Below are 71,115 nucleotides of genomic sequence, written 5' to 3' on the forward strand. Positions count from 1 at the left end.
GAGACTCTGCCTTAATAAATAGACAGTGATCAAGGAAGGTACCTGCTACCAACGTTGGGCCTCTACATAGATGCATACATATGTGTACCTGCACACAGATATGCTTACATACATGTTCACACACACACACTAAGACTCAACATTCAAACACATAAAAATGTATGAGCAAGCCGGGTGTTGGTGGCTCACACCTTTAATCCCAGCACTTGGGAGGCAGAGGCAGGTGGATCTCTATGAGTTCGAGACCAGCCTGGTCTACAAGAGCTAGTTCCAGGACAGCCTCTAAAGCTACAGTCTTGAAAAACAAAAACAAACAAACAAACAAAAAATGTATGAGCTGTATGAGATTCTGTCTCAAAAAACATCAGGGGATGATGGGAGATAACGTGTCAGTAAAGTGTTTGCCTTGCAAGCATGAGACCTGAGTTTGTGGGTTTTTTTTTTTTTTTGAAACCAAAACATTTTATTTTTATGACTGACTGAAATCCTCAAGATGAACTGGATGCTGCAACAGCTGCCCTCTTGGGTTTAGGTGTTGTCCCTTTACGGAATACATGTCTGAATCTTCGACAGACAATTTTTAGGTGCTTCATCGGCCCAGTCCCGATAGTGCTTCGCTCTTAGCCTTGGCACTCCAGTTATACTTTCTCTTGCTCTTAGCAGGGTAGCCACATTTGCCACAGGTCGACTTCTGAAGGTGGTAGGCCTTAGAGCCACGGCGGCGGCACAACGTGTGCGTCTTATTGCGACATTTTCCAAAGGATGACGTTCCTTTCGTCATCTTGCTTCAGCTGCCGAGGCCAAAGAGACCGGAAGAGAGCCAGACCTGAGTTTGATTCCAAAATGCACATTAAACAATCCGGGCATGGTGACATGTAGTTATAATCCTAGATCTGGGAAGAGACAGACAGTAGGTTCCCTGAGGTTCAGTGGCCAGTTTAGCCTTTTCACCAAGCTCCTTGCCAAGGAGAGGTGCTGCTGTCTCAAGAAACCCAAAGTGGACAGCTCCTGAGGAATGACATCTGAGGTCGACCTCTAGCCTCTACTTGCACACACACAGATTATGAACAAGGTAAAACTGAACACATCTTCAGGAAGTCAACTGTATTCAAGGAGAGAAGGGGGTCAGTGACCTCTCTAGCACTTTTCCTATTTTGGGAGTTGGCTTCCTGCACAGCACCAGAGCTATCTGAAAGACCATGCCGCAGGTGAAGGCGTAATTGCTCCTTACTTTCCCCAGCTCCTCCAGTGTTAAATTAGCTTTATGTCAATACCACATCAGCAGCTGGGATGAATTATTGAAGCTCATTCACTGCAATGGGTCCAGGTTCCACGCGCTTTATGGGATGGAGGTGGATGTGAGCATATTATTTCTGTCTATCTTGTTGCGTCAGTACATTTTCAGTCTGTCACTTATATGAAGGGACTCAGGCCTGATTTGCAGATCATTCCAGCCTCTATGCACCATAAGATCAGTGGAGATGGCCATGGTGGGAGGGCTGAGCCCCTGGGTGGGACAGAGTAGGGGAATGCTAGTGCTCACAGGGATTCTTGCCACTCTGCACAAACATATACTGCCAGCACACATATGTGCATGTGTATATGCAGGTGCATATACCACCAATACACATATATGCATGTGTACATTCAGTGTTAAACTGCACTCGCCAGGGGCCCAGGGACAAAAAATATATAGAGGGTCAACATTTTAAAAGAATGACTTTCCAAAAGATTATAAATTTTAAAGCCTTCTTTCCTCCTTCACCTTCAACACCAATGCTTCTTCTGTAGAAGTTCTGGCTAGTTTGTGTTCTACACTTGGTCAGGATGGATGACCTGGGATGTGTGGTGTTGAGGACATGGAACCCAACTGTTGGAGGCTTCTATGTAGTGGGAAGAGTTGCCTCCTTTCTCTGCTCTCATCCATTCAGGAGCTGATGTGCTCCTGAATTTCAATGTATGTTTCTGCTGCATGGTCCAGATGCCAAAATTATTAACTATAGCTCTGCATATAGCCATGCATACCTGCACTGATGTTTACTGTCACAAAGAAACACCCACATGTCTGCTCACTCGCACACACACACCCCATTCCCAGAGATAGACCTCCTTAGCCACATGGTTTGGCTGGAAATCCAATGAGAAAGTCTCCTGAGTTTATCAGCAGGTCACATGCCTTCACAGATGGCATCATTAAATATTTATTCTTTCGGGAGTTCCCAGTTGAGAACCAAATACCTCTGGTCAAGGCAACACACCATGAAGTTATCATCTACCATTCTGGCAGGAATTCCCTTCTGCCAAGGGAACTTCCTTCTCCTTGTCTGGCTGATTCTTAATCATTCTTCAAGTCTGGTCCTGTTTGTACCTCACTTTCAGGGGAGGACAAGTTTTCCCATCATCAACCCTCATTACTCCCTATCATTTTCCTTGGATGAAGCTATTATGTTTGTAATTAAATAAATGCTTGTGTGGTTTAATTTGCTATAGGTGTTATTCATGTGCCTATATAGGTTAGGGGCTGTCTTGCTTTTTATGCTGTACCCTCAGTGCTGGCATAATGCTTGCTAAAGAGTAGATCTTCAGTAAACGTAGATGAAGTTGGAGGGTTTGGGGAAAGGAGAACAGAGAAAGAGATAGGGCACATAAAGGTCAGAGATTATGGTTCTAAATTCTGCTGATCTTCCGACTCTTAATATCACATCCTCCTTCCCTCAGTACCAGGATGTCATCTTCCTCCATGTGGCATGTTAAAAGCCCATTGGAACCACAGGGGACTGAGCTAGGCATAAAAAGGAAGACTATTAAGAGGGAGGAAACAGGTTCCAAGGAGTATCTTCACCTGGCCTGGATCCCCATTACCCCGGAAAGTGCCTGAGCATGTACAAATGAAGACTGTCCCTTTCCTGTTGTTTCCTGGTTATTAATACAAAGGACATCTATTCCTGAGAACACATGTACTGTTAATTGTTGCAAAAATACTAACAGATACTATCTATCAAGAGTTCAGTATATACCAGGCACTATTTTGCATCTATCACATATCATCACCCCAGGCAACCTTTTTTTTTTTTAACCACCTTGTGAGATAAGTACACAATTACTCCCATTTTATAGCTGGAAGAATAAGCCCAGAAGGAAGGTAGAATTGTTCTAAGGTCACACAACTAAGAAATGACAGAGTAGTTATAGCAGAGCTGTGAGACCAGTCTTTTAAACCCAGGATATGCTGTCCATCCCAAAGCTCTTTAGGAGACCAGGGAGCCAGGCCACCCCATGTCCTTACATTTTTATATTCACTCAACAGACACACAAGGATAATGTTTAATGGACTTGTGATATATTTGGAACACCGGCAGATACCACTGTTTCCTTACAACCCTCAGGACCTGTCTCCTGACTCCTGGACTCAGGAGAGGAGAGATGCCCAAACATCTGTTATTTCAGAAGGAAGCAGATACCAACAGTGGGGAAGCATCAATTCCTTGATGTTTTCCAGCAAAACTTTCCTAGACTCCTCGCCATCCTGCTTGAGATGAGTCTTTGAAAACACTCCAAATGTTTTTCTTTTACATGTCTCAGGGGAATTCTAGGCCTTGTTCCCGAATGATGGTCATAAGGTAGATGGCAGGTGGACTGCATGGAGCCACACACACACAGATGCAAACCAGATAGTGTTAAGAGAAGCTGCCATTGTTACCGGGGCGGGGGGGGGGGGACGCGCTGTGCTCAAGGCCCTGGATTATTACGTTTAGATAACTCCTGGGAAGCAAGAACATTATAGCCTTAACTTTGAGGCCATAATCTTGTTGGCTCCTTTCTCTCCCCAGTGTACTTTAGCTTTGCTCTTCCGGCAATTCTCAGAGCCTGGTTTCCTTAGCTCCAAATTAGAGCCGGGACTGGTTTGAGATGATTGTGGTTCCAAACTTGTGCTGCTGAAACTTGGTCTGTCTCATCCTTTCACCCTGTCCCAACCTCGAATTACCCACTTAGTGATGGACAGTCCAATGGCAGGTGGCAGGTGGCCCAGTTCCCTCTTCCTTCTCTGTATATGTGCATGTGTTCATGCGTGTATGCGAGCACAGCTGGAGATTAAGCCTAGAGCCTAGAGCAAGTACTATAACATTGAATTCTTTCTACTTTTTATTTGAGACTGGCCTTGAACTCACTTAGGCAAGCTTGAACCTCACAGTCCTCCTGCTTAAGCCTCCTCAGTAGCTGGATCACAGAGCTACTGTGCTCTGCTCCTGCTTTCTTCTAGCAAGAAGTCTAGAGATCTGGTCTGTGTCTCTGATCCCTTAACATTGGGGCACTTAAGTCATCAGATGGCAGGAAGAAGGAAGAAGCCTTTCTGTTATCTCTGGCTTTCTGTTTTCACAACATGTCACTTATTTGTGTGTGCACATGTGCAGGTCAGAGGACAACTTGCAGGAGTCCTTCTCTCCTTTCATCATGTGAGCTCTGGAAATCAAACTCAGACCATCCAAACACTTTTTTTTCACTGAGCCATTTCCCCAGGTCTTCGATGATAAGTAGAACTTAGAGACGTGAAATCCTCTTGTAAGAGCCATTTCAGCTTGCAGATCTAGCTCTTCTGGTGCAGCTTCTGGGAGTCCACTCCACAAGTCCTTTCAATTATTTTGGAATCACTAATTCCCCAAATTAACTCCCTCCAGTTTAAAATACCTAGAATGGTTTCTGTTTTCTATGCTGAACTGAACCTTCATATAGTTATAAAGTGAAACAAACTGAAACAAAACAAATAAAAGCCAGTGTTGAAGAAAAGACTTTTTTGTTTTGTTTTGTTTTTCCAGACAGGGTTTCTCTGTGGCTTTAGAGGCTGTCCTGGAAGTAGCTCTTGTAGACCAGGCTGGTCTCAAACTCAGAAATCTGCCTGCCTCTGCCTCCAGAGTGCTGGGACTAAAGGCATGCGCCACCACTGCCTGGCAAGATAAGACATTTTTTAATCCATTGCTTGAGTCAAAGGCTCAGATTGCTATAACAAAAGACAGAGTGACAGAAGAAAACTAGATACAGTTATTTAGTGTTTTGTCTGATACCTGAGCCTTCATAAGGAGATGAAGACCCAAAGAAACAGGGAAACCTGTTAATAAAAATTAAATTTAGATAATTTAAATATACATTGTTACTAGGGCTGGCCATGTAGCTCAGTGAAACTGTCCTTAACACAAACAAGCTGTGGCCTGCAAAACCAAAAACAGTTGCCATAAATCAGCTTCTCTTATTAGTAAAATATAAGCTTTTTCACTCAGAGGATACAAGGACATCTGAACTCCTCAAATTATATGTACTAAATGTGTGCAATTTGGGCCAGCAAAATAGTTCAGTGGGTAAAGGTGCCTGCCGCCAAATCTGATTATCTGAGTTCAATTTCCAGAACCCACATGGTAGCAGAGAAGAACTGACTCCCCCAAGTGGTCCTCTGACTTCCACATGTGTACTGTGGTGCATGTACACACACACACACACACACACACACACACACACACACACACACACGAACACACACACACACACACACACACACACACACACACACACACACACACGAACACATACAGAAGGGGGGAGAGAAAGAGAGAGAGAGAGGAACAGAGTAATTCTAAGCTGGGCATGAATCACATGCCTTTAATACCACCATTCAGAAGGCAGAAGCAGTCAGATCTCTAAGTTCAAGGCCAGCCTGGTCTACAGAGTACCAGGACAGCTAGGGCTACACAGAGGAACCCTGTCTTGAAAGAACCAACTAACTAACTGACTGACTGACTGACTAACTATCAGCATTTTAATCTCAGTTATATCTTAATAAAGATGACATCATATAGGGGCTGGAGAGGTGGCTCAGCAGTTGAGAGCACTGGCTGCTCTTCAAGAGGACCAGGTTCAATTCCTAGCCCCCACATGGAAGCTCACAACTGTCTTTAACTCCAAGTTCCAGGTGATTTGAGACCTTTACACCAATATACCAAAAATAAAGTTAAATAAATTATTTTTTAAAAGATGATTAATAAACAACAATATATTTTTAGAAGACAGAGGCAGAGACAGAGAGACAGATATCCAAAGAAATAGACATATTTCAGAGGTTTATGGCTCCTGTGGTGGTTTGAAAGAAAATGGTCCCCAAAGGGAGTGGCACTATCAGGAGGTGTGGCTTGTTGGAGTGGGTGTGACCTCATTGGAGGAAGTGTTTCACTGTGAAGGCAGACTTTGAGGTCTCATATATGCTCAAGCCACACCCAGTGTCTCAGTTCACCTCCTGTTGCCTGCAAGATGTAGAGCTCTCAGCTCCTTCTCCAGTAGCATGACACCATGTCCCACTACGATGACAATGGACTAAACCTCTGAAACTGTAAGTCACTTCAATAAAATGTTTTATAAGAGTTGCTGTGGTTGGTGGGTGATGGGGAGAGAAAGGGAAAGAGATGGAACTGGGGCTTGTTATTCTTTTGTTTAAATTAAAAATAAAGAAGAAGGTGCGCAAGATGAGACACAGGATTCGACATATTAGACATATTATTATAGGCCCGGCAGGGTAGGGAGACTAAGAGAGAAGAGGATAATGGTTAATGGCTGACCGCCATGGCCGGTCGCCATAGAGAGAGAGAAGAGAAGCAGAAGCAGACAGAGGAGAAGAGTAGAGAGTGTAGAGAGAGAAGTATAGAGTGTAGAGAGAGCATAAATGGGCAGGGATCTGTCTTTTAAAGGGGTCCTCTGTACCTGTGTGCAGACTTAGTTCCCATGGAACCCTAGGCTGACCAGGGTAGGGTACTGCCTGTTCTGCCAGGTAACAGGGGTAGGCCAGCATAATGCCTGAACCTTTCAGGGCTAGTATGTAAAATGAAAAAAAAATTAAATAAAAAAAGAAGAAAAGAGTTGTGGTTTTGGTGTCTCTTCACATCAGTAGAAATCCTATCTAAGCTCCTATAGGAGATAAGCAGACCAATAAGTTTCTAGTTCAGTCGTTAACATTTGGAAGTCTGTTATACGTTCAACATTCACTGTGGTACACATAGTACATTATAGACTCTCTCTCTCTCTCTCTCTCTCTCTCTCTCTCTCTCTCTCACACACACACACACACAAATCATGACTTAAGATTCTCTCTCTTCCTTTGAAAACTCCTTCCCTCCTCATCTTTTCACTCTGCTGGCCTCAGGAACATGAACAATGATGGAGAAGACAAAAGAGGCATGTATGTTAGAAGGATAGGAATCCAGGTGACAGCTGAATGTGGTGGCGCTCGCCTTTAAACCCAGCACTCAGGAGCAGGTGGGTCTCCAGAGTTCTAGACCAAACTGGTCTACATAGTGAGTTCCAGGACAACTAGGACTGCATAGAGAAGTCCTGTCTAAATGAAGGAAGGAAGGAAGGAAGGAAGGAAGGAAGGAAAGAAGGAAGGAAGAAAAAAGAAATCCAGGTGACAATCAGAGAAACAAAGCAGGAAGATCAGAATGGGGGTCATGATGGTGGAGCCGGAAGTAGACAGGCTACAATGGGAGTGAAGCTAAGCTGAAGTGAGGGAAGGAGGTGGATGAAAGAGTGTTTGAGGGGCATACAGGTCACTTAATGTCTGTTGCATACTGCCTGGAAAATAGAAGGCATTTTATAAACATTTACTGAACCAAAGAACAAACTCAAGGCGGTGCCGGAAACAGGGTAACAGCCTGGGGTATCCTACCAACATTTATGGAGTTTTACCATAAGCCAAACATTCTGCTGAACATTTTAAATCTTTGCCAACACTCCGAGATTGCACTGAATTGATGAAGAAACTGGGGTTCGGATAGTTGAAGTAACTCAATCGCATGGGCACTAAGGGACACAGACAAGTGTTGAATTTTTGCTTGTCTGACTCTTTTTAGTACACTGCATGAACTCCCCTCTGAGTCAAGGGTCAGTCTATGCCCCTCACTTCCCTTACTACCTTAAACACCCAAAAGCCTAGAGAGGACTCCAAAGGGTATGGTCCTGAAAAAAGGATTAAAAGGAGAGATGGGTGTTTCCCCCCACTGAGGAGGGACCATATTAAAGCCTCGTCTTCAACAACAGAAAGAAAAACAATTTGAAACTTAATCATCTCCCAGAATTATGATCCCTCCCCGCAGCAGGGAGCGCATTAGTAGAACTGAGAAATGATAATTCAGCAGCCCCCAACCCAGCAGGGATGGAAAGAGGAGGGGAGGGAGGAGAGAGGAGGAAAGCGGGCACAGGCAGAGAGAGATGGGGGAGGGGAGGCAAGGCCTGAGCTCCGAGGGTGGTTTTGTTGTTTGTTTGTTTGTTTTTTTCCTTCTCAGGTCTGAGACAGGGTTCGGAGGAGCAATCTCCTGACACTCAATTTTTCAATTCTGCTCAGATAAAGGAGCGTGTTACTCCTCAGATCAGTTCTGAGCACCGAGGGATCCCCACACTCAGAGTATTCAAGCCCACCTAGGACAGATGTAGCGTGCGATCTTAGCGTAGGCGAGGAAGACTTCCTGAGCTACCAGGACTGGCTCTGGGCGCCCTCCTCTAATGGCACCAAGGAGAATTAGCAGTCTATCAAATCTGAAGTGCTGGACAGCTCCCGACCCTGCACTGGTTTTCCCAAATGCAGAGAGGTGGGGCCAGACTCCGCCCGCCCCTTCTCTGACACCGCAGCAGTCCCCACCCTCAAGGGAAGCGCGAAGGCTGCTGGGAACTACTGGGGACCCAACTTGGGGTCATGAAAGGGTCCCTACTGAGATCTGGTGGAGACCTTGAGATTGAAGACCCCCCGGGGGGGGCGGGCAACTTCTCCAGACGCATTCCTTTCTTCTGAGTCGAGACTCCCCTCAGTCCCAATGCTACATCCCCCCCCCCCGGGGGGGACGACAATGGTGCCTTCAGCCCCCAGACATGAATGAGGCCATTGAGAGCTGCACGCCATGGGGTCAGCAGAGGCCATCGGGTCCCCCGGGGCTGCCCAGCCTTCTGATTCCAAAGTTGCTGGGCTAGGGAGGATGAGGAGCTGGTGGGGGAGAGGTGTCCTATGGTCCCTGTCTTAAAGACTAATGGGTCCAGGGAACAAAGTCATTCCCAATCAGGCAGTTTCTGGTAAACAAGGATCTTAAAAGGGTGAAGATGGGGGGGGGAGTGATCCCCTTTCTCTGTGCCAGGAGAAGGCAGCTCTGTGGCCCCTTCTCAGGAGGCAGCAAGACTAACTGCATGCAAGAAGAACCCAGCAGGCATTTTCTACCTCTTACCTCCCCTCCCCAAATCAGGTCCCACTCTGGACGGAGCAGATCCTCATGTTCTCTTAGTACCTATGTTCCTTCATCTGGGGCTGCCCTTGAGGCCTGGTCCCTCTTTCCTTCTGTCTCCCCTCCCACTCCTGCACTGTACAACCTACCAGGTTTCTATGGAAACAGGCTAGGAAGGCTCTGCCAGGAGGCCAAGGCCACTACTGCTCTTGAAGGGAGGGGAGAAAAGAAACTGAAAATGAAGATCAGGAGACAAGTTCTAGCTATTCCCAGAGGAATGTTGGGAGTGAGGTTTCCTCCAGGAGGAGTAGGGTATAGGAACAGTAACAGAATGATTGAAGGGTTCCCTCTCATTCCCCCAATTCCCAGTGTTCCCGACATTTAGACAAACTCCCTCACAGGGAACATTAGTGGGGGCTAAAGGAAGAGAGGCAGGTGACACCAAGTGTTCTGGTCCTTCCTTCCTTGCATCAGACTCTTCCTTTTAGAACATAACCATTCGAGACGACATCTCGGGGAAATAAGAAATAAGAGAAGAAATAAGAGTAGGGTTAGAGTATTTGGGGTGCTCAGGAGCCTCCCCTAGGAAGGCAATACTAGAGGTGGCCAGAGACCTAGGACTGTCAGGTTCTTTTATGACATCCTTTTCCACTCAGGCACCTTCACTGAGGAGTTGGGGGTGGGTGGGGTGGTATGGAGGATGGCAATTTTCTCACCTCAGTCCACCCCATCAGGTTTTGGGCTATAAATAGAGGGAAGTGGAGATGACCAAGCATGGGCTAGGAGTAAAGGAGGAGAGATAGTGGGTGAAGAAGGAGGAGTGGGTGGGTGTGGAAGTATTCCACTAGGGAAGGTATAGAGACTCTTAGATCGTACTTGCTGCTCATACACTAACCTCAGGAAAAGCTGTCACTTGACCAGCAAGTATGCTACAAGGTCCCTTGGGAAGCAAGCTCCCAGGTTATCAGAAGGCTCAGGAAGCTTCCCTAACGAAGAGAGGGAGTAGAAGGAATCTCCTGAGAACCCAGGATTCCCAGGATCTTACCCATCAATGTTTCTTTGGCCATAGCCCCCAGTATAGCCATCCTGGTGTTTGCTTATTTTGGTTATTTTTTGATCAGATATTTTGGCACTATGCACACTGCCTCTTGTTGCCATGGCAGCCGTGACAGGGGCTGAGGCACCGTGAGAAAAATACCAAAATTAATGAGTGAACGAAAGTGCAGCCGAGAGAAAAACAAGGTTAAAAAAAGAGTTAAAACAGTAATGAAAACAGGCTTCCGAGCTCCATAGCAGAGCAGCTGCCGAGGCCTCCCCAGAGCAGCAGCTCCAGCCTGACCTTAGGGTGCTGGCATCTCCCAGACCTCTAGATAGGACTCACCTGCCCTCCCCCACCTAGCCCATCACTGACCCAGCAATGGCCATTGGAGGACCATCCTAAGCCTATCAGCTCCCATCTCCAGTAGCATGATACCTCCCAGAACAGCATCTTGGGGAACAGCTCCTCATCTCCTAGACAACGGAGTCTTAGCTACAGCCCCCACACACAGTGGTCCAGCTATATTACCAAGAAATGGCGTCCTAGCTACACCCAAGCTTCAGAGCTTTAGCTGCAGGCGTAACAGCATCCCAGTGAGAGCCTTGCACACAAGAACAGCCCAGTCACAATCCTGGGCAATAGCATCTTAGCTATAGCCAATCCTCAAAATGCTGTCATCACAGCTATAGCTTCAGGACCAATAGCATGTCAGCTACAGTCCTATATACAACAGTAGCTCAGCTCTTATGCCAGGTAACAGCCTGCTTCTCAGGTACAGGCTCCTAGCAACAGCTTTTTATCTCCTAAGACCTACACAGTAGATGCAGCTACAGCCCTAACTACACCAAATCAACACAGAACAGCTTAGCTATACCCAGTCTCGGGTATACCAGCATTACACCTACTGCTTCCAGACCAATGGCTTTTCAGTTATAGCCCGCCTCCAACAAGCACACACACATAAACACACATTACTTCACAATGACTTCTTGGGTCATCTGATTATCTGGCTACAGCCTAGGCACACCAGCACCACAACAAATAGAGGCAACAGCCTTTTCTGTTAGTTTCAGATTCTCATGTATCCCAGCCTTCTTTGCTATAGCCCATCCCAGGTAAACACATATCAGCAAGCATCCCAGCCATTTTCCTACCTAGCATCACCCAGGCTCCATTCTCTGGACACAGTCCCAGATGGACTCTCAGTCACTGTCAGTTTGAGGAGCCTCCCCCAGCGCTTCACTTGCCAACTGGTCCTCCTCCCAGTTTGGTACAGGGCCAAGAGCCTGGCTTCTCTTCTTCAGACGCTACCCCCTCTGCTCCCCAACCATTCTCCTCGAAGTCTCATCTCTGCCTGCCTTCCCAGGGGAAAACAAGCCCCAGTACTCATACCTACAATGTCCCAACTCAGGTCCCCACAGACACAGTCTGGCAGCTGGAGTAGGAAGGGGAAGAAAGCAGGGGAGAATAATAAGCACACCCTACTATTGCTGCCTTGGCCCAGCTCTATTCCAACCACTTGGTGCAGGATTTGGGGTTGATGGTGGAGGAGCAGGGAGGACGGAGGGGAGCATCTGGGAGATTAGCATTTCCTGCCCAGCTCTGAGGCTGCTGATCCTGCTCAGCCCTGAGCAAAGGAGGAGAACAGAGGAGTCTTTGAATGGCTCCCAGCAAGCAGCCTGGGGAGGGTTTGCTGCAGTGGGCAGCAGGCACATGCTGGGGGCAGGGAGGCTGGGGCAGTTCCTTTGCTGAAGATTTCTTCTCCAGCCCACTGATTTGCTTCTCGGCGCTGTGCTCAATGATGGGGCCAGTTTTGCAGGGGACAGAGAAAATCGACTTAAAGGACAGGCCCTCCTCCCACCAGCTTTCTGCATCTCCTGTTGAGCAGCCCCAGTTGGGCTCCTGGGGCTGAAGGATAGGGCGAAGGGTGAGCAGAGGGTTCAGATCAGAAAGAGAGATGAGTGGAGGTTAGGGGTGCCCCGGTAGATCTCTGGCAATTCTCCATTGCTTCTTCAGCTAGCTACAGATCTCACCCCTACCTTGAAGAATGTCCCACATAGAGACCCAGAGGCTAGAAAGCAGAAGAAAAATGAGACAGAAGAAAGGTAGAGATAGGCAGGGGAAATGAGGGAGGGACAGAGATTTGGGTGGGTGGGGGTGTCCAGAGACCATGGCAGAGAACTGGAGAGCAGTCATCTCATGTAAGAGCCTTTTCCAAACATAGCACCAGGCCTTGCTACAGATAATCTTCCCCATTCGTCTGACCTGGAACATGGGGCCTTGGCTTATAAAGCTGCACTAGGCAGGAGGTCCTACTGAACTGGGGCACTTGGCAGCCGGGGTACCAAAACCTGAGCAAGAGGGAGTGTCCAAGCTGCTCAAGAACCTCAAGATGGCGCCAGAGAGCCAGAGCTGAGCGCTAGAAACCAAGTATTGGAGTGTGAGACACTGCGTGTGACACGGTGTGTGACTCCCTGAGTGTGTGACAGGGAGCTTGTGGCACTGTGAGGGCGTGTGACACTAGTCGTGACACTGAGCAGCTTCACGGGGTAGAGATCTATTTGACTCTATGAGGTGTGTTAAGTCACCGCCTCAAGTGCGTGGCGGCAGCTCTACAGCGCCCAGAGGGCAGGTGAGCAGGGGACTCTCGAACAGCCTGAAATCAGGATAGTCATTTCATTCTCACACTTGAATATCTTCCTCGTCCTCACTCTAGAGCTCCAAGATCCCATCCCCTAACCTTTCCACGGTCCCCTTTATAGTCTCACCCCCACTGCAGCTCCGTTTGGAGGGGGAGGGGCGGACTTCCCCCGAGCGCAAAGAGAAGGGAGGGCCACTCGGGGTGACTGGTGGTGGTGGGGAGATCTGACTGGAAAAAGGGTGGACCTGGTTGGGCATCTGCCCAGGGAAGATGCTGGGGAAGAAAGAACTAGAGGAGACACTTCCCCTGCCTTGACTTCCCAGGAGGCAGCGTGGGGGACAGGTGTTTGAGGTTGGAGAGAGCAATTCCGAAGGGGTCCTAGATAGAAGCTTGGGTGGGATGAGTGTAAGGTGAAGAGCCGAAAAGGAAACCTGTGCACCCGGCCTTAGGCGGTGGGGGGGGCAGCGTAAGAGGAGGGGGCGCTTGTTTGGGGGCGCGGTGCTCAGGGTCCCCTCCCAGCGGGGACCAGAGCAGTCCCGGCTCCACCTCCCGGTCTAAGGGGGGGGCTGGAGGAGGGGGGCAGGCCGGGAGGGAGGGGGCGGGCCGGCTGTGCGCTCCGCTCGCTGCTGGCTCCGCCGCCGTCGCCGCCGCCGCTGCCGCCTCACACACTAGCGGAGCGGGAGCGCGGGCGCGGACGCGAAGCCGCCTGGCTGCTGCGCCCACAGCCTGCCGGAGCCGGAGCCTGAACCGCAGCGCCAGCCCCAGCCGTGTCGAGCCGCAGCCCGCGCCAGGGCCGGCGGCGGCTCACCGACAGCGGGGCGGGCGGCGGGTGCTGCCCCGAGGCGGGTAAGGATCTAGCGGCGGCGGCTCGGGGCCCAGAGCGGCCATGGCCGGCGGGAGCTGAGGGAGGGGCGCTCGGTGGAGCGAGGCGATCGGGGCCCAGCCGGTGTCCAGCGCGCCTGGGCTGAGGTGGAGGCCGATGGGACACTGAGTGGGGAGGTTGCGGCTGGGGCTCCCTGGCCTCCAAGGTCCACTGCAAGAAGCGGAGAGAAGGGAGGGGGTGCTGAGTTGGACCCCAGCCCCGGCGTCCGCACCCGAGCGCGCTCCAAACCGCGGGGATGAGAGACTCCAGGAGCGCGCGGAATGGAGAAGGTTCGGGGGAAGCGTAAGGCCCTCAGTTCAGCCGGGGGCTGCCGAAGGAGCAGGCAAGCTAGGAACATTATCCACCACACACACACTTGTTGGGCGATTTGCTCAGCTCACTCAGGCGCTTTCAGCCCGTCGCGGACACCTGGAAGAGCCACATCACAGACACATTCACACATACATTCATCCTTACATATGTGAACACAGACATACCTCCCGCACACCAGCGCCCACTGGGCACAGTCACCAGCTTAGAATCTGCTTCGGTGCCTGTACAATCAGCACCGGGGACACACAACCCGTGGCCATAGATAATTACAGCACAATCGGGTGTGATACTGGGCAGTGCCAGACACACAAACACAACCTCGTGTCTTCATGTACGAATATGACTGCCTCGGTTCGCCAAGTGAACGCTCAAAACCTAGCTCCCTGCTCATACCGTTAAAGGAACACACCCTAACAAAAATGATTGCCCACTCCTTGGCCAGGACATAGGTATACAGCTCAGGTCTTGCTTGTCCCCCTCTACTGCACCCACACACAACCCAGTGTCTCATAACACGCTTTGATAGCACACACCCTAGCACAGCGGTACCTACAGCAGAGACTCATAAACAGAATCCACTGCTCACAATACTGGTTGTCACACACACCTTACACCAACAGTGTCACATTACACTCCGCAGCGCGCGCGCGCGCACACACACACACACACACACACACACACACACACACACCCTACACACTCCACTCTCCCTGGCCAGATCCCCTCGGGAGAAGCCTCCAGGTTCTCCTAGAGAGCTCCAAAAGCCCTGTCACCTCAATCGGGACTTTGTTATTGTAAATATCGGCACTACTGGAGCCCCGGGGCCGGCCAGACCGGCTTCCCGGCGGCACCTCCCCCCACTTCCACTCCCGGGCCTGACCTGCTGGGTATTCCGAGAACAAGCTGGACAGGGCAGGCCGCGCCATGCCGCCACCCTGGGGCTGTGTGACCCTAGGCCCTAATGCAAAAGGTACAGCACTGAAGGAGGTGTTTGAGACCTTTTCCGGGCCATTTAGCTGAGTACACCGAGCCACCTGGGTCCCTAGTACACCTGGGTCCCGCACACCTGGGTGCCCCTCTACAAGGGCCGGGTTGCAGGCCAGTCCTGTGTGCTGAGAAGGCCTGGGGGCCGGAACGGAGACCGCAGCATGCGCAGAAGAAAAACTGGTAGGCGGATAGGACTCTCGTCCCTTCCTTCGGCCACTCTCCGGTAGTTCAGGCTTCTGGCCTCAGTTTCCCCAGCAGTAGAAGGCGACTGTTTTCTCAGCAGGAAAAACGAGTGACGCTGAGGCCATTGAGGACTGAGTGCAGGTCAAGTACCCCGTTTCTGCCTCCGCGAGAGGATCGGTTTTATGAGAATGTCCCCGCCCGGCCAGGCTCGCGGCTTTGTGATTCCGGCGCCGGCTTCCTCCCTGCCCCCCTCACAGCGTCCGCTGTGCTGCTCCCGCCGGCGCCGGCTTGTGGGGGACCTAGGCGGAGGCCGGAGATGCGGGAAAGGAGGGATTCCCCGCGGCGGTCCTGGAGGCAAGGGACGCAAGTGGCCGCCTGGCCTAGGAGAGTTCTCACTGTGCTGCACCTCACCTAGCCTCACCTTGGGCTCCAGAAGGCCAGGCGTCACCCTGGTGGGGGGCGGGGGTGGAGTGACTAGAACCTTAGGAGCGGTCGCCGTCCCCCTCCCCCCACCCGCAACACACACACACACACACACACACACACACCACACACACACACACACACACACACACACACACACACACACACACACACACACACACACTTGGTCTCCTCTGGGAGGAGGCGCTCGGGCGTTCTGGGTGTGTGCTGAGAGCGCTCGCTCACTGACCAAGATGGTGAGGACTAGGGCTGCTCATGCTGGTTAATCCCAGGACTTAGTACCGGAAGGTACAGGGCTCTTTCCAGCACCTGCTCTTTGGTCAGATGCCTGGACAGGGACAATCCAGAAGGTGTTTATGTCACTGTTAGAGGTCTAGATGTGTGTGACAGCACCTTGATATTACTTTCTTGACTGGGGGCGGGGGTCCGCGATGGGGTTGAGACCTATTATAACAACTAGGCAAGGGCAGAGGATGGGTTCCATGAGAGAACCTAAGAAACCTCGGAAAAGGGCGAGAAACAGGGTAGGGGAATAGGCCTGGGGTCTGGTGCAGCCCCATCTAGTTGTCTCTCTTCCTTCACCCATGCCTAGTTCCTTCCATATTAGCGGGGACCTTCCATATTAGCTATAAGGGGTATCTTGCAGCTCTGGTTAGTTCAGCAGAAAGCTGGGCAAGAGATGGTGACGCTGCCTGGAATGAGGCCTGCACGAGTGAGGAGGAGCTAAGAGGGAGTCCAGTTCTGATGTGGGTGAGAGGTGTCCCTGCCAGGAACAAAGCTAGTTGGTGTTGGAGAGTAGGTTTTGTTGAACAATGTGTTGAGCAGATACTGTTTGCCAGTGCCTACTGTGGCTGCAGTAGTAGAACACAGTATTTTTTCTTTCATAGGCTAGCAGATTCGTGTGTTCTTTCTTTGAGCTGGAGAGCACCTACTATGTGCTTGGTGGTGGGATAAAATGCTCTCTTACAGGATTGGAAGACTTACATATCTAATCCTTCTTGCAATGCAATAGTTCTTAGGTGCACTGGATTGCATTTAGTTCTCCTAAAAAACTTAAAGAGGCGGGATTTTTTTTTAAAAAAATGTGTTACCTTTATTTATTTAGTTCATTTCTGTGCATACACACACATTTGGAGGTCAGAGAATGACTTTCAGTAGTCTGTTTTCTCCTTCCACTGTGTAGGTCTCAGGAATCAAACTGCAAGCTTCTTTATCCACTGAGCCATCTTGCTTGCCCGAGAGGCAGGACCCCTCTCCCCATTTAATAATACAGAAATGGGTTCAGAAAAGTGAATCATCTGGCTAAGGTCACACAACTAGGAAGTGTTGGGGTGAGGGTTTGAACTCAGCAATCTGGTTTAAGAATGCAGGTGCCTGGAAGCCTGCAGAGGCTAATAGAGGGTTCTGGAAGATAGGAAAGGAAGGAGTACTGCTCGCTGTGGGAAGCCTCTGAACAGCTCCACCCCATGCAGCTCTACTTGCTTCCCCTCCGCCCAGGCTCTCAGATGGTCCCTTTGTCCTTTGGTGTTTTGTTCTTGCAGCACCGGTGGCTGTTGTGTAATGGTGGCTGGGGCAGGTGTGGGGGGTCAGAGGCTTCAGAGCTGACCTGGCCACTGCAACAGTGAAATCTCTTCTCACAGCATCCAGCAAGAAGTGAGCCTTGGTTCCAAAGTGGTGTGCAAATGAAGGTTCCTAGTGAACCCTCACCTGCTCTCATTCTTCTCAGATGTTGTGTCCCCTTGTCCCTCACTCCTAAAGCCTTGATGGGCTTTTGTTGTTGTTTTGTGTGTGTGTGTGGGGGGGTGGCTCATCAATCCTCAGGGAAATGGGTCACTGTGCCTTTCTCTTCTTAGGGTCTGTCTTGCTAGGATCCTGGGCACCCATGTCACTGGGTGGAGAGGCGCCCTTGCCTAGGAAGGTAGCCTGTGCAGATAAGCAGCTTCAAAGACTGCCGCCACAGACTTATGACTCCCAACACCAACTGCCTGGGACAAAGTTCAGCAATGTTGGGGGTAGGGATGTAGAAAGGCCACTTTACTGCTGTTCCCAGCCCCTTCCTGGCAGGCCACATGACTCTCCACAGCTGTAAATGGCTGGGAGGCTTGGGTTCCCTCCTGGCCAGGCCAGGTTGATAATCTAGGGTTGAATGAGAGGTAATAGATGCAGTAAATACCATATTTCAGCCTCAGGTTTCTGTTGATTCTTTCCCCAAATTCTGTCTTTAAGAAGAGAAGAGTCACTCTTTAATAGATCCTGCCTGTTCATATAACTATTTCTATGACTAGACTGTTTTACATATTTTTGAGTCTTAGAATATCAATGGGGGGGAGGTGGGGGCTTGGTACCTTTAATCCCAGCACTCGGGAGGGAGGCAGAGGCAAGTGGATCTCTGAGGACAGCCAGGGATACACAGAAAAATCCCTACCTCAAACCCCCAAAAAGATTTAGGGAGGGTGCCATAATAATAAGTAATATCCATAGAGTTCATTGGGATGGTGGTGGTGTTGGGTGATGGTGGTTGCAAAGGTGGTGATGATACAGTTTTCAGGGTTTAAACTCCTTTTCAATTCTCTTAAGGTTGTTTTCCAAGACCTTTGTATCACAGTTGCCTAGGGGCTCTCTCCAGGTCCCACCTTCAAATCAGAATTCCTAAGGGTAGGGCCAGCTAATCCTTATTTTGGTAGAACTCCCCAAGTATTTCGAGTACCTAAACCCTCTTTAACACTTGTCCCCATTTTGGGTCACCCTCCCTCCAGACCCATCCCCATAACTTCCTTGGGTTGTGCCTTTCTTGACCGTTTCTGGCTAGAGGCAAAGCAAGCTCTTAAAGGGAGGTGGGGCTGGGAGGCCTGAGGGGTTTGTGTCTCTAGTTGTGATCCCCAGATAGGAAGAGAGTCCCAAGTGAGAGGCTTAGTATTTAGCTTTCAAACTGGCCATGGATAAAATCACCCTGACTTTGTCAGACCACAGACCCTTCGAATAGTTGTGAAATGTTATGAGCAGACATTTTCCTCGAAAAATCCTGCTGGATAATGTTGTACATTCTCAAAGGAAATGTGATCACCAAACATGAACTCTTCTCATCCTGGGGCGGGGAGCAAAGTGAGGAAGCTTTGTGTGGTCCTCTGGAGATACTTTTTGAGTTGGAGCTTGAAGTATGATGGAGGGTGGATTCAAATGGGGCATCATAAAATCCTCTCTTGAAAGAGAGCAAGCCTGGGGCTGAAAATAACCATTTGTGCTTATCTGGTAAAGGTCTCACAGGTTGTGGAGGTGCCTATGTTTGGGGGCGGCTCCTCAAGGGAGGTGAAGTGCTTGAGTTGTGTAAGGAATCAGTACATTTGGTGAACATTTGCTGAGCACTACCGCTGAGTAAACTCAAAGTGGAGATTTGCATTTTATCCTAGTAAATTCCTAGGGAATTGGCAAATAGGCAAATGAGTGAACCATTTACCATACAACCAGGTATGGGCCACCAGGGCCCATACCAGGGCCACCAGGAATTAAACCTTGGGAATCACACAAGACCTAAGAACTGTTTACTTCAGGTTTACTGTGTGTCTGGGTCCAATGCTAGATGACAATTAGAGAGATATAACTATAGTCTCAACTATCAAGAGGCTGAGTCTAAGACCAGCCTGGACTACATCTTGAATTCCAGGTCAGCCTGGGTTACAGTGTATAGGACCCTGCCTCAAGAAATGCTCTCCACTTACTGTCCTGTAGCAAAGATAACCACTGGTCAATTTTCCAAACAGGCTGAAACTACACTTTGCTAAGTGCTTTGAAAGAAAGACCATTTGTTGAGTGCCTACATTGTTATAAACATTCAACCTACATTAACTCAGACCCAGTAAGAAATAGGTAGTATCGTCTCCATTTGACAGATGAAAAAACTGAGGCTTTCAATTGTTTACTCCAGGAAATAGGCAGCCAGGGCTTGCCTCACATTATTTGAGGTCACAACCAAAGCTCATCTCCACCCTGCTGCCGTACAGGTGCCAAAGGGGTACACAGAGATAACCCAGCAAACTGACAGTCATGAGCTAAACTACTGTTAGAGCAGATGGGCCCAGTCTTTACTTCTGTTGTGTTGTAGTGCCCAGGACATTTACATTGTAAGTGACTAATAAGCTTTTGTTGAGAAGCACTTGCCATATACCCAGTTTTTACCAAGCTACATCAGTCAGGGTGGGTAGGGGTGTGGGGGGTGAGCGTATGAACTCTTGCCTCTTTGGAATGTCTGGCGTCTTCCTGGGGAGACAGAGAACACAAGAATAGGTGCCCAATACTATAGCTGAACAACAGGGCTGGGCGGTGTCCGGGGCAGCCAGTGATTCACTGCCTTAGGATTGGCGTAGACAATAAGTGGCTGTGAGTTGGAGGAAGGAGAGGTCACTGTGGGCTGGAGAGGCCTAGGAAGGCATTGCAGGGTTACAGGTGGTGGCAAAACCTGTCTTCAGTGGGATGGGCAGTGCTGGGCTTGGGATAGAGACTCTAGAAGTAAGGAAAATGAATGGAAACTGAAACACTCTTCCCTCCCCACAGGAAATGCTGGACCAGAAACTTGGGATATGAATAGAGGAAGGGTTTGCCATGGTTGTTTTTTGGAGATGAGAGACCAGTGACTGGGACAGTCTGGCAGGTCTGATAATATGGGCAGGTGGACAGCCTCAGAGTGGGATGATGAAAGAACAGGGTATTGTGATGATCGTGGTGCAACTTCTAGTCTAGGGTGTGCACAAACACAGCCCTTCCTGGAAGGATCTGGGGGTGGCAGAGAGAGAAGGGTATAAGATACACTGGACCAGTTAGAGATGGAGGAAGGGATGAGCGTGCAGCAGGTTCAGGGATAAGGGTCAAACAGGAGCCAAAGCCAGGTGTGGTAGTGCACATCTGTAATCCCAGCATTCTGGAAGCTGAGTCAGGAGGAGTTCAAGGCTGGTCTGGGATACCTACTGAGATGAGATGTTGTCTTTAAAAAGAACAAGGTCTGGGAATATAGCTCAGTGACAGACAATTTATCTAGCATGTACAATGTCCTGTGCTCAATTCTCAGAACTGGGTAGGGGGGACATACATACATACATACACACACCAGGAAGTAGTTGATCATCTGGAGATCAGAGACAGTGGATCAGTGAAGGCTGATGGTGTCATCACAGCTCTGTCCCAGTTAGACCTGCTGAGCTCTCTGTTGCTAAGGACAGGTCAGGGAACTCCCAGTGCCAATTTGAGGGTCAGTCAGTCCTAACCCCAACCTTGACCTCTACTCTTTTCTTCTACACACATGCCCATGGCAACAGGCAGCAAGGAGTGCTGAGAACTGTGTGTGTGTGTGTGTGTGTGTGTGTGTGTGTGTGTGTGTGTGTGTGTGTGTGTATGTGGTGCGCGTGCGCACATGCACACCCTGCTTTGAGACACATTTGTGGGGAAGCCAGGGAAGGCTAACATCTACTCAGTTTTAGCATTTTCTTTTAAAAAAGTTTTTATTATATTTATTTATTTGTGTGTGGGGGGAGAAATTCATGTCATAGAATGTGTATGGAGGTCAGAGGATAACTTACAAAGGTCAGTTCTCTCCTTCTGATGTAGATCTCAGGGTTTAAATACAGGTCATCGGGTTTGGCAGCAGGCATCTTTACCCACTGAGCCATCTCACTGGCCTTGCTGCTAGTCATTTTCACAATATATTGGCATTCAATTGTGGGAGTGGGGAACATTGGGCACTGTGGATGCTGTTTGTCAAAAAAGGAGGAGTTGGGATGTATCAACTCATACACATAAGCTTATTTGGCATCTCAGAAGAAAGGGAAATGAAACACACACACCCCCTTCCTCTAGCTAACATGAATGAATGGAAAGTATGGACAACGACGACTCTCAGGGTCTGTGGCACCTGAGGGATGGGTACATGTTGCTTTTGTACTACAGATGTGGGGAGGAGTGCTCCAACTGGAGGTGTCCCAGGCCTAACCCTTCCTTCCAGTTGCTTTTGCTCCCTATCTCAGTATCAGGGTAATTACCATGGGTGACTAAGGCAGGATGCTGGTGAGAAGGAGGTGTTGTGCAAAGCATAGAGCTGAAAGCAGGGTGGGGGGCGGTACCCAGGGAACGTCAGCTGGGTAAGGGCGTGCCATGGGCAGGAGCTGCTGTAGACCAGCCTGTCGTCTTACCGACTTCTCCAGCTGGGTCAGACGAAGCTGCTACACCCCACTGTGGGTGAGGCTGGGGTTCTCTCTCTGTGGGAGAATGACGAATCAGTGGGAGAGGGAGAGCAGGGGGATTCTCTCTGTCAGCCTTTGGGGTCAACTTCCTCTTCAGAGCTGATGGCCTTTACTTTGTGTCTTCTTGTAGTTCTCCTGATTCTGGAACCTGCCAGGATGGGGCCTCTGAGGCCCAGCCCAGGGCCTGGGGGGCAGCAGTTGCTGCTGCCCCCCTTACTGCTGGCACTAATGCTCCTATTGGCTCCAGCTGCAGGCCATACCACCCAGGTAGTATACAAGGTGCCAGAGGAACAGCCGCCCAACACCCTCATTGGGAGCCTTGCCGCTGACTACGGTTTTCCAGACGTGGGTCATCTGTATAAACTAGAGGTAGGTGCTCCATATCTTCGAGTGGATGGCAAGACTGGTGACATTTTCACCACAGAGACTTCCATTGACCGAGAGGGGCTCCGTGAATGCCAGAACCACCCTAAGAAACCCTGTATCCTGGAGTTTGAGGTGTCTATCACGGACCTGGTGCAGAATGTCAAACCCCGGTTGGTAGAGGGCCAGATAGAGGTGCAAGACATCAACGACAACACACCCAACTTTGCCTCACCAGTCATCACCCTGGCCATCCCTGAGAACACCAACATCGGCTCACTATTTCCCATCCCACTGGCCACAGACCGTGACGCTGGTCCCAATGGTGTAGCATCCTATGAGCTGCAGGCTGGGCCTGAGGCCCAGGAGCTGTTTGGACTGCAGGTGGCCGAGGACCAAGAAGAGAAGCAGCCACAGCTCATTGTCATGGGCAACCTGGACCGTGAGCGTTGGGACTCCTACGACCTCAGCATCAAGGTACAAGATGGCGGCAATCCTCCACGTGCCAGCAGTGCCCTGCTGCGAGTCACTGTGCTTGATACAAACGACAACGCTCCCAAGTTTGAGCGGCCGTCCTACGAAGCTGAGCTGTCTGAGAATAGCCCCATTGGCCACTCGGTCATCCAGGTGAGAGGCTTCCTCCATCTATCTTGTCAGGGTGACCCAGCTTTAGAAATGGGACCCACCAAAACCAGGTGGGAGGTTCCTTCACTTAGAAAAACAAACAAAAAAACCCCAGAATGTTGTAGGAAGCTCCCTTCTCCCCAGCCTTAGCCAAAGGAGAATTTCACATCAACTTCCTCTCCTCCATCTGAACAAGTGATAGTGACATAGCATCTAAATAATATCATACCTCTCCATCAGATTCAACTTAGGGAAACTTCTGGGAACTGAAATTGCTCCAAGCTCAGGGAATGCCTTCTCCTTAGCCCAGGCTGGATCATGGAGCTCACCTTTTACCCAGTAGATCCTCTCCTGCCATGGGAGTATCTTCCCACCCAGGGTCAGATTCCTTTAGCCATGTGACATTTTGCTTCGGCTGGAGACACAACCTCATTGTGCCCCTTCAGCCAGGAAGGTTCTTGGTTTTGACAAATCGCACTGGACTGTTTATATACACGTTGCCTCCTTCCCAAGCCATTGGCTACCATGGGTTTGTGGTGTTTAAGACAGTTGTGGAGGGGGGGTCAGTAACTATGAAAGTTCTCAGCACCCTTCTTCGTGGGAACTGCTCCAGGGGCTGGGCAGCATCTTGGTGGGGCTGGGGCCTGGGAGGGAGCAGAGAAGCGTCCCTGCAGACAGGTGGGTGTATCTCCCGCTGTCATCTCAGTCCTGGCCTCCTGCCAGTCCCATCTTCTTTCTCCTTCCCCATGGGCTGAAGCTATCTCTGTCCATGATGTGAGCAAGCCAAAGAGAGTTCAGCTGGCCTGGACACCGTTACCTAACCTGAGAGACCCTTCGTTCTGGGTCCTGGAGCTAAAGTGGTGGGTGGCAGCTTTTATCTTTTCTAGAGGCTGGTGGACTAGAATATGGAAATGAGGCTGAGAAAGAATAGAGAGACAGCCGTTCGGGGTGGTGAATAATAATAGCCCAGGTGCCGGGCACTGCTCTAAATGTACTATTTGTATTACATAATTTAATCCTTACAGTACAAGGTAAGTAAGCATTATCCCCATTTTACAGAAGGGAAGCTGAGCCCATAGATTTCCTAATTTGCCTGAGCCCAGAGCCCACCTTAGCTCAAGTCCCACAGTCTTGCTTTCCATCCCCTCAGTGAGATGGCACAGGGCATACAGAGTCCTTAGAGGTTGGCAGTACTGCAAAGTGGCTCAGTTAGAGCTGAGCAAGGGTAGAAAGCTAGGAGTCATAGACAGAAACAAAGATGGGAGGTGGGGAGAAGGAGATCGCTAAGAAGGAAGATGGCAAATCTAGAGACAGGGAGGGCATAGGAGCGTAGCCGTAGAGCTGGTGACGAACTGACTGGGGTTGAGTAGGGAAAATGGCTACAGGTTTGCCTTCAAGGGTGTGAAGGGACACCAGGGTACCTGGGAGCCCTTGTCCAGGAGTCTCCTCTGTAGAAAAACCTTGACAGGTAAGGATGGAGTTCCCTTCCTAAGGAGGACAGAAGTCCAGCAGTGCCGGGAGGGCCTCCAGGTATAGTGCTCAGCACTGCATAATTGGATTTCTTAGAAACAGATGGATGGGTAAATGAATGAACAAATGACTGACAGGCAGATCAAAAGGAAAGGGGGATTATTTAAGAATCACTTGTCAAGTTCTAAGCAGCATTAGGTATTTCTTTATATTATCTCATTTAACCTTCACCACAATCTTATGAAGTAAGTTCTATTATTGATCCCCATTTTATACATATGTTGAGTGAGGCTTGGGAAGATTAAATAATTGGCCCAAGGCCACACAATTAATTTGAAAGCAGTAGAGCTGGGATTTGAACCCAAGACTGATTTTGCTCCCTAGAGACTGCCAAGGTATTCTGCTCTTCTTTCCACCCACTCCCCCTCAGACACACACACACACACACACACACTTTATTACATTCTGTTTGCCGTAAATACTTCAACCCCTCACAAGTGGTACCTCATAGCCATCCCCACCTGGCTTCTGTTGCCCCATTACCACCCATGTTTGTATAGACTTGGTTCCAGTGCAGGGCGGCATTGGCGTGGGAGGGCGTGCCCACTGCAAAGGGACAGGCAGTTCATTGTTTGGTGCTGGAAGCCCAGCCTGCTGCCAGCAGGCTCTGTGGCCTGCACCAACCCCTCCCTTCTGGCCCCAGGCTCAGGCCGGATTCCTCACACTGGTGCCTTGCCAGCAACAGACAACAGTCAAGGAGCTGCAGCAACAGGTTTCCCCAGTTTGACAGCAGTGGCTGGGTTGGGCCTGCTGGGTGCTTTCTGACCCGTATCTCTATCTGGCTGCTTTCAATAGAAATCCTCTCACCTGGGGCCTCTAGTTGAGCGTGGGGGTCTCCACTGATGCATGCACACACATGAACAAACACAGCTTCTCTCACTCAAATATCACGGCTTATAGTCACATACTTGTGTGTATGTCATATGCCTGCATACAAGGTATGTACGTAAGTACATGCATGACTACCATCTCGACTGCTCAAACACTTTCTCATATCTTCAGAAGGCAGGGGTGGGGGATGGGATGGGGTGGGAGAGCAGTTCATTTGGCTGAAAGGGTTTACTCAGTTGGCTCATCTCTGTGTTTAGGTGGACTGGTACAAATGAAGAGTGGATTATAATTCTGCCTGGTCCTAGTGATGCAGTCAGTGCCACTAAGAAGGATTTGCATGCTGCATCTGGGCTCTTTAGGAAAATAGGTTTGTGATGCTTACCAAGGTGTCAGGCCTAGAGTGCTGATTTGGGGAAGGGTGCTGAGTTAGCTTCATTGAGTCTGGTGTGCTTGTGGGAAAGGACATTAGCAACGCATGCACCTTAGCTTACTAACCTGTCCCTGTTCCCTACAGGTGAAAGCCAATGACTCCGACCAAGGTGCCAATGCAGAGATTGACTATACCTTCCACCAGGCACCTGAAGTTGTCAGGCGTCTTTTGCGACTAGACAGAAACACTGGACTTATTACCGTTCAGGGTCCTGTGGACCGTGAGGATCTAAGCACTCTGCGTTTCTTAGTGCTCGCCAAGGACCGAGGCGTTAACCCGAAGAGCGCCCGTGCCCAGGTAGTTGTGACTGTGAAAGACATGAATGACAATGCTCCCACCATTGAGATCCGAGGCATAGGGCTGGTGACCCATCAAGATGGGATGGCTAACATATCGGAGGACGTGGCAGAGGAGACCGCCGTGGCCTTGGTGCAGGTATCTGATCGAGATGAGGGAGAGAATGCAGCAGTCACCTGTGTAGTGGCAGGTGATGTGCCTTTCCAGCTGCGCCAGGCCAGTGAGACAGGCAGTGACAGCAAGAAAAAGTACTTTCTGCAGACCACCACTCCTCTTGACTATGAGAAAGTCAAAGACTATACTATTGAGATCGTGGCTGTGGACTCCGGCAACCCCCCACTCTCTAGCACCAACTCCCTCAAGGTCCAGGTGGTAGATGTCAATGACAATGCCCCTGTCTTCACCCAGAGCGTCACTGAAGTCGCCTTCCCGGAAAACAACAAGCCTGGGGAAGTGGTGGCCGAGGTCACTGCCAGTGATGCTGATTCTGGCTCTAATGCAGAGCTGGTGTATTCTCTGGAACCTGAGCCAGCTGCCCAAGGCCTCTTCACTATCTCACCTGAGAATGGAGAGATCCGGGTGAAGACATCACTGGATCGGGAGCAGAGAGACAGCTATGAGCTAAAGGTGGTGGCCGCTGACCGGGGCAGTCCCAGCCTTCAGGGTACAGCCACGGTCCTCGTCAATGTGCTTGACTGCAATGACAATGACCCCAAATTTATGTTGAGTGGCTACAACTTCTCAGTGATGGAGAACATGCCAGCGCTGAGTCCAGTGGGCATGGTGACTGTCATTGATGGAGACAAGGGGGAGAATGCCCAGGTACAGCTCTCAGTAGAGCAGGACAATGGTGACTTTGTTATCCAGAATGGTACAGGCACCATCTTATCCAGCTTGAGCTTTGACAGGGAGCAACAGAGCACCTATACCTTCCAACTGAAGGCTGTAGATGGTGGTGTTCCACCTCGCTCAGCGTATGTCGGTGTCACCATCAATGTGTTGGATGAGAATGACAATGCACCCTTTATCACTGCCCCTTCCAACACGTCTCACCGACTGTTGACCCCGCAGACACGTCTTGGTGAGACAGTCAGTCAGGTGACAGCGGAGGACATTGACTCTGGTGTCAATGCTGAGCTGACCTATAGCATTGCTGGTGGCAACCCTTATGGACTCTTCCAGATTGGATCACATTCAGGTGCCATCACCCTGGAGAAGGAGATTGAACGGCGCCACCATGGGTTACACCGCCTAGTGGTGAAGGTCAGTGACCGAGGCAAGCCCCCACGCTATGGCACAGCCTTGGTCCACCTTTATGTCAATGAGACCTTAGCCAACCGCACCCTGCTAGAGACCCTCCTTGTCCATAGCTTGGACACACCATTGGATATTGACATTGCTGGGGATCCAGAATATGAGCGTTCCAAGCAGCGTGGCAACATCCTCTTTGGTGTCGTAGCCGGTGTGGTGGCCGTGGCCTTACTCATCGCCTTGGCAGTGCTCGTGCGCTACTGCCGACAGCGGGAGGCCAAGAGTGGCTATCAGGCTGGCAAGAAGGAGACGAAGGACCTGTATGCCCCCAAGCCCAGCGGCAAAGCTGCTAAGGGAAACAAGAGCAAGGGGAAGAAGAGCAAGTCCCCGAAGCCTGTGAAGCCAGTGGAGGACGAGGATGAGGCAGGGCTGCAGAAGTCCCTCAAGTTCAACCTAATGAGCGATGCCCCTGGGGACAGTCCCCGGATCCACCTGCCCCTCAACTATCCACCAGGCAGCCCCGACTTAGGCCGCCATTACCGATCCAACTCCCCACTGCCTTCCATCCAGCTGCAACCCCAGTCACCCTCGGCCTCCAAGAAGCACCAGGTGGTGCAGGACCTGCCGCCTGCAAACACATTTGTGGGCACCGGGGACACCACGTCCACGGGCTCTGAGCAGTACTCCGACTACAGCTATCGCACCAACCCCCCCAAATACCCCAGCAAGCAGGTAGGCCAGCCCTTTCGGCTTAGCACACCCCAGCCTCCACCCCACCCCTACCATGGGGCCATCTGGACCGAGGTGTGGGAGTGATAGAGCAAGTGTGTCTTGCCTGCCATGATCAACTAGATCATGTGGGAGCATCCTGAGCTAGCTGTGGGAGGTGGGGGACACTGATCGGGGGGTACTGAGGCCTCACTAAGAACCCTGCTGCCTTAGCCAGATACGAAGGGTTAAGCTGAGTGGAAACTGATAGCGGCTCTGTAGTGTCTTCCCTGCTCCTCCCCACAAGGTAGAAGTCTGTGACTTGTCAGATCCCAGGATGCTGAACTAGCTGCTAGGTCTTTCAGGTGGAACTGATGGGCTGGTGAAAGGTTTGGAGACAGAAGGGAGCAGGGAGGAGACAATTCCAAACCTGGGTCTCTCAGAGATCAGCTATACAGGTGCTCCTTTGGAGGGGACACAGAAGACCTAGAATCTGGGTGGGAATTCTGCTGGGGAGGGGGGACCTCCCCACTCGTGCCTTCTTTATGTACTGTGTATTAACTTCTTCCTCATTCCCAGGCCCTGGGGCTGGCCCCGCATCCCCTACCCCAGCCTTATCCGTGTGGCCCTGACAATAAAGTTCTCTATTTTTGGAGTTTTGGTTTCTTATTTACCTGAACTGAGAGAAGCAGTGAGAGAGACTGGAAGCAGCTTTGTTCTCAAACCCTGCCTCAATTTCTCCATGCCTACCCTTTATTCCTCCCTACTCCCTAAGCCTGCCTACTTTACTCCAGTCCTATCTTAGTATATCATCTCCTGCCCACCCCCACACCTATTTCCATGTCTGGAGAAAGTTCCAGTCTTCAAATGAAGGAGTATGGTAGCATGCTCCCTCACCCCATGTCTGTGAGGCCTTCTCCTCGCATGAGATGCTTCACCAAGAAAGGGTAGGAGTAGAGGCTCTGCCTCCTAGTCCAAGACAGTTTTTCCCCATCTGCCTAAATGGAGTAGTTTTTGAGAGACCTGAAACCAGAGCACCTGTGTGGGGTGGCAGCCAGCCTTTCTGCCTCAGGTGAAGCCAGAGAACCTTTTGATTACACCATCCACCTTCCCTCAGGGCAAGCTCTTCCCCCAAGTCCCTTTCCCAGCGTCTACATCACACTCAGCAATTAGCTGGCCCTGGCCTGCATCTCCCTATGATCACCACCCTGGGCTCCAGAGAGGGAGGGCCCTGAGAGAGGGGCTTCTCCAATGCTTCAGAGACCCACTTTACACCCTCATGCTTAGGTAGCCATTGTCATAGGATGAGGTGTCCCAATTCTGCCCTCTGCCCAAGGCCACCTCCCTCCCCTTCCTTCAGCTCCTTCCTCTAGCCAGGACTACCGGCTAGCTTTCCCCCTCTCTCTCCCTCCGTCTCTCACTTCTTGCTCTCCTGGGTCTGCCCTATCTCTGGTTGTGCCTGAGGAAAGTTAAGGTGTGGGTGAGGAGCCTCTGATCCTGGGGGAGTCTCTGAGGCCAGAGGCAACCTATCTCCATGGTGACCAAAGAGACTTGGGACACTCCCAGGAGGTCCAAGGCGCCAGCTCTCTTCTTGATTCCATCTATAAACTCAACAAAGCCCTATGGTACCCCCAAAGTGAAAAACATCTGAGTTTTGTAGGAGTTTTGTATGGGGGGGGGTCATATCTAGTTACAACTTCTTTCTCCTGAGAAGTCAGCTGTCAGGTGAAACTCCTGGCCTCATACTCTTTCTCTTCCATTTCTGCCTTGCAACCATTGCTTCTTCCATTCCTTTAGTCCATTGATTCCTTTTTCCCCCTCAGTTTCTGAGGGATTGTTCCTCACTGGGCTCCAACCCAGCCAACCCATCCATGGAACCACACTGAATACCTCCTCCCAACATTTGAGTATAACCAAACCTTCCACTACCCATTGTCATCATCAGAGCACATAGGCCAAGTTCCTACTGCATGCTCAGTGTGGTACTCGACTTTGATTTTTTAAAAAATGGTGATAAGTGAAATGAATCCCAAGTGTCAAGTGAGGGGCTATAGGAAGCTTTTCTTTATGTGTACTGTAAAACTATTTTAACTTTCTTTTTGAGACAGGGTCTCACTATGTAGCTTTGAATGGCCTGGAGCTTGCTAGGTAGATCTGGCTGGCCTTGAACTCAAAGAGATCCACTGCCTCTGCCTTCCTAGTGCTGGAATTAACTCATGTACCACCACATCCGAGTCCATGAAACTTTTATTACTGCTGTTCTTTACCATTTGGGGAGGCCTTGCTAGGTTCAAGGTACCATAGGTGAATTCACTCAATGCTCATAACTTTGTGACACAGGCCACTTCATTATAGTCATTTCACATAAGTGAAAACTAGCAGTTGATGGAGTCAGAATTTAAGCACAAAGCAACAGGGAATCTGATTTCCAGAGTCTGCCATTATCTACTATACAATTAAGAGAGGATTCCATGATTAAGTTAGTGAGAGACTAGTTATCACATCCTATAAAAAGTTCTGCAAAGCCCTGTAACAAAGGGTGAACTTGTTAAACTTGTATAACTGAGTTTTCCACATTTGTTTGACTGTAGTGCCTCCTCCTACTTTTAGGACATAATATGGGGGAAACAGGAATGGGCTTCTGGGAAGAGACTAGGAACCCAGAGCCAGCTTGTCGGTGATGGGTGAGATTTGGGCAGAAGGGCCTCCTTGCCTAGGGTCACTGTGAGCAACTTTTGAAGCAGTGGTAAGCATGACCAAGTTGGAAGCCGGAAGATGGCAGACAGGGAGCATTCTGGTTGGAGTGGGGGTATAGAGGAGAGTAAAAGTGAGCTTGGAAGAACTGTATATACATTGTAGAGGACAGGATGCCTTGCTAAATATCCCCCAAGAAGAAATGTCCCTTATATCTCAGTTTTCCAGTTGAACTGAACTTGCTTTGCCTAGCCTGTGTAAAGTCCTAGCTCAATCCCAGTTTGTGCTGGGCGGTGGTGGGAGGGAGGGAGAGAGGCACTAAGGTTTGGACTAAGGATGGCAGTGAGGATGATAGGTAGATTGATTTGGCTGAATTTAGGGAGAAAGAGCCAAGGATATTCAAGATCTTAATTGATAGGGTATAGGGGTGGGGATGAGGGAGAAACTCCCAGGATTCTCAGGTGGATATCAGCTTTCTGAGTGTGGGTGATGGGTTAGTGATGAGCTCACTGCCTATGTGAAAGACGATCAATGAGAAATAATTTGATTTCAGACATGTTGGATCTGGAGGGTCAGTATGGGTAGTCCTACTCAGCAAGTACTCAGGATGGGAGACTGAGTGATTTGAAACCTGGTCTTTTAAGATTTGATAGAACTGCAGAAGCAGTTAAGGTTAAATATAACCACCAAGTATTTCACTGATGGGGGAAAGCCCAAGGGACTTGCCTTCATGCGGAACTGAAGCCCCTGATTACCAGGTTCTTCAGGGAAGAAGGGCTGATGACCAGTCTTGACAGAAAACAAGAAGCTCCAATAACCAGGCTGCTCTGTGCCTTTGAGGACCGTCCTGGAGCCTGTTTGTTCCACTGCCAGGTGGACCTTGCTCCTTTATAACCTCTTAGTCCCAAAGGTGCAGGTCAGTTCTGGGGACCTTGTTTCATCACCCAAACATCATTGTTTGGGATTGAATGGGCTCCTGACACCATGGGAAGGCAGCAGTGGGCTGTCCTCTAACCAGTACCAAAGCTCCTTATCCTGATACCACTATCTTTGTCCTCAGACACTAATAGGAGGTTGCAGAAAGGTGGGGTGTGGGCTTACAAACCTAAGACCACCTCTCTTGGCTGTTTCCTCGACCTTTTATGAAAGGGCCACAGAGCTGAGACAAGGTGCTTCTGTCTGTTGATTCAACAACAGGACCTGGACCTTGCTGCTCCTCTGGCCTCTGGGGACCCAGAATCTTTGCCCTCCACAACTCCTAATTTCTGGTTGGCAGGAAAACCAGTGGAGGTCCCAGGTGGGTGGCTTGATGGTTGTGCCAAGTGCCAGGCTGAGGTTGCCAGGTTCCTGGTCTGATCATTAACCCGTGGCAGGCAGATGGGATTGCTGGCAGGGAACAGCCTGTCACTGTTCCATTACCCAATGCCAGTACCCAGTCTAAACTCAAGTCTGGCTCCACCAAGCAGGAGGTCCCTCCTAGAGCTCCTTTCTGTGTCCTACAGGGGACTCCATAGAGAAGAGCCTTCCTGATATTTGGCGGGTTTCACGTGCTCTATCACAATGGGCCTTGCTCTCTACAGCTCCTTCCCTGACATGGAACACTGGGGTTTCCATTTATGTTCTCTCTGACACCACATGTATGATTTCTTATCAAGTTCCCTCTCCTCCCTCCGTCCGATCCCACACTCAGGCTCTATGAAGGGATTTGTAGAGGGCTGGGGCCTGAGTAGGAGGAACTCTTGGAGGCCTCAGAACTGCAAACTTGGTCTGAGGAGCAAGATGCAAGAGGTTGGTGCCCTTTGGATGGAGGCAATGGGAAGTTGCAGAGCAGTGAGACAGGAGAGGATCTCAAGCCTAGAAGGTACAGTTAGACTAATAGGGGATGGCTTTGTGTGGAAGAGCTTTCAGGAAGCTATTTCAGAAGCTTGGGGCTGTGCTGCTGGTGTTTAGAGGCCAGGCTGGCATCTGAAGTTGGCTGACACTGTGCTGTTCTGCTCCTGGGCTCTACTCTATACTATAGCTCATTCTGTTCTGAAAGGCCAGGGATGCCATGCCTATGTCAGGAAGCTGTGCTGACATAGTGCTGTGCTGGCTAGGGTTGTCATGGAAGTCTGGGGCTGTAACAAGAGTGGGGCCTACACTGTGTTGGGACTTTCAGTATGTGGACTTAGCTATACTGGAAGCTAGCCTCAAATTAAGAGGCATCTCTACTAGAGTCTATGCTTTCTGGGGCCTATGCTGTACTAAGGGGCTGGGCCTCTTCTTGGCTGTTGCTGAGGCCTGGAAGGATCTTATTGTGTTTGGGGGCTGGTGTGGTGCTTGGCTCTATGGAGGAGGCTAGCCAGCCAAGAGTAACACTCTCTCTCCCTACAGTTACCTCACCGCCGTGTCACCTTCTCGGCCACCAGTCAGGCCCAGGAGCTGCAGGACCCATCACAGCACAGTTATTATGATAGTGGCCTGGAAGAGTCTGAAACACCATCTAGCAAGTCATCCTCAGGTCCCCGACTTGGTCCCCTGGCCCTACCTGAGGACCACTATGAGCGCACCACCCCTGATGGCAGCATAGGTGAAATGGAGCACCCTGAGAACGGTGAGGAACGTCAGCCTGTCTGAGGCTTCCTAGGAATGAGTTCAGGAAGAGTGGTGATGCTTTAAAATGGTCCTCTGTGTCTTAAGGTCTGTTTGTGTGTTCTGTAGTAAGCACTGTGCTTCCAGATATATCTACTCATTGATTCCTCACACTCTCTGACCTGAGAAATACCCACTTTACAGTGGGGAAAACTGAGACTCAGACAGGTCCTGTGACTTGCCCAAAATTACACATCTGGAAAGTGACAGACCTGGAAGGGATTCATATCTATGTCTTTGGGTTCAGCATTGCCTTACATAGACATCCTGGGGACAGGGACCCCTGAGAATGGTGGCCAAGAGGTTCAGGTAATGGTGAGGAAACTGGAAGGAGGATGGTGGTCCCCAAATAAGAGGATTTGAGATGAGAGCATGATACTCCCAGATGCTATGAAAGAACTCAGAGAAGTGTGGCATCTCCCCCGTTTCCCCCAGCAGAAGAGAGGGACAAGGTTTGGCTAAGGAAGAGCTGGGAGGAAGTCTGGAAGGGGTGGTCCTCTCTAGGAGGAGTTCTTGGGGGGGGGGCAGCTGGAGCAAAGGTGAGTGTGGAAATGGATGGTGAGGTGTATTGTGAGAGTATGCCCGTGCTGCACACGTGTGTGTCCACAGGAGTGTGTGTGAGAAGGCATCCATGGCAGCCTGTGGAAGAGAATCTGAATAATCCAGCCCTTGGGATAGAAAGACTCTGACTTAGAGCTGTCCTCGGCTCTCACACCTCCCTTAGTCCGAAGTCTCCCTACTCCCCAAAGATGAAAAGTGCCAGTCTTCACCCTGAGTCATCCGGCCCTGTCTAACCTCCCGGGCCCTGGGCCCAGAGCACCCTCTGACCCTCCCCTGCCACTCCATGCCTGATCTCTCATGCCAGTCTCGTCCTTTTTGTGCCCGCCCACGCAGAGCCGGCTGGCCGGAGCAGGCCCTGAGGCAGAGTGCCAGGTAGGTGGGAGCTGCTCTGGGGTCTGGGGTCTATGGGACTCGCCCCAGCACCCAGCCCCGCCCACCCAGTGCTCTGTGCCATACTGGGTTCCCCAACTGTGAACTAAAGAGCTTTGGCGCATTGAGGGTTAATAACAAAACTATGCCCTCCTCACCTTACACTGGCAGGAGGCCAAGCTAGGGTGGGTGGTGCTGGGGGAGCCCCTACCCCAGGCAGAGCTTCTCAGTCATGTCCCTGAGGGGGGTCACTGCCTGGTGCTGTCCCTGAGTGAGGGCGGCCCAGGGGCAGCTGTGACAGGAAGTGCTCATGGCCCAGCCGTTCCCATGGAGACTCTTGCTGCCCAGCAACCACACTGGCTACTGCTGATGTCAGGCGGCCAACTCCTTTTCCCGTGGGTGTTCTGGGCAGGGAGCTGGGGGCAAGGCCAGGGTGGTGGCTGGTGAGGGGCTGGTGTGAGGTGGGCAGGGGTTGCATGTGTGTGCTTGTGTGTGTGTGCTTGTGTGTGAACATCCCACATAGAAGTTTGTCCCCTCCCCTTGGCTTTAAAGTAAGGCATTGCTGTGCTAGTGTGGGGCGGGGTTCTCAGAAAGCTGGGCGCATGTAAGGCTTGAGGGGACTTGGAAGGAAGGTATGTGCCGTCTTTGTCTGGGGACAGGGGTGTCCAATGGAGTAGATATGCATAACCAGGACTCAGGATCGGGGGCTCTAAATTAGGATGGGATTTCCTCAACCTTATCTGAGGGTGGAATTCCATGATTGAACCTGTCTGGAGACAAGTGACGGTTTGTAGATGAGCTGTTTGTGCACCTGTCTGAGGGCAGATTTGGTGGGTGTGTGAGAGAGTGCTGGAGGGTAGATGATGCTGAAAAAACAGCACCTATTTAAGGTGTGTGTGTGTGTGTGTGTGTGTGTGTGTGTGTGTGTGTGTGTGTGTGTGTTAGAAACTGACCTAGAGAGCAGCAGTACAGCGGGCCAAGGTGGATAAAGGAGGCTGTGCTTGCCTGAGGAGTGTGTGTTGCTCTGTGGACAGGAGAAACCGCACCTCAGTTCATTTCAGAAGCAGAACATATATGATAATGGGAGGCCATGGAGCAGAGCTTTTCGAGGCTGCCGTCTCTAATGGCTGTCCTTGCTTTCCTACAGACCTTCGCCCTTTGCCCGATGTCGCCATGACGGGCACATGTACCCGGGAGTGCAGCGAGTTTGGTCACTCTGACACATGCTGGATGCCTGGCCAGTCGTCTCCCAGCCGCCGGACCAAGAGCAGCGCCCTCAAACTCTCCACCTTCGTGCCTTACCAGGACCGAGGAGGGCAGGAGCCTGCGGGCGCCGGCAGCCCCAGCCCCCCGGAAGACCGGAACACCAAAACGGCCCCCGTGCGCCTCCTGCCCTCCTACAGTGCCTTCTCCCACAGTAGCCATGACTCCTGCAAGGACTCGGCCACCTTGGAGGAAATTCCCCTGACCCAGACCTCGGACTTTCCACCCACAGCCACACCGGCATCTGCCCAGACCGCCGCCAAGCGTGAGATCTACCTGTGAGCCCCCTTCTGGCCGGCGGCCACCCTTCCCCCAGTCGCCGGCCAGCTCCCAACTGGGTTTATCCCAGAGCCCCAATCAATCCCTCCAGCGTGGACTCTGTGGCCAGGGTCCGATCCTTGGGAATACTGGCTTCAAGACCACGTTGGCCCCTTGCCCCGATGCAGGGTCCAGGTCCTTTCCCCCATCCCTACCCCTTAGCTCCAAGGAGCCCCTCTTCCCCCTCTATGGGGCTCCACCCAGCGGACGCCCACGAGGGCTCCTCTGCAATGACTGGGCTCCCTTCCATCTTCTTCCAGGGAGCACCCCCTTGCTTTGGGCAGATGGTGGAGTCAAGAGTGGGTAGCACACTTTAACTCATTGTTTCCTTCATGGCTGACCAGGGCAGTGTAGCCGTGCAGCTGGGTAAACTGGGGGACTCACTCCCTGGGAATGCTCAGAGGAAACTCCACCACCAGGGGCTCTCTGAAGGGCTGTTGTTACCAAAGGTGGGGTGGGGATTGGGGTGAGAGTGCTGCGAAGGCCTCTTCCAGTACTGCTCCTGGGCTGGCCCACCTGCTCACAGGCTCAAGCCTGATCCCATCTGGGCACCCCCTTCCCTGCTGGTCTTGCGGTGTCTGTATATAAGGACCTTGGAATGATGTCCCCATTTCTGCCTGATTTGCAACTTTTCTCGTTGATGTTGTGTTGTCTTGGGGGGCCCCTCTGGGGGGGACCTGCCCTGTGCCCCTCCTCCCTGCCGCAGTGCCCCCCCCAGGCCTCTATTGTTCCATGTTGTAAATACCCCTGGGGCCGTGGTGGGATGGGGGTGCAGGCCAGGGAAACAAAGGGTGGGTTGGGGGTGGGGTCAGGGGTAACATTTGCCTATCAGCAGAGCTGGGCTTTTATTTAATTTTTTTTTTAAAAAAAATACAAATCTCTATTTTTTTGGAACTGTTGCGCTGTGCCCTGGGGGGTGGGGAATCCCCGCTCAGACTGGCCTCCCACACCCAGATGAGCATTACAGAGGGGCCCTGAGGCTGTGGGGGGCAGCTGGACAGGGATGGGATGACTGTGCCTCTGGCCTGGTTGGGTGAGTTGGGAGCAGGAAAGCTTGCTCTGGGGGTGGCTGGTTGCTGCCTCCTATAATGGGAGGACCCGCACCTTGCCTCCTCCCTGCCCTCCAACCCCCAGCCCCCGCCATGACTGACCCATCAGCCTGTAAAACCACCATTGCCTTGATCTCAGGGGGTGGGAGGGCTGCCTCAGGGCACCCTGGGCTCCAGGCCCTTTCTTCCAGTTGGGCTTCCCTTCACCAGGGTCAGGGGTCCCATGGGGGAGGGGGTGGGGAGGTTAGGGGGCAGAGAAGCCCAGTCAGCCATGATGAGGTGGGGGTTTTCTTCACCTCAGGGGGCCAAGGTGTGAGGGGTATCCTGCAGAGCCCCCATCTCCCACTGTGGCCATCTCAAAGCCTCAGCCTCTCTTCCTTCCAGAAACCCCTACTGCCTTGGCCCCTACCTCTCCAGCTCCCCAAGGGCTCAGGCTGGGGGGGCTGGAGACTCAGGGTATGGCCCCCACTTGACTTAGTCTAAGCTTGTGGGGGTGGCCCATGTGTGGGAGGGGTGGACAGGCTGCTGGGTCCTCTGGTGCCTTTGGGAGTTGTGCTGCTGGAGTCTTGACTCCTGTAACCCCAGAGACCCCACTCCCACCCAGAAAAGCCAGGGGGCTGTAGAATCACCCTATTCTCTGCCTCCTTACCCCTACTTTTGTTTGGGGTAACAGTGCTGGGAAGGAGTGCATTGTTAGGGTGGTGGCCCCAGCATCCACAGCCCTTCTACGGAGGGCAGTGGTTAGGGTGGCTAAGGTGACAACAGCCAGGTCTAGGGGTTGGCCAAAGGCTCCTTTCCCTGGGGGAGGCCCAGGAAGCGGGCCTGGGGCTTGTTAAAGACACAGCCCCTTTCCCCTGCACAAATGGGGCAGGTGCAATAGCGGTGGACGTGCAGTGGCCTGGAGGGCTGTCCTGGGTCCTGAAGGTTTGGATCTGGACAAAAAGATTGTATGAGGCCCATCTGCTCAATGGAGAGGGGAATCCAGCCAAAAGGCATCCCTGGGGTCAGTAGACTCCCAGTGGAAGTCCTGGTGGCCTGGGTACCCTGGCCTGGTCTTGGAGACTCCTGAGCACTGAGTGGGAGGGCAGAGGAACATTTTGCACAATGGAGAAGCCAGAAGGAAGGGGGTAGCCTAGATGGCTGGGAGGGCTCAGAAGCACACAGCAGAAGTCCTTCCACAGGCAAATGCAGAGCCCTGGCCCCCTGGTTGGGGTAAGGGCACTGAGTCTGTCACCACCTGGGCACTCAAGAGGTGAAACCAAAGGTGGGCAGGGGATGGATGACAGCACTAGGGACTAGCCTTGTTGGTCCTAGGTCTGTGAAACCCCTCCCCAATGCCTTGTGTCGTGTACAGTTTTATGTACCAAAAGGCGACATTTGGCCAGAGGAGACCCCCCCTCAAACCCAGCCTGACTCAGTCAGTGTCTTCCTAGAGGGGACCAACTTGGTCCCCATCTCCCTACTTGAGAGCATGTCTCTTAGTAGGGGAAGGGTATGTGGGGATATATTTCCTAGCGTCCCTGAAGCATCTCTCACATCAGGAGGGGAGCTGTCTCTAGGCATTCCTAACCTGGGAGCTCCCTAGTCCTTATGTCTCCCCTTGGGAGTCTCTGGGGACATGAATTCCCACCAGGGTCCATGGGAACATGTCTCCCTTCCCTATCCAGGCTCTCTGGGGAGCCTGTTTGCCTCCCAGGGTTCCTGGGAGTACCTAAGACAAGTCAGTCTTGGGCCAGCTCTCTTTCCAGGGAAAAGCTATCCCCGAAGCTCCCCGGAAGAGATGTCTCTGGCCCTCCCCCATCTCTCCTATGGGGGTGTCTGCCCTGCAGCACTTGGAATGAGGGAGACTGAGCATCTCTGAATTGTCTTTTCTCCTAGGGGCTCTAGGATACCACTCTCTCCTGAGGGAGACCCCCTGGAGCCATTTCTTTCCTGGGTGGGGGCTGTCTCTGGTGTTGGGAGGGCTTGTGTTGACCATGTGAAAGTCTCTTGGGGGGGTTATCTCCTTGTGAGGCTTCTCTGGGAGGGAGGGCCTTCTCGCCCATGGGGGTTCCAGGGCGGGTATGTCTGCCCATGGGGAAGGGAGACTGTGTCTCCTCGGGTTATCTGAGTGGGGAGGGGGGCCGTGTCTCTCTCGTGTGTTGGTGGGGGTGGGGGTGGGGGGGGGGGGGCGCGTCGGGTGCCCACTTCGGGGTCGTGTTTCTCTTGGTTCGTGCCACTTCCCACCGCCTCGCTCCTCCCGGGAAGGGCCCCCGCCCCCACTCCATCCCCACCCCCGGCGCTGCGAGCACAATCCCGTTGATTTGTAATGATTTCTGTCTTTTCTGTCTTTCTCTTTCTCTGACCTCCCTCCCCTCGCCGCGAGCATGCGCAGGCACCGCCCCTACCCCCTCCGGTTCGGTTCGTTTCCGGTTTGTTTGCTGAGCTGTCAATGAAAGACCCGTGTAATTATTCCCGAGCTTTACAATAAAAGTGTGAAAACCGGACCCTACTTCGCTTCTTCCAGCCCCTTGGGTCTACAGCCCTGGGAGAAGAGAGCTGTTCTTGGGTGGGGGCCTTGGGCCAGGAGGACGAGAGAGAGAGACCTATACTGGGATCAATGTTGCCTTCGGGGGTTGAGGGCGGGGTGGGGGGGTAAAAACTCAGAAGGATAGACACCCGGTTAGTACACCTCAAATTGACGCTATAGACTCCCGGCACTCCATTCGCCCCGAGCTCAGGTGCAGGTCAGGGACGGAGGGGCTCTCTGGGAGGACAGTGTTGTGTTACTTTATTCAGTGGGGAGCCCTCCAGGGACTTGGGGCCCCGGTGCTCCCTGGTGTATCACTTCCCGCTCCTTTGGCAATGAGTAGGCATTGCGGAACTGGATGGGGGGGGGGGCGGGAGGCATCTGTGTGTCTGGCACTTCCTCCCACGCTCAGGAACGAGGGTTGGAAGTTGATTTGGGGAAGGGGACCGACAAGGTTTCTGTCTTGGGCTCCGGCTGCGCTCTCCTCCCCTTTCTGAACTGGAGCGGCCTAACCTCCTCTGCCCACCTCCCTGGTAAACACCGGCTCGAGAGAGGTCGAAGAACAGATCCCAGATCGGCCAGTTCCCGGCCCCGCCTTCACGGACGCGCCTCCTCTCCTCGCCAGGCGTGTTTCCGCTCCGCCAGCGCGCTCCTTCCAGGGCCTGTGCTTTCAGGGTCTAGGACTCTGGGTCCATCCAGCCACTGGGATTAGCCGAGCACAGGGACTAATCCCGGATGAGCCACGGTGTAAACCCGGATTGACTGGAGCACGGGCGGGGGGGGGGGGAGGGGGGACGGTCGCTGGCGCCCTTTCATCCATTCCCAGATGCGTGACATGATAGAGTCTCACTCCAGTTCTCTGCTACTTTTGAAATGACCTGTAGCTAGCTGTGTGTTTGTTGAGGGGCGAGGATGGATGAGAAGTGTTAGAGGGCGTGGTGAAGGCACAGTTCCATCAGACACCCACAAGTGTGGCACATTGGTGGTGGAGTGGGAACAGAGAGGCAAGGTTCTTGGCAGCCTTGAGTTCACAGGGTTAGGTCAGCTCTCTGGCTGAGTCTGCAACCCAGTCAGTCGCTCTGAACCCCAGCTGAGTACTCACAAACCCTCCCTCTATCAGTGGCCATGGTGATGCCCCCAGTCTATAGATCTCACTGAATTGAGGAGGAGGGTTAATCAGCGTGGAAGGCCAATATCCTTCCCACCCTGATTTGATTAGACAGCTGAGGATGAGGAGCCCCTCCAGTTAAAGACCAAGTCCAGGAAAAAAGAAAGTCAAAGGTCAAGGGAGTTAAAGGAGAAAGGAGTGGCAGCCAGGTACCACAATCCTGACCCTGGTTCACTTACTAATTCTACAAACATTTCCCCAGCCTCTCCCTCCCTCTTACCAGTCCAGCACGAGATACTGGGACACCACAAGAATGACACATGATCTCTATGGGAAATGAAGACTGGCAAACAATGGCCACATCTTGTGTTCAGCCCTGACTTGAACCTGAAATTCTGGCTCAAGAACCACGAGGGTTGCTTCCTCCAGAGGCCAGAAGGGTTTCCTGAAGGGGTTAGGTAAAGGATGAGTTTCACAGGGCACATGACTGAAAACTCACAGGGGAGGGGAGGATGGATGGTCTTTCCCCATAGGCACATGAAGTCTATATGTGAAGGCCTGGAGGCGTAGTAGAAGTAGGGTGTCCTGGAAAAGCAAGAGAGGATGAGCAGAAATACAAGCCAGAGCTAGAAGGACCTGCTAGTCAGTCTAAGAACTTGGGGGAGGAGAGGGCCGTTGAAGAGTCCACGCCTCAAAGAGAAAAGGTCAGATTTACATTTTTTATAGATTCTGTCTTCCTTCCTTCCCTGTCCATTTCTCTGGGGATGTCTGGGCTCTAGAAACACACACAGGCAGGAAGACAGGAAGAGAAATCAGGTTTAGTTCAGGTTGGTTACCATAGTCCCATGTCCTTCCATCACTCATAGACTTAGTAATAGTAGAAACCTGGCTGTGCAACTCCTAGTGATCTGGCTTGGGGTGGGTGACAGCCTCAGTTTCTTTATCTATGAAACAGGGATGATAATAGGGTGATTATAAGATTTCAGTGAAGTCAATCATCTGTTTTTATTTTATAGCATATGGAAGGCCCTGTGCCAGGTGCTGACATTAGGGCACTGAGTTAGGCAGGGTCCTTACTCTCTCTCCTGGAACCTACATTTCAGTGGAAAAGACAGACAACAAGCAAACAAACAAACAAATGAGATAATTATAGATTGTGTTTAAGTGCTGGGAAAGAAACAGTGGGACAGGAAGGAAGATAAATGGAGGTGGAGTAGGGGAAGGGGCCGCTTCATTCAGTATAACCAGGAATCTTTTTAGTTGTTGTTGAAGGATTCTAAGCTTTGGCACGGAGGGAGGACATTCGGGTGCTGGGAGTTGTAACAGTTGAGGGTCGGGTGCTGGGAGTTGTAACAGCTGAGGGTCAGGTACGGGCAATAGCCTTCTTCTTGAATCCCACTAAGATGTCAAGCTTCCTGGGGGCAGGTATCTTGAACTTTCTGACATCTAACTTTCAAGCAAAATCCAGGGGGACTGAGTAGAAGAGGACAGTGCCCAGTTTTTCGAACCTTCCCCTGCCATTCATTGAAATGGTTTTGGGGAGCTATCGGGTCTTTTTATTAGTCAGCCCATCTGCCCAGCTGCTCTACAGCTGCTTCTCCCAGTTTTAAGGGGAAGTTGACTCTAGTCAACTTCTAGTTCTGTCCACTCCTCATCTTTCCCCAGGCTTCCTCTCCTTATACTGTAGGGGCAGGTTTGGCCCCTCAAGAATCTGATGGTCTGCTGCCTGGACTAGATAGAATTTAGTATCTGACCTGGGGGAAGAGTGTTCCCAAAGGAAAATATCCAACATTTAAAGGTTTAGGCCCTCCAAGTGCCCCGCTTAGCACAGTCTCACTTTGAGGAGGTGACCTGGATCCCGGTCCAATTCCCCTTTGCAAAATGCTTCCTACACACCGATGCATTTCCCACAGAGCCACCCGCCCCTACTGCAAAGTGCATACAGCTCCTCTCACACACTCACCATCCAGCTGCACACTGCGTCTCCATGGCAACTGGGAGGCCTGGTCCATGGATGTTAGAAATAAGTGCCAGAGGAAGAAGAGAGAAGGTGGGGGAATAGAATGGGAAGAGAAACGTCACGAAGAAAAAGATTTTAAAGAATGGCCTCCCAGGGAGACCCCTACCCTTGCTTTGTATCCGCTTGCCAGGAAGACTCAGTGGACTCAGGGGTTGAGGATTGAGAGTGGACTAAGAGCCAGATGGTCACAGGTAACAGTGCTCCTGGGCACTAAGAAAGGAGCAGAAACAGGAGAACCAGAATGACTGTACGGAGTCTTGGGATGAGGCTAATCCTTCTGGGTAAAAGGCAGATATGGGGGGGTACATTGGGGGAGAGACTTGGGGAGCTACTTTCGCATATTCCTGACCTAATTGGCTGTTCAGGCTGAAACCATCTCTTAGTCACTTAGACTAATTAGAATTGTTCTAGAGGAGATGTGGGGGGGGTGGCAGAAGGAGTGGGGATAGGACTTCTGGTTTTCAGTTCCCCACTCATTGGATGGGGAGTCTGTAAGAGTCCAGGCTGGGAGTCACCCCACATCTGTCTCACCAGCTGTCATTGTGCACCCACCTGCTTTACTCCACCCTCCCATCTCTGTCTCTCTGTGTCTCCTTACTTCTCCTCGTTCTCTCCTGGTCTCTCGTGGATCCCTGAACCTATCACTCTCCCTTTTCCCCTTCTTCAAGGTCTGCCAGCCTCTAGCCACCAACTAGTTTTATTTAATGAACAGGTAAAGTATTTGGGACATAGAGATTGATCTTGAGGGCACAGAGCAGAAACTGGCCTGACAGAACTCTCCAGACTGGTGGGGACAACAGATAAGAGGACCAAGATGCACTCAATGACTTTCTCCTTACTAAGCCTCACCTCTTGGGAGGTTATCAAAGAGAAGAGACCTGTGCTGTGTGAGCTAAGCCTGCTGCTGGAGTGTCTGATTGCCTTGGGCAAGTTACTTCTCCTCTGTGAGCATCAGTTTCCCTAGCTGGAATGAGGATAATAAAGCCAAAATTTGTCTTATGGATGTAAAGTGATAATGTACACAAACTCTAAGCAAAGGCTCAGTAAGAGCTTAGCAAATGGCAGCTTTAAGCCAGGCATGGTGAAACATTCTCATAATCTCAGCACTTGGGAGGCTGAGGCAGGAGGATTGACAAAAAGTTCAGGACAACTTCTGGGTTACATAGTGAGTTCAAGATTGGTCTGGGCGAGAGGGTGAGACAGTGTCTCAAAAAATTAAGTAGATAGCCAGGTATAGTGGTGCACATCTTTAATCCCAGCACTCGGGAGGCAGAGGCAGACAAATCTCTGATTTTGAGGCCAGCCTCGTTTACATAGTAAGTTCCAGAACAACCAGAGCCACATAGTAATGCCCTGTCTCAAAAATAAATAAAATGAACATATGTGAATAAATGGTCAGACCAGAGCAATTCAGGGCATTGTCCTCTTGAAGCTTCCTCTTTCATGGGAAGCAAAATGACCCTTTCCTAGGCCCAGATCCACCCCTTCCCTTGCTCCTGAGGCCACTCAGTGTGTATCCTCTTTCAGAGGGGTGGGGCTTAGACTGCCTCCTTGTCCACAGGATCAGAAAGACTGTTATAGCTTCAAGTCTGCTTTTCCCTGCTCTGCCTATCTCTAAGAAGAGGAAAGAAGACAGCCATAAATGATGTAAAGAAAGAAGTATCCTTGCTGAGGGGGACAATAAGGGATGAGCAGCATCTAGAAGCCTAAATATTTCATGGTGCTGCAGCACCGGGGAAGGGCAAAGTCCCTGGGCAGCGTTTGCCAACGCGCACATGTTTCTACCACGTGGTTTGGACCTATTCCACCTACCCAGTGACCTCTGCACTCCCCGCCCTCAGAAAACCTGCACCCACAGAAAGTTGCCCCATGAGCCCTCTCCTGGCCGGGGTCTTCTTAAACCCTCCCAGAGCGTTCATATTTTATTCTTGCAGCAGTAGGAGTTTGTGTAGCATGGAAGCTATATTAAAATACTTTACCGGATGGCAGGGAGAGATGGCTCAGCAGTTCACAGCACTTGCTCTTTCAGAGGAGGACTTTAGTTCAGTTCCCAGCCCTTGGGGGGAAATCTAACACACTCTTCTGGCCTCTGAGAGAACTGTACCCATGTGTACAGACATACACGTAAGTAAAAATCAATTAAAAAAAAAAAACATGGTTTTTGTTTTTTGTTTTGTTTTGTTTTGGCTTGGCCATGACTTTTCTTGCCCACGTACTCAGCATCTCCTTTTGGTTTTTTGTTTGTTTGTTTGTTTATTTTCTGTGTAGTATTGGAAATTAAACTCAGAGTCTCCATGCATCTATGCATGCTGGGTAAAATTTCAATCATTGAACAACAGCCCCAAGTCCCAAATTTCTTTATTTAAATTGCTCCCAAAAGGCCTGACATAGTAGTGCACACCTTTAATCCCATCACTCAGGAGGCAGACACAGGCGGATCTCTATGAGTTTGAGGCCAACCTGTTCTACAAAGTGAGTTCCAGGACGACCAAGACTGTTACACAGTGAAAACCCGTCTCAAAAAGACAAAACCAAATAAATAAGTTCCCCGGGAGTAGGCCCTTCATTCCTCATCCCCTGAGCATTAGGAGATACAAGTAGCTGCAAAAATTACTGTGGTTGACTGAGTAGCTGGTAGCAGAGGATAGCGATAGGCTAAGTGCCTCCATACCCGTGATGTGTGGAGACAGCCTGTGCAAATGTCCACTTCCTTTCCAATAGCCCTAGTGGACTGCTCTATCACCCTTCCCCTAACTTCCCATATCCAAGTGTTGAGGTCTAATGTTCCTCCCTCCCCTTTTTCTTGAGACAGGGTTTCTCTGTGTAGCCCTAACTGTCCTGGAATTCACTCTGTAAGACCAGGCTGGCCTCAAACTCACAGAGATCTCCCTGCCTCTTCCTCCTGAGTGCTGGAATTAAAGTTCTTCACCACCACTGCCTACCTAAGGTGCCCCTTTTAATTTGGGTCACAAGCCCCCTTTTGTCTTGTGATTTCCCACTACCACCACCAAAAATGTTTGAGGAAGGAAGAAAGGCAGGCAGGCAGGAACGAAAGAACAAAGGAATGAAGGAACAAGGGAAGGAAAGGGAAGGGAAGGGAAGGGAAGGGAAGAGAAGAGAAGGGGAGGAAAGGGGAGGAAAGGGAAGGGAATCTACTTTGGTATTGTACCGCCATGCAAAAACTGGGATGGGGAAGGGTGGGAGGTCTTTAAAGGGGGTTGTGTGGGGGAGAGAAGAAGGCTGGGGAGGGGCTGAGAGAGACTCTAGGGGAGGAGTGGAGATGAAAGAGGACTTGGGTTAAAAGCAGTTGGATCTTGAACTAGAAGCTGTGGGCTTTGGAATGGGGTCCGGGTTTCCAGAGGGCTAACAGTCAGAGGAGGAAGTCAAATAGGATCTGCCCTCACCAAAACTAAGCCTGAGGGGTTCATTAGGAGCAACCAAGCCTTAGGGATTTCCTAGAGCCTGGTGGCTCCATCAATGATCTCCAAATTATCTTCACTCCCAAATTGGACCTGGAGGTCCAGCCAAGTGTCTTTCTCTTACCCTTCTAAGCCATAAAAAGAAGTGACCTAGGCTTGACTGGACAGTACTTCCCTAAGCAAAAAAGGCCAGGTGTTCTCCTGTAGTTGTGGAAGTGACCAGAAGCCAGCAGGGGTTCCTGACTCTTTGATTCCCTATGCTACAGCACTGGGGAAGGGGAAGCTTTGCAAAGCCTCCATCCACCCAAATCAAAGATGACAGTGATATTAAGTCATTAGCACTGAGCCTGGAGGAAACTAAGTTGGAAGGAATAATTGTGTACAGGGCTTAGTCTGGTCCTTTGGCCTTCTTCCTAGCAGAAAGGTTTTCTGAGAAGGCAGGAAGACAGAAAAGGTAGTCCAGAAAAGGTGTTGGGAGATTCTTATCATAAAGGTGTTTCCCCGACCCCCACCACACCAGAATTGGCCAGTATGACTGTGTTAGGATGGGGATACTGGGGAGGGAGCAGAGGATATTGGAGGTGAACACCTGGAGTAGTCATCATGGCAACTTGACTTGGCTCCCAAGAGGGGTGGCCTCTCCCCCAAAGCCCTGTGAATTATGGAACAGGGCACACACACACACATACCCCACAGGTTGGGTTTGGCAGAACTTCTAGCCAAGGGTTGGCCACTTGTTCAAGCAAGAGGGGCCAGGTAAGGGCTGTAGAGGATGGAGGAGTAGGGAGGTGGGGATGGGATTCATGGGCATTGTGCCTGGGGTGGTGGCCCAGTGTTGGGGGACAACTGTATATGTACTCAGCTCACTCACCTAGGTCCTGCAGCCATACCACACAGTGGAGGGGGATAGAAGAGAGATGATTATTAACAGAGACAAAAGCAATCACAGTTAACCTTAATTGAGAGCTTATTAAATCCAACTATGTATGTGGTTATGCTAAACATTTTATGGGCAGTGTCCCATTTGACTCTCAGAACAATACAAGGTAGGAATTATGAGCCCCACTAACATTTGGGAAAACAGATCCTAAGAGATCAAATACTGTGCTCCAGCTCAATGAGCTGGAAAGAGAAAGGTAAGACCCCGCAAGGAAAAGAAGAGAACGAACATGGTAGCAACCCTGAGGTCACTTGCCCTGTTTCTAGGTCACATAGGTCATTCATACTCAGGTGCTTTTGTGTTATTTGGCAGGGCTGGTTGAGAGGCAGGACCTGGGAACCCCAGCTCCTGGTGCCTGCCTGGGCTGTGCTGGGGCAGCTGAGGGCACCTGTGGGGGTGTGGGGTACACTGAGCAGCGGGCATCGTGATTGGCACGAGCCAGGGGAGCGGCTGGCAGCCTTGTTCCTGGTAAACACGAGGAGAGGTTACTTCACAAGGAAACAGTAATTAACTTTAATTAGCACCTTGCATCTCAGAATATTATTAACATCTCAATTTCTCTAATCAAGGCAGCAGGAGAAGGGCGGCATCTGCTTTGCCGACTCTTTCCTGGCCATGCTTCCCAGCTTGGCATGGCTCCTGAGCAGCCCCCACCCCTGGATGGTACCCAGGAGTACATCCTCCAGGCCTGGTTGCCAAGGGGAGCCAGCCAGTGAGGAAAGAGGGGGCTCGGGCTGGCAGGCCAGAGAGCAGGTACAAGTCGAGGCTTCAAAGTCAAGGGACAGAAGTTCAGGGCTCTGTATTTGGCCACCTCCTCTTTCCAGATAGATTGTAAACTCCCAGGCAGGGCATGCATATGCTCTGTGATTCTGAGAACAGACATGACCGATCGATCGCCTTTCTTCCTTCCTCTTTCCGTCCCTTCTCCCTTTGGAGCTACCCTCCTATGTTACTCTCTTCTATCTTCTCATTCTCTCTCTCACACCCTCTCCCTACTGGAATTCTCTATCCCAACACCAACACCTGAAGTCTCCTTTTTAGAACGAGTGCCCTGCTCACACTGCTGGGGATACAGAATGAGCAGAAGACAAATCTGCCCCAGGCTTGGAAAGCCTTGTGTATAGTGAAAGATAAGACTGGGGTATACAGAACTCTCATTGGGTTCCTTACTGAGAGGCATCATAATGTAGGGGAGATAATGGCTATGGGACTCCAGGAAAAAGGCAGGAATAGGAGAGGCCAGAATCCTAACTGGTACACCCAACCAGAGACCACCAGAGGCACCAGAAAGACTGCAGGGCCTTAAGCCAGTGAGGGCACATGGGTGCTGATCTGCCCTCTTCAGAAGGCCATCTCAGAAGGAAGTCCCTGAGGACACAGGAACTGATTCTCTCTTCATTATCCCTACCCTCAATGGCTGTTAACCCTGCCATGAGTCCAATATTAATAAGCGACTGCCCTCCTTGGTCTAATTACAGCAGCCAGCTGCTTGCACAATTTGGCATTTATTAGACAGTCTTCAGGGATGTCTCTCTGGTTCCTCCAGTTTGTAATTTTTTTTTAATTGAGCACCTACTATGTGTCAAAGACTTGGTCTACCCTGAAGTAGGTACTAGTATTGGAATTCCTATAGAGGGCTGGAGGAGCCAAAAGCAAGTGACCTGGGCATTTTAGCAAAAGAGCCTGACAGTATAGGCACAGGATCCCCAGGAATGAGGCTGTGTGTGTCCACATTGACCTGATCAGCAGTCCTCGTCTTGCCTGTTGCTGAACTTGTGTCTACAGTGTCACCCTGCACCTCCAGTTTTATATAACTGGAGGACAAAGTTAGAGGATCAAGTTAGAAGGCAGGGGAGGAGTCCAGAGGGCAGAGGAAAGGCTAATGGAGACCCAACTCAAGCCCACCCATTCGCAGCCCATCACATTCCATTTGATTGCCTCATTTACCTTGACTCAGGGAACTGACTCATCAAGCTGCAGGTGCAATGGGGGGAAACAGCCACATAGCTCAGCTCATGGGGGCCATGGAGAAGCCAGCAGGGGCACCCGCCTTTCCTTTGCCATCAGTCCAGTCAGCACATAGGACTGTCATTGAGGCCTTAAGTCTCACTGAAACCTGGAAAGGCAGGAATTATCAGACAGAGGCGAAGTCACCTTGCTGGGGAGAAAGTGAAAGCGAGTTGGAACAAGCACTTCTCGGTCATTTCCTTCGCCGTAGTGTGCCCACTTTATATTGTGAGCCTTCCTGACCTGAGCTTGGCCTTTGGCTCAAGAACTCAAAGAAGGGCCTCTGGCTTGTTAGAAAACAGCCTGTCAGTTCTCTCTCCCCTCTCCAAGATCCTCCCTCTCTTCCCGCCCCCTCCCCAGGGCCAGGGGCTGGGCCTCGGTAATTGTAGAGTAGTCTGCACAGGGCGGGGAAGAATCTGACGTTTCCAAAGGCCATTTTGATGTTGATGAGTATGGCAGCGATGAGGCTGTCCTTCTCCTACCGAGGCCCAGGCCTTTCTTTGTTTTCCCTCTAGCTCAGTGCTCCGAGGACGGTTTCTTAGCAGCATCAGCACTGGCTCCTCTTTGGCAAAGGGAGGGGACAGTGTGGTCACAGTGAAACCCGGGGACAGAGCCCACCCTCACCTTCTTGCGGGGCACTGGGATACACTGATGAGCTCATTAGCATAGCATTTGCATAAAAAACAATTGAGGAGATTGGAGTCCTGCCTCAGAGGAAACACCTGCAATCATCTGTGAATGAAAGCCTTTCCATCCCCACCCAGATCCCACGGCCCAGCCCCCAGGATCCCAAGAACATGGCTGGAACCCAGTTTGATTAATGAAGGTGGTGATCAGCTGCCATGCGCAGAGCGCCTACTAAGCACCCAGCACAGATGTGCATGCTGTTTCTTTTGATCTTCACAAATGACTCCCCTGAGGTGATTGGTTTTATAATCCCATTTTACAGAGGAGGAAGCTAAGAATCATCTACACGCTCCATCTACTTGCCTTCAGGACAGATGGGCTGTTAGCATCAAGAAAAGGCCGTGTGACCCGTGCCCTCCACTCTCCCAGTGAAGCTGGGTGCTCAAGTCTCCTCTGAAGCATGCAGATTCAGGGCCTCTGGGTTCCGGAATCCCTAGAGGCTTAGATCAGAGCTCAGAGGCTCTGATCTAATACACAGATACACATGCTCACACACTCACACGAACAGCTCTGCCCCTCCTCCACTCCTGCTTCTTGAGGCAGAGGAGCCCGCTGACTCGGCCATAACCAGGTTAGCCAAGATCCAATTAACTAGTTAGCACAGGCAGGGATGGGGGCAGGCAGGGCGTGCAGGAGAGTGGACGGATGGGTCGGGTAATAGGCGGAGACAGCCAGAGACATCGGCTCCAAGCTAACCTGATAAGCAGCTCTCAGCGACCAGGTGCCCTGCTTAGCTGGATGGAGACCCAACCCCAGCAGCAGGAGAGAGGGGGGAGGGTTGGCCTCTGACCCTCTTCTGCCCTCTCCCAGTGAATTCCCAGCGCCCTCAGCTTATGGCCTTCTCTCTTAGCAACCCTCTCTCCCTTCTTCTTTCAGATGCTGTGAAATCCCAGCTTCAAGAAAATATATTTTCATCCCAATGAGGCCAGAGTAGGGACCTGGGCATGACTTATCCTTCAGGGAAGGAAGCAGGAGGGAGAGGAGGGTAGGGAGCTGCTGGAGACTGAGGGGGGAGGTGAATGTAACAATAGCCACTATTTATGGAGTTCACCAAGCACTAGGCACTGTAGAACCATTCATGTGTACTATCTCATTTACTCTCCCAACAGTCCATTGCAATAGGTATTAGCAGAGCCCTCATTTTGCAGATGAGAAAATGGAGACCCAAGGACCTTGCCCAAGGTCACACTTTCAAGCTGTCTCAGTCTCAAAATGGCTATGCTGCATACAACCTCTGGACCAGGTGTATGGCAATAATACCGTTGCTTTGCACACCCCTGCAGGTTGACAAAGGTGGTCCGGCTCTGTCATAGGCAGGTGCTTTACCATAAGGTAGTTTTATTTCTGATCTCCATCTTGCAGTTAAATCAAATGGAGGCCCCGGTGAACAATGGCATTTGATGAAAGCCTCACAACTGGTATCCATCCGAACTTGAATTCAGGCCAGTTCTGGCTTCTAATCTAGTACTCTTCTGGAGACAGCATGAAGGGGAAAAGACAGTCTCCCCTGAAGTTAAGGTAGGCCACCCATCCATTTTGGTTTACTTCTTTATCTCAGGCTTATTGGCAACCCAGCGTGTGCGAGGAGGTGTTGCACGTGCTGAGCATACATAGTCCGGCATAGAAGAAGCAGGCAGCCTCTTGCCTTTTGTTGCAGCAGCAGGAGAGGGGAGCACTGAAGTTCAGTGTCTGTGGACTCTAGGCTGCCTTAGGCGACTCCAGGGCACCGGAGGGCCAGCAGATGTCCTTTCTCTGCTCTTCTCAGAACCAACATCTCTGCTTTGATTCCCTCCTCATTCCCATGGCTGTGTCTGAAGGGCAGAGCTGAGCATCTCAGCAAGGCCACATCACCCAGAAGGAGACAGAAATACAAACCAGGTTTCTGTCGTTGAGGCTCATTTGCTCTCAGCCTGGGTGCCTCATTTCTTGCAGGGTGGGGACTCCCTGCCCCACAAGCTTTGGTTTAGGCTGATGTCCTCTCACTCCACAAGTGAGCATATGGGTGAGCACATGTGTTGCTTTCTCTGACACCAGCACCAGAAGGGTTAAGACATCCTCAGCCAAAGGGACCTAAAAGTTGTCCGTACAGGAAGCTACTCTCCAGTACCAAAGGCCTCTGGGGAGGGGGAAGGGAGTCACTGTTTTTAGCCTGTTTCCCAGGCTCCTCAGCCTCTCCAGGGATCCAGCTACATGCCAGAGACTGACCCTTGACCTGGCGCCTTCCATACAACCTCCCCAGCCGGATAGACCCTGATTCCTTCCACTTAGGGCCTCAGGGTACTGGAGAATGGGACTCCCCCACTTCCTCACCTCCCCTTTTCTCCTACTGTCCCATCTATTCCCCCATTCCAGTTTATCCCCAGCCCTATGGTGCCTCACTCCACTCCTGTACCAAAGTCTCCAGACTCAGACCCTCCTCCATTCTGGGTCCCTAGTCCTCTCCTCCCAGCCCCCGCCTTCATAATCTTCTAAAAATAAAGCCTGTGATTTAAGTAGGCAACTCCGGAAATACACAATCCAGCCCAGGCATCCGCCGGGTGGGGGACAAGGAAGGACCCACATACAGAGAAATACCCAGACTGGGCAGCCCCAGGTAAACACAGGAACCCAGGCTGTTCCTGGGGAGAAAGAAGCCAACGGTAGAGGCTGGAAGGAGCCAGGAAGGAAGAGAACATTGGGGGTGGGGTGGGTGAGGAAGGTCTCTAATTAAGAGTGTCTGGGGTCTTCTGGTCAAGGCTTCTGGTCTGTTGTCATGAGTGTGTCCTACTTTCTTAACAAATATTAACTCCATCCCCAAGGGTGAGCCTAACTATATAGAATCTCAACTAAAACCCAGAGAAATCCCCTTTCCCACAGACAGGTTTGAGCCCATTCCCTCGGGACTTCCAGTTGCTTTGATTCCCAGGGAGGGGAGCATGGTCACTTTGGGTATGGTTGTTCAGAACCATCTATTCCTGGCCCACTGCTGCCTCTTCCTGGGCCCCAGCCAGGACAAAGGTCAGAGGGAGTCTCGGAGTTGGACTTTCTGACATGTGCCTTTGTTCCCAGCAGTGCCATCAGGTGGTCATGGGATAGGGCTCCACAGCAGCCTGAAGAGATCCTCTTCTATGGCAGTCCAGGCCATATAATCAGGTGGCAGAAGGATCATACCATATCACACTTTACTTGAGTGGGATTCACTTACTGGGCTCTTCAGCATTCTTGGCTGGAATTTATGTAATTTCTTGATCACAGAACATTTGGGGACCTCATAAGTTATAGTTAACTAGAGGTAAAAAACAACTAATATCTTTCAAGTACTTCCTATGCTCCACACCTGGGCTAAAATGTTACATGCTTATTATATGTGGATAATCCTGTTGTGAACTTATTTTTATCATTCCCAACCTACAGATGAAGAAATACATACATATTGCTTCCAGAACTGGCCCAAGGGTCCTAATAGTAAATGGCCCAGTGGGATTTGAACTCAGATCTCTCTGACTCCATAGCCCTTCATGCCTCAGCCTGAGGGTGTGGCATATCTCTGAGCTAGAATCTGGAAAGCAAGGGTATTCCCCAAGTGGTACCTTCTGTCCTAGGGTCAGATATCCATACAAAGAGTGACAATAGCTAGTTGGGAAGCTGGGGTCTCCTTTGGTACTGGCCTGGGTCCCACACTGTACCAAGTGGCAGATCCCCTGGGCATAAGACAGGGTCAAGGGACTGACCGAAAGACCTTTTCTTCCTTATCACCTTTAGTCAGAGCTTCTGAACAGCTGCTAGAACACAGGTTACAGGGAGTTACGAAAGTGCTCCACCAGCCTCTTCCTTGTTTTCAGGGACTGCTGTCCAGACTGCTGTTTTGCAGGCCTGGCTCAGCCAGGCCACCTCCGGTGGGTGGTGGCCTCTTAGGAGCTTGCCTTTTTGTTTCCTTCATTGGGTGGAGATTGGGCTAGGCGGCTTAGACAGGCTGAGCAACCCATTACCCGATGGCAAAGGAGAAATTAGTCTAAAGACTTGACCATCTATCTTATCGAGGTCTGTGAGCCATTCTCAGCCCTCAGTTCAGCCAGTACCTGTGCTATTCTGCTGTATATGGCCTCTGCGAGCTAGAAAACAACTGTCCCCTTTGCTGTGGCTCTGTGGGTGCTGTCCAGCTCTTCCTATACCATGATTGGGCAGTTTGGGATTGTAGCCTTTGTTTACACAAAATTACACAATACATGGGAATTAGATGGTGTGCTTGAGAGGACTCTACCCTTAAAGTGGATAAACATTGGCAAACATACACACACATACATGTATCTGTATATGCCATTAGGCTTGGGCATGCTAGGCAAACACTCTACCACTGAGTTGTTATCTCCAACTCCTATACATATTCCTTGTTGTTGTTTTTGAGACAGGGTTTCTCACATAGCTTAAGATGGCCTCCAAATTCCGAATTTCATGAGTTTGAGAGTGACCTTGAACTCCTGATCTTCCTGCCTTTACTTTCCAAGTGCTAGGAGCTGTTAACTCAGAGACATTTTTTTGGTAGTTTTGGAGTTTGAACTCAGAGCCTTACATAATGCAAGGTTAGCAATCTACTACTGAGATAATAGCATCAGCTCATTTATATTTTTACTTTGAGACTGGCTGACTTGGAACTAGCTATGTAGTCCAGCAACGTGGGATCCTTCTGCCTCATTCTTCCAAATAGCTAGTTTCCAGGTTTATCTCACTGTGCCTGACTCCAGTATGCTTTCTTGTTTTTTCTCGGTGTGCTCATGCGTGAGTGTGCACATCATGCAGTGCGTTGTACGTTCCTGTCATAGAGGTCAGAGGGCAAATTCAGGTGTCATTGTCAGAAACACTATCCCCTCCTTGAGACAGAGTCTACCTTTGGCTTGAAGATAACCAGTTAGGCTAGATTGACTGGCCATTGAGTTCCGGGAATGCACCTGTCTCTGCCTCCTCACAGCTGGGATTACAACACACACCACCACACCCAACATTTTTACCTGGCTTCTGAGGATCAAACTCTGGCAAGTACTTTATTACCAGCTATCACCCAGCCCCCTTCCCATTCACATTTTTAAAAATATTTTATTTCTTTATTATGTATACAACATTCTGCTTCCATGTATATCTGCACACCAGAAGAGGGCACCAGATCTCATAACGGATGGTTGTGAGCCACCATGTGGTTGCTGGGAATTGAAAAGGACCTCTGGAAGAGCAGTCAGTGCTCTTAACCTCTGAGCCATCTCTCCAGGCCCCATTCACATTCTTATTTAACACTCAAAAAAACAACTCTTAGGGGTAGGGGATACTGAAGCCAGAGTCTTATGGTTAAAAAGTAGATGATCTGGGATTTGAACCCCCAGATTACAGACAGGGCATTTTCCTAAGGTCATGCCTGTCTGGACCCATTGACCTTTGGGCATGCCCCACAAGCATACATACCCCTGAGATAAAATTGGTATTACTTTCTGGATGTCTAAAACTGCTCCAGGCAGTTCTTTCTTATGAGTGAGCCATATCCGCCAACCTAGGTAAGGCTTTATGATGTGCCTCTAATTGGCTGCTGGCCAACACCTACCCTCATGGTCCAAACTCTCCTGCTCAGTAACTTGTGGATGCTGTCACACCTATAAAGCCCTGTGAAGTCCATCTCATTATGGCAATTCTTCATAGCCCCCTGCTACCCCCAAAAATTCTCTGTCCTTTTCATGTTTGTCATTTGAGATCCTAATTTATATGCTACCTTTGTGCTTTGTGGTTTTAGAGCCTACCTGATCCTCTCTCCTACTGTGACCTTGGAGGTTCCAGGGCAAATTTCATTCAGATTCCCCTTCCTCATTCCCTCTCAGACAACCTTGATACATAAATTTAACTCTAGTCCCTGCTTTGCTCATTCTGTTATCTGGCGACATTTCTGTAGACGTGTCCCTCCTGCCTTCCTGTGACTGCCTCTTATGTCCCTATCCATGCCTGCCTCTCTGAGCCAATGTCACAGAATCACTCAGTACAAGTAACTTATAAGGAATGGGGGGAGAAAGGAGAAATGGAGGGAGTGATAATCATTCATTCAGGTCAAAACAGTCCTTAGCTGTCAGCATGGGAAGAGCCTTCAGAGATCAGCAAGTCCAGGAGTGGCAAAGAAGCAGTCAGAAGCTTGTGTGGAATGAGGGACAGCTCCCTGGATGCATCCTGAGAAGAGCGCGCTAGTGTTGATTGGTAATGGTCACTGGATTGGAAATAAGGGTACATACACTAGAATTTCATATACTTGCTTTAGTTGCAACCTCTCCGAGGTAGAACAACGGAAGAGCCATCAATCTAAGGTTTTAATCCCACCCCAACCTCTACTCTCTTTTTCAAGAGGGGCTCGTGTAGCTGAGGCTGGTATTGAACTCATGATTCTCCACTTCCCAGGAGATAGGATTACAGACTTTTCACACCATACCCAGCTGGAATTTCCAAACTAACACAGACAAGGAAGGGAATTGAGAAATGTGGTGGATCTGGGTACTGAGTATGTGATAACTGTCAGAGAGTAGACAATCCCCAGCTGTGGGGAAGGATGTGGTGAGTCAGCCTGGACATGGGTCCAATGTTTCCACCGAGTGCTAACTCACTGAGCCTCCCCAGCCCCTGTCTCTTTTATTTCACACTTTTTACCTTCCCACCTTGGTGGGAAGACTAGGAGTCTCCTTGGAGCAAACGCCTTGGCTTTCTTGAGACTAAGTAGAAAATACAGTTGGGAGGCAAGAAGACAGGGGAGAGTAGGGATGGACACAGATGGCAACTGTATGCAAAGGCCCTGGCAGTGTGGCAGTGAGAAGACCCTGGGAGAAGGCAGCCATCAGGAGGAGCACAAAGATGGGCAGGGAAAAGCAGGGACCACTAAAGTAGCTTGCACCACCCCTGGCTGGAGGATGCCAGTGGGGCTGGGAGGTAGGTCTAGGGGCTCATGAGCCTCTGCCTTCTTCCATTCCTGTGTAGTCCATCTCCTTCTCTTCTCTCTGTCCCTGTCTCCATCCATACCAGAGTGTCCACTGGGTGTATGGTGAGAATCATCCCAACAGAGTTAGGCCCAGGAGCTTCTTTAATCTAGATTGTAGGGCCAAGGCTAGGCAAAGAAACTAGGCTGTGAGGGTAACCCCAGAGCATCTCAACACCCCACCAGTTTTTCATAAGAAGGGGAAGCTGCCCCAGAGTCAGTATCAAGGTTGGAGAGTCACTGTCATTCACCATCAGACTCTCATCTTCCTGCTGGTGAGCACCCCCAGATCCTGCCCACAGAGCACTTCTCCCCATGTCTGGTTAGAAAGGGCTCTCCAGTCTTATCCCTGGATAGGCACAGGACTGGCCAGTCTGTGCCATCCATCCATGAACCACAAGTCACTCAATAGAAACAGATCCAGTACCATCAGCCGGGGGCCTTTTGCTGACCTCTTGGGAAAAGGGTGCTTTGTTTTTGCACAGTTTGTTATTCTGGGAAATTTAAGTACGGAGTTGCTTTAGAGCTTTTGGGGTGTAGCTACCCAGAGAGAAAAGTTAACACAAATGAGGGCAGACCTGAGTCAAAGAGACAGATGCTTAGTGACATCGTCTAAGTGCCCTGATCCAGATAGGCCTGAAATTTGTATCTCTGGGTTTTTCAGTTATGTGAGGAAAAAGCTTAGACTGCCCTGATTTGGACCCCACCCCCACCCTGCAGCCAAGTCACATGTAGCCCAAGCTGCTCTTCAACTCTATGTAGCTGAGGATGACCTTGAACTCCTGATCCTCCAGCATCCACCTCCCAAGCAGGGATTATAGACATGTACCATCACACATGGTTTTATGTGGTGCTGGGGATCAAACATAGGTCCTTGTATGTGGCAGGCAAGCACTGCACCAACTAAGCCTCATCCTCAGCTTCTTGAGTTGGATTCCTACCTTCCTGTCGTTTACGTGCAAGAGGTTGCAGGTCAGTCTAGAGACAGGTTGAGAGAACCCAAAGAGAGAAACAACAGCAAGAAGAGGAGCAGGTCTGAACAGAAAGCAAGAGGGTACATTTCTGGTGGTGGGGACCTATTTAGATTACTGGGCTGACATTCAGCAATGAAGCAGAAAGATGAGAGTTCATTGAAAACAACACAAAGCCAAAGAGGATTTTCAGAGAGGCCTGTTCAAGGTGGGTGAAAACTCTTACTTTGGCCGTCTATTCATGTAATGATAGTGGTTCATTCGAGGCCCCAAACCCTGTACAGGTAGAAGGAGAATATAGGATGAGAGGAAGACAAAGGTCAGCTGGAGTGTATCTGGTCAATCAGCACTCAATCAGCAACGGATATCCTATGAACCAGTCTTCAAAGATGAAGGAAAAAATTCAACAAACCCCTGCATGTCTCACTCTCAGAATGCCCTGTTCCTTATCAGACACATCCGGATTTCATTTGATGTACAGTATACAAAACTCAACGATAAACAGTGGAGACCTAGGAAGAGCTGAGTGGCCCAGCTTGCCATCATGAGATGTCCCAGAGATGAGACGCCAGCATTCCTCTTCAGTCTGTAATGGCAGGACACGCACAACTTCCACTGATTAGGAACCTAATGAAATGAACCCTGGGGCCCCCAAACAGGGGGACAGTCTGAGACTCCTTCTAGAGGTGCCAGGCCAGGATGGGGATGATGGGAGGAAGAAATGCCCAGCACTGATAAGCCACTCCCTTCCTTTGTCCCAGGCACTTTTCAGTGTCTGCTATGTCTATGCACTGGGAATCCTCAAGGGAGAGACAGAGAACAGACAGACAGGGTGGAGGGGCTGCTTCCTGGTGCCTGGGAGCCTCTTTACCCTTCCCCTCCTTTCTTTGCTTCCTCTCACTGGGGAACCATCAACAACATGTAATGAAACCTCAGCTATATAAATATAATACATATATGTAATATAAGTGCACATATAAAATATATACAAATGTATCCAATAGCCAGGGTACTGCTATTTTCTTCAGCTTACAGTCTGGCCTATCTTTTCTCGTAGTTGCATAGTGTTGTATTTATCCCTTCCCTTGCTGATGGGCATTCAGGTTGCTCCTGAGCTTTTGATATTACAAACAAGAGCATCTAGATAATGTGCGCATGTGTGAATGTTTCTTGAGGATTCATTCCTAGAAAAGAGATTGCTGGCTCAAAATGTCTATGAATTTTTCATTTTGAAAGAGTGTGCCAAGTTAGAGTGGAGACCTTTTTCCTGTGAAATGAGCCCTCCCTCTCTGGGGCTTAACCAGAGATGAAAGGTGTCCAGGCCAGAAAGAGCACAGGCTTTCCATTAGACACAGGCAGGTTCAAATCCAGGCTCTGCCACCTTCCTGTGTGATTTTGACTAAATCATTTACTCAGTCTCTCTCTCTCTCATGCATGTGTGGTGTGTGCATGGCAGGCACATTTCATGGCACGTATGTGGAGTTCAGAGGACAACCTCAGCTTGGTCCTCAACACTCACCTTTGTTTGAAGAGGGGTTTCTTTGTTGTTCGCCATTATCTATGCCAGGCTAGCTGGCCCGGGCACACACCAGGCACTTGACCAACATATGTTCTCATTCTCTGTCTGGACCGTCTACATTCACCATGGCAGCCCAGCTCTGGGAAGAGGCTGCAGAAGATGCTTATTAGTGAATGTTACGCAGAAGTCAGGATTGCATGAGGATTGTTTCTGTCCACGATCCAATCAACCCAGCCACTGCTTCTGTGGTCTCTACAGAAGAGGGAAGGGTCCAGAGCAAAAGGATGGCTGGATTTGATGACAGGGAATGGCCAGATGCTCTCTACATAGAGCACACCACAGCAGAAGCACAGTAGAGATCTGTGGTTAGCAGCACAGGACTTCCTTGTTAGAGAACACCGCATTTGTGAGGCCCTAGCCAGGTTCAGAGGAAGGGGCTCTGAGAAGGGGTCAAGAAGCCCTTGGAGAGGTAGCAGCAGCAGATCATCCTACAGTTCCAGTGGGGACTCCCAGCAGCAGATCACCGTGCTCTGCCATCTCCAGAGCTTCCTGTGGTAATCAGATCTATAGTTTCCTGCCCCTGGCAATGTAATGGGCTGTGGGACGTCCAGACCAGGCTGCACTCCCTGGAAGAGAGTACAGAAGCTGCTGGCATGGGAATCAGAGTGGTGATCCAAAATGGTGGAGCAGATCGGCATTGTGACAGCCATGCCTGCAAGGCCTCCAGAAGATGGAGTCATGGTGGGTGGTGATCCGTGCAGTTGGTAGTGGGCCTGGGAAATACACTCTAAAGCCTGATTCAGGAGAGGTGGCTTTCAGTCCCAGATCCATCCAGTACATGCTCTGTGGTATGGAGGGGGGTGGTAATAAACCTTTTTAAATATCAGTTTCTTCATTGGTAAAATGAAGATAGTAACCTTTGTTGCATCTGCCTCCAGAGGCTGAGTGTGGTGGCTCATGCCTGCAACCAGCACTCAGGAGCCTATGGCAGGAGGATTTCGAATTAAGGCCAGTAACAGAGTGAGAGTCTATCTCAATTAAAAACAAAAAGTAGAACTGAGAGGAGTGAGGTGGCTTACAAAGCCAGCCTGAGCTACATAGTATATTCTAGGTTAGCAAAGAATACAAAATGAGATTTTTATCTCAAAAAACAAACAAACACAATATAAAAGAACTGCAGAAACCAGGAAAATTAAAAGGAACCTTTCAGGGGTGGGATGGGGGCAATGGAGAATGTATAGGTGATCTGATGGGAGAAATGAAGAAACTTGGGGACTCTAATTATGGAGGTGATCGTGGAAGGAGGAAGAGAGTAAAATAATGGTAAGGATGTCTGAAAAAGTCACAAGGAATTCTACTACTATAAACTATCTACCCCCAAACACTTATAATACTTGTAAGTTGATGTGTAAACATACCTATTATAGTTTAAATGGAAATTTCCGTCTGGACTGACAATGCTTTCCCCAAGAGCCAAAACCTCAACACCAGTCATGAAAAGCCCTGTTCTGAGTTGTTAATCAGGGTTGTCCAAGAGATTCTCAGAACATTACAGACTATTACTATTGCCTTGGTTGCAACCCCAGAGATGGAAAGCAAGTGTCTCTATGCCACGCACTTCAAACATAGGGCTGGAAATGACGTGAAAGCCTCCTTTCTGAGGACTAGCTTTCATGGTACTGGAAAGTATCATTCAAGCTTGCACAGGAGGGAAGCCACCAGATCTGACACCTATGCACCACAACAATGAGCAGCCTGGCACCATAACACTAAGTGTGCAGTAATGGTATGCATACCTTAGCAGTAACCAACAACTTTCTCTAATTAGACTTAAGACCTAATCAAAAGAGAGAAACGATGCCTGGTACCAGAAACCTAGCCAACTACTCAGGGCTAGTGAAGTGATGGATCTTGGAGGAGAACCTAAAATAGCCATTTTACTTAACTAGCATAATCCCTAATGATACTCTAAATATTTGTTCCTACACCCACAGATAAGTGTAGTCCTCACCCCTCATTGAATACTAGCTAGACGTGCTAGAATGCCTAAGACAAGGGAGAATGAAGACAAAAAACATTTGCTAAATCCTGACCTGACCTCATACTAAACTGCTCAGCTGGACCCTGGGGTAGGCATAGTACTTTATAGGAACCATAACTCACCTGCCAGTGTTCTGCTTCTGTAATTGCAAGGCCTTCTGCTCCCCTCCCCAATCAAATGGTTGTATCATGGTAACACAGAAATGCCTTATTTTTGTAAAAAATTCATAGCCTGTTATGCTTGTCAATGGCCACCATACCTGTATCAACAGAAAGTGCCCAACTTGTATCCTTTTGTCTTTATAAATGCCCTGCTTTACTGACTCGGGATCACCTCTGTATACTTGTAGTCACAGGAGTGCATGTCCCAGGCTGAGTCTATGCAGCTCCTCATCCTGGTCTCCTCTTGGGTGAGAACAGCCCAGTTACAAAAACAATTTTTGTTTTCAAGACAGGGTTTCTCTGTGTTGTTTTGGAGGTTGTCCTGACACTCGAACTCACAGAGATCTGCCTGCCTCTGCCTCTAGAGTGGGTTTAAAGGTGTGCGCCACCAACGCCCAGCCCTAAAAGAAAATTTTTTGCAACAGATGGAGACCACTTCAGAAAAGCACAACCAATCAAATGCAGAATTGTGGGGTTCAGTCCTAAGGATACATCTACAAAACAACCCTTACCCCATTGTGCAAAAGGGGGCAGAAAGATTGTAAGAGCCAAAGGAACAGGGGTTTCTGTGAGATGGTGTCTCTTAGGAATGTAAGAAGGTATACCCAGAAAGTCTCACCCACAACTGCCTACACAGGAACTGAATAAGGAGGACAACAACAATAGACATGCAAAGAGGATAAGGGAAATTCCAGGAGGCCTCAACCCTAGACAAAGAACTACAGGCAACTAAGGAATGGAGTGAGGTTGGGGGTGGGAAGGCTTAGACTTCCCCAGAGAAAAGCACACCAGTTGGTTATCCAATACCAGATGATCAGCCCTGAAAACATCCATACAGGCAACAGTGTATAGACTGAGCAGGTTGTATTTGTGTATTTAGGAATATGTTGTGTGTGTGTGTGTGTGTGTGTGTGTGTGTGTGTGTGTGTGTGTGTGAACAATTAATAAAAAAAGGAGGCCATGGCTGGGCATTGGTGGTACATGCCTTTAATCTCAGCATTCAGGAGGCAGAGGCAGGCAGCTTTCTGAGTTTGAGGCCAGCCTGGTCTACAGAGGGAGTTTTGGGACAGCTAGTGCCTCTTTCCCTTCCTCCCTCCCCTCTGCCCCCCCCCTCTCTCTCTCTCACACACACACACACACACACATCAAGGAAGGGTATATTGGAAGGTTTGGAGAGAGGGAATGGAATGGGGATGGTGCAATTATACTATAATCTCAATATGTTGGTTTTTCGAGACAGGGTTTCTCTGAGTAGCGTTGGAGTCTATCCTGGCACTTGCTCTGTAGACCAGGCTGGCCTTGAACTCACAGAAATCTGCCTGCTTCTGCCTCCTGAGTGCTGGGATTAAAGGTGTGCACCACCACCGATGGGCAAAATAAATAATTTTTTAAGACCCAAAGGAGTCAGCATTAGGTGTGTTAGACCCCCGAAAACTCAAGTATCCGGGGTCTCAGGCCAGGTTCGCGGTCACCCCAATCACCAGGCGGATTCGAGAGCTTGCTGCAAACTGCACGAGGCTTTATTGTAATTTAACGAACTAACCCCATGTTAGCTCGGGTCTTTTACCCACCCGCCATGGCAGACGGCTAGAAAAAGACGGCTCCTTGGGTCTCCCAAAAGATCTTATACGGCAGCGTAAGGGGAGTGTCTAGGGGTACGCACAGGCTTACGATTGGTGTGCCTCCAGGCTTGGAGGGCTTGCCCTGTGTTGATTGGTCAACTGGTTGTTATGGCCCATAGGCCCTCCCAGGGTGGTTGCTATGCTCTCTACGTCATTGTCGTGCGCTTGTCCGTAAAGCACACCCAGGGTCGTAAAGCATAGCGCCACCAGCTAACTTCTGATTGGTTCCTTGTCACAAGACAGGCATCTGACCTCTAAGTGACTAAGGTTCCTTGTCACAAGACAGGCATCTGACCTCTACGTGACCAAGGCAGGTTTATGGCAAGCACGTGTTCGGCTGTTATGGCTGCCAAAAGGAAGCCGGTTCCTTCAGGTGCTCTCCCATAATCCCAATACTTGGGAGACAGAGACATGAGGTTCAGAAGTTTAAGACTATAGTCAGCTACACACAGAATTTGAAGTCAGCCTGGTCTATAGAAGACTGAGTCTTAGAACTTGGGAAGCAGAGGCAGGTGGATCTCTTTGAGTTCAAGACCAGCCTGGTCTACAAGAGCTAGTTCCAGGAGAGCCTCCAAAGCCACAGAGAAACCCTGTCTCAAAAAACAAAAAACAAAAACAACAACAACAAAAGACTGTGTCTTAAAAAAATTAAAAAGAAAAGAAAAGAAAGTTTTTGGTCATGCCTTTTTCAATGTCTCTGTTAATACCTTTTGCTAGTGCTGGAAATGGAACTCAGGGCCTTGTGTATTCTGAGCCCGTGGACTACTACTGAGTCACACTCCAAACCGGGAGCAGATGTTACTAACATACTCACACAAAGAGTGAATTATAGCCTGACATGGTGGTGAATTCCTGTAAGGAACAGTCAGGAGGATCAGTAGTTCAAGACTATCTTCAGCTATATATTAAGTCTGAGGCCAGCAAGTGTCACGTGGAACTCCCTCCCTCTCTCTCTCTCTCTCTCAAAAAAAAAAAAAAAAAAAACCTAAGCAAAAAATTGATTCGAGTATTCAAGCAGATGGACTTTGAGGAGAGGGCAAAGCAGAAGTGGTCATTTTTTCCCTCTAGAATTATCTGTGCCTCCCTGAGTCTCTATACTCATGGGTCCTGATTCCTGAGCACAGGAGTAGCTGAGATTTTCTGGTTCTCACTTCCATTAGCTTCTCACAGTGATGTCCTGGCTCTGGGCCCAGTCCCCACTCACAGGTTCTGGAACTGAACTTGCAGGCTCCAGCACCCTCCCACCCAGCTCCAGACAGGGCCAGGGCTTGCTGAAGGCAACCCATCAAGATTTGCATAGAAGCCAAATGCTCTGGCCACCTCTCTGACTGCAGTTGCTGGCAGGCTGGACCCAGGGGTCTCAAGCCCAGAGGTACCTACCTCTCTGGGGTCAGAAGCATGTCACCTCTGTACCTAAGCCTGATTCTGGGGTGATCAGGAGAGAGAAAAGGCAGGGTGGGGAATGGAAAACTGCCCAGGGTATGCTTTCCCTAGATGGTCCTTGATCCTGTAACCTAAACGCACCCTGGAACTCCTAAGTTTCTGCTCTCTATCTACCATCTCTGGTCACCTCCTCCCTCCTTGGCTTTTAGGGCTCTGGCCCTCTATCTTGCCACACTCTGAAAGATGGGCAAACGGTCAAAGTGTGAGCCATTAGAGGAGAGCCAGCCTCTGGAGCAGTGGTTCTCAACCTTTCTAATGCTATGACCCTTTAATACAGTTCCTCATGCTGTGGTGACCTCCCCCCCATCCCCCAAATTTTTTCGTTATTTCATGACTGTAATTTTGCTACTGTTTTGAATTATAACATAATTGTCTGTGTTTTCCAATGGTCTTAGGCAACCCCTGTAACAGGGTCGTTTGACCTCCTAAGGGATGGAGACCCACAGACTGAGAAAAGCTGCTCTAGAGTGAGGTTAGAGATGAAGCCCGATCTGCCTTGGGAAAGGGATGAGGCGAGGCTAGTGTCTGCAAAACAAGGGAGGGGCAGTGCTCACCAGTGACCCCTAGTGGGGGAGTATCAGAAGAGAACTACTTTTCCAGGGGTCTTAGGAGTTACTGAACTGCTTCATTCTGTTTTAGGAGAGCCTGGTGCAGAAGGTGCGAGCTCCAATTCCGTTTAGTAGCTGAAGAAACTGGGGGTCTGAGAGATTCTCTCTCATGCTGCTAGAGAGCCTCTGACCTGGAATGGAAACTTAGAATGGCCTGCCTGACTGCCAAGTGGGTGTTTTGTGGTCGTTCCCAAAGTTCCTTATCCTCCACACACAGACGTGACATCCACCTGGTCCAGCCTTCACTCCATGCCCTAATCCCTCCCTCCCACCCCAGTGCTCCATCTCTCCAGCTCCTCCAAGCTCCTCACACTCCTCACTTCCTTCCCTTCGACTTTGGAAAGCAGCCACAGGCTTTCTTCTTCCATCTGAGGGAAGGAAAATGGTCTCATCCACTACACCCAGGTCCTTCCATCCTCTCATCCATCCAAACCTAAGCATCTCTCTCTCTCTCTCTCTCTCTCTCTCTCTCTCTCTCTCTCTCTCTCTCTCTCTCTCTCTCTCTCTCTCTCTCTGTGTGTGTGTGTGTCTCCCCTCTCCCTTCCTCCTCATTTCTTGCTTTCCCCCCCTCTTCTGTTTATCCATCACTAGAAGCCACCCCCTTCCCTCTTGCCTGTAGGTTCTGTGGCTATAATCAAATCATAACTTTTATTAAATTTAAGATTACTTTTTAATGGAATCAATTTCTTGTGTGGTGCTTCTCTGCCTGCCCGCGGGCTCCGCCGGCTCTGCGCTCAGCATCCCCACCCTCACAATTGTCTCTGCCGCTGGCGTTTCTAGCTAAGCTGCCTCCCAAGGAGGGGGTAGGTCTGCCATCTCTGCACACACCACACAGAAACACACACGCACTTGCACACACACATCAAGCTGCGCCTTCCTCAAAACCCCAGACACACAACCTCCAAGCCCCAGGCGCCCACGCTGGGTGATGGGGGTGGGGAACCAGCATGGAGGTGGCAGGGGCAGGAGGAACGAGCTGCACAGAGAAAGGCTGAGGGTGCAATACAAACACGGAATACAGCAGACATTTCTCAGCCTGTTAATTTCCTTCAGTTCTGTTTTCTAGCCTCAGAAACAATCCGGTTTCTGCCAGTTCACCCCTTCCCCTCACTCCGTTGTGCAGCTGGTGAGCAAGGGGGAAGTTGGGGTGGAGGTGGGGGCGGGGGGGGGGGGAGCAGCCTGCCAGGAGACTCTGGGCTTCCTTTGATTTATAAAAGCACATACACGATGATATAAGATGCATTATATGGGTGCTGTGATTCCCCACCCCCCCAACACAAGCTCATCAGGCAGATTAGCAACTGGGTGACCCCTAAGCCTACATACATGTGTGGGCCATGTATGTATGTAGGGAGGGAAGGAGCCTAAGGGTCCTAAAAGGAGGATTGGGACACAGAGGAGGGGGGTATAGGGCCACTTTGATAGACTGACACAAGGGAGGAGCCACGGATTGCAGGAGAGGGAAAGCTATAGTGGCCTGTAGATTGGGGGCGTGTCTGTTGACTCAGCAGGGTTGTGGTCACCTCCAGGAGCTGCATGGGTAGCCCTGCGCTCTGCTTTACCTTTCAGGAAGTTGCTTAGGCAGACCCAGGTGGGCAAGGACACATAGGTGACCAGGTGTGTTTGAGGCTGGGGGATTGCTCTCTTGGCTCACCGTACTGTCTCAGCACATCTGCTTTACTGTTAGGAATGGAAGCCCAGGTTCATCCACGTGGGTGGTGTTATGGTGGAAGTTCCACCCGAGCCCCTGCCCTGTCTCTCTCCAAATCCTGCATCATCTCAGACCCAGAGATGCTCAAGACCACTCCCACAGGGTATTTAAACTGCCCCCCCAGAAAATAGACTCATGATTTTTCTCTCCTTTCTGGTTGGACTGGAAGGCCATCCAGGAGCATTGTATCCATTAAAAGTGAGCTTTTCTGATTTGGTCTAATTTGGATTGCTGCATCGGAAGAGAGGCTTATCCGGGTGTAGAAACTTTTCAGGTGGTGCTTAGCTTAGTGGGTAGGAGCCGAACCTTTGGTGTTGGGTGCTTTCTGAGTAGCCACTTTGATGTTTCTATCAGAATGACCTTGAAAGTGTGACCTGGCTTCTCTGAGCCTGATTCATCTCCGGAAAAGGAGAATTGATTTGGAGTGATGCAGGCAGAAGAGCTAGCCTAGCACAAACTGGGAGAGGTGGTCCTCGAGAGAATAAGGCAAGAGGATGGCTAGAGTTCAAGGCTAAAATTGGGCTAAATTGGTGATTACTAGGCCAGCCAGAGCTACATATTAAAACCACTGTCTGACAAAAAGTGGGGTAGGGGCTGGAGAGATGGCTCAGTGGTTAAGAACCCATACTATTCTGCCTAAAAGGACCGGAGTTCAGTTCTCAGTGCCCATACCAGGGTCTTATAATTGCCTATTTCTCCAGTACTGTCGAGATCTGATGCTTCTGGCCTCCACAGGCACTATACTTGTGTGCACATACTCACACGGAGACACACATAGACATAGAATTCATTTTTTAAAAAAAATCTTAAAAAAAAAGAAAGAAACCTGGGTTTGGAGTGATATACCTGTAATTTCAGCACTTACAAGGTGAAGGCAGGAGAATCTAGGAGTTCAGTATGTAGTAAGTAAACCACAGGGTTTCTAATCACCAGCCAGATGCATCTACAGTGCCCATATCAGTCCTGCTGCTGGAGACACCTCCAGGCAGGCTTGGGTTCCTGGATGAACTTCAGGCTGGGACCAGACAACATGTGAATGGGTGGTCTTGGAATTGGACCCCAGGGCATGCCCTCAGCAGGAGAGGGACCCATGAAGTCCCCTGAGACTGAGCCCTCACTCTGGGCTTTTTAAGACACAGAGCTGGAACTAGTCTACTTCTGGCGAGAGTCAAGGAAAAATCATCTAGCCCTTCTCTGCAGCCTCAGCTAGCACCTGTTGTTTTTGAGACTTTCGAGGGCTCTGACATCCTTAGACAAGGTCCAGACAAGAAAAGTCTATAAAGATTTAATAAAGCACTGTGTATGGGTGACCCTTGCTGCCCGTTCCTGTCCTCCAACTCTGGGGAGAAGGAAGAACATTATGAGGAATGCAAAAGGGGCAGAAACGGTGAAAACCAATTTTGTCAGTGAAGCCCACATTTAGCTAAGCTTGAGAGCAGATGGCAGACATGGCCCCAGTTATACATAGCTTCACCAGGTTCTGCAGCCGGGCGCAAGACGAGAGGCCACTTACAGCTTGGCAGTTGTTTTAGAGGGGGTGGGACACAGGAGCCTCCCCCCTTAAGGAGACCTTTCCACAACTCCAGGAAGGAGGCTGGTCCAACCTGCTCAGCATCTCCCTCCGCTTGACCCCTGGCACAGGCATGCTGTTCAGTCTGTACCTGAGCCTACACACCTGTATGGGCCTGTCTGGAGATAGGACGTTCCCACGGGCCATGCAGTCACTCCCACAGAGTGACTGCCCAAGGGGACTGATGAGCTTCAGACATCATCCTCTCCATCATTTCACTCAGGACAGCTCGGTGAGGGGGTGGTCAGAAGTCACTCAAACTAAGGGTCAGGGCCTGAGGTCTCCTGGACTTTCTCAAGCTTGTTGCTGTGTTCCGTGACCCTTGACCTGCAAATAGTTGTAACCCTGATCTGGACCTAAGGTGCATACCCTTGCGTAGGGTTTATCACTAACTTTGCTCTCCTCTTCTTTTCTTCCTCCCTTTCTTTCCTTTTTAGATTTTTCTTGGGGTAGGCGGGGTTGTGTGTGCACATGCCGCAGCATGCATGAGTAGGCCAGAGGACAGCCTATTTTTTCATTCCAGCATGTGAGTCCAGGAAGGGCTTTAATCTGAGCATCTCCCAGGCCCTCTCTTTTTCTTTTTGAGAGGGGATGTTGCTGTATAGACCAGATAGGCCTGAAATTTGCCATCCCTCTGCTTCAGTCTCCTGAGTGTTAAGAGTCACAGGTGTGCATCATCACACCCAGCTAGACTAGCCAGGCTTTATTTGAATACCCAGTGACCATGGGAGGCACAATTGCACATCCTGTTGTAGAGGTAAGAAAGCTGGGGCTCAAAGATGTTAAGTCAATGACTGGTGCAGCTGTTTTTGTCTTTTTAATGGTACTGGGGATTGAACCCAGACATCTAGGCAAGTGCTGTGCACCTTAGGCACACACTGGAGCTGGAATTTGAAACCAGAACATCTGTTCCTAGAGCCTTGGCTTTTATCTGCTGTGTGATGTTCCTTCTCCCTCCTGGAAGCTGTACCCACACCTGCATGTGCTCCCTTTATTTCCTGTCTCTTGTCCTTCACTTTCATGCTCTCAAATTCACTGTTGTCATCGCTACCTTCACAATTCATCATTTTCTCATTTTTCATTTTGGTTCAGGACAAATAATTACCCGAGACCCAAAAGCAGGCTCGGAACCACTCTGGATGTTCTTCCTCCTCCTCCTCCTCTTCTTCAACATCATCCGCCCACTGCCATCATCACCTTCACCTTTTGTAAAATCTCTAACTGCAATGTAAAATCTCTAACTGGCCATACTTACAGAGCAGTGCACACCCACCTCCTTCTGTAGAATCAAAGGAGGAGGTTCAGTTTACACTACATACAATCTAAGATTGTGGAAAGTCCTCAGAAAATAAGGGCAGGGGTGGGGGTGGGAAGAGAATTTAAAACAGCCAAAGAGTGTCTGTTGAGGGAATTAATCAATGGCCAAGGAGATTGCTTGTCATCTTTCAATATCTGTAAAAATAACAGGCCTCTAGAGAGGGAGAGTCAGAGCGCCAAGGGAACGGAAGACCAGAAGATGCTCTGCCCAGCCCAGGCCTGTGAGGAGCTGCAGGGGACAGAGAACCACCCACTTTGGGTGTTGGCCAACACTCCACTCCATCTTCCCTACCACAGTAGCTCTTGCCACCCCCTGGAAGCAGGCAGCCTCCAGTAACACTGCCCAGGAGTTTGGGAATTGCTAATTGCTGCTCGTCTGAAACCCACCTGCCTCCCAGTCCACCAAGCTCGACTGCTTCCTATGAATGTCGGCTGCCTTCCGCGCCATCAGCCTGCATAGAAACTTGAAGAGAGGGCAGCGGCTTCCCGGATCAGAGCCTCCGCCCAGACTTCCAGCCAAGGCCCTACAGCTCCCAGGACCTGGAGGGTTTTTTCTCCTGGTTGTGTTTGGAATTGGCTGGTTTTCTGGGCACCAGGCCCAGCTCAGTTTAATTTTTGTTTATTTTTATGTACAGATTCTCTTCTGTTTGGGGAAGAGCTTTGTGTAAATTATTATTATTTATATGATAAAGAATAAATCACACCAAATAAAAAAACCCACAATCTCTTTTCTCAATAGAATTACTAAATTAGGGGCTGAAAAGAACAGCCGATATGCTGGGGTTTGGTTTTAGAAAGCTTTGGACATGGATTCTCACAAAATGTCTCAGTCATTGGGCTCTGTCATCTGGATTTGATGCTTTGTACAGCCCGAAAAGGCACGTGGATTGGCCAATGCGACCAGAGCCGAGGCAGGACCTGAGGGTGTGGGTTTCCTGGTCTGCTACACTCCCATCCCCTGGGAGATGAGTTGGGCATTTTGATGTGATTTGCTAGCTTGGAATGGGGAAAGAACAAGGGGAAACAGAGGAGCTGGGGGATTCCTGCCAGAAATAAAATCCAGTGCCCCAAATGGGCACGGGGAGGGGGAGCACATAGGCGTTACTTGAATAGTGGCATTTATTACATCAGGGGAACGAGCCAATCATTTCTTTGCCTACTCATTAAATCTGCATATTTCAAATCTATTGGTTGGAATGAAATGAGTCAAGAGGCAGGGATGCAGATGGGCAAAGGACAAACTTGCCCCTGAGAGTGTCCCCAAGTGCCCCCAACCCCCATCCCCAGCTGGAGGAGGGAGACAAATTTACCCAAGTACTCTGCTCACATCTTCCCTACCCCTTCCCCCACCCCTCCACCCTCAGTCCCATCCACTGGTTCACCAGGCTCTGTTTGAGGGCCAGAGACACACCCAAGACTGGGACTCCATCCCAGGGCCTGATATCCTAAAGGTCACGGAGACGAAAAAAATCCTCAGTAACTGTTGCTTTGTTGATGAAGGTTTAGAACCCCAAATTACCCAAAAATTGATAAGGCAAATTAGGGCTAGGAGCATAGCCCAGAGGTAGTATTTGCCAGCTATTCATGAAACCTTAGGTTTGAGCCACACTACTGA

The 71,115-nt window shown here is 50.2% G+C and overlaps 1 protein-coding gene and 1 pseudogene across 1 annotated transcript; one reads left to right on the forward strand and one right to left on the reverse strand.

Annotated features, from left to right (window-relative positions):
* Positions 1–450: 450 nt before the first annotated feature.
* LOC100750592 lies at positions 451–783 on the reverse strand (annotated as a pseudogene).
* Positions 784–12,451: 11,668 nt separating this feature from the next.
* Positions 12,452–36,235, forward strand: Pcdh1 (protocadherin 1). The gene is made up of 6 exons (XM_027398033.2): positions 12,452–12,482; positions 13,676–13,768; positions 22,089–22,948; positions 25,821–28,016; positions 33,060–33,279; positions 35,395–36,235. Exons 1-6 carry the CDS (start codon positions 12,452–12,454, stop codon positions 35,790–35,792), a joined length of 3,798 nt encoding a protein of 1,265 aa, XP_027253834.2. The 3' UTR covers positions 35,793–36,235.
* The last annotated feature ends 34,880 nt before the right edge of the window (positions 36,236–71,115 follow it).

Source organism: Cricetulus griseus, chromosome 2 (assembly GCF_003668045.3).
Source record: "Cricetulus griseus strain 17A/GY chromosome 2, alternate assembly CriGri-PICRH-1.0, whole genome shotgun sequence".
Classification (NCBI taxonomy): Eukaryota; Metazoa; Chordata; class Mammalia; order Rodentia; family Cricetidae; genus Cricetulus; species Cricetulus griseus.

Coding starts and splice junctions, on each gene's coding strand:
- Pcdh1 (XM_027398033.2), top strand. CDS start 12,452: ATGGCAGAGAACTGGAGAGCAGTCATCTCAT. Junction 12,483..13,675: donor CTGGAGAGCAGTCATCTCAT/GTAAGAGCCTTT, acceptor CCTGAACCGCAG/CGCCAGCCCCAGCCGTGTCG. Junction 22,949..25,820: donor TTGGCCACTCGGTCATCCAG/GTGAGAGGCTTC, acceptor TGTTCCCTACAG/GTGAAAGCCAATGACTCCGA.